Source organism: Pomacea canaliculata, linkage group LG12 (genome assembly GCF_003073045.1).
Source record: "Pomacea canaliculata isolate SZHN2017 linkage group LG12, ASM307304v1, whole genome shotgun sequence".
Classification (NCBI taxonomy): domain Eukaryota; kingdom Metazoa; phylum Mollusca; class Gastropoda; order Architaenioglossa; family Ampullariidae; genus Pomacea; species Pomacea canaliculata.
The window spans coordinates 14,491,397-14,561,709 of NC_037601.1; the positions used below are offsets into that span (position 1 = coordinate 14,491,397).

The 70,313-nt window shown below is 37.7% G+C and overlaps 4 protein-coding genes across 4 annotated transcripts; all 4 read left to right on the forward strand.

The window, feature by feature from the left end:
• Window positions 1–6,454: 6,454 nt before the first annotated feature.
• Window positions 6,455–10,385, forward strand: LOC112577400 (deoxynucleoside triphosphate triphosphohydrolase SAMHD1-like). The gene is made up of 7 exons (XM_025260465.1): window positions 6,455–6,500; window positions 7,763–7,816; window positions 8,368–8,566; window positions 8,725–8,844; window positions 9,146–9,250; window positions 9,781–9,951; window positions 10,311–10,385. Coding segments are annotated over exons 1-7 (726 nt in total). The 5' UTR covers window positions 6,455–6,498.
• Window positions 10,386–13,326: 2,941 nt separating this feature from the next.
• Window positions 13,327–20,819, forward strand: LOC112553354 (deoxynucleoside triphosphate triphosphohydrolase SAMHD1-like). Its single transcript, XM_025220513.1, has 15 exons — window positions 13,327–13,428; window positions 14,212–14,297; window positions 14,458–14,618; window positions 14,946–15,174; window positions 15,551–15,721; window positions 16,000–16,047; window positions 16,473–16,520; window positions 16,831–16,998; window positions 17,224–17,315; window positions 17,593–17,649; window positions 18,122–18,314; window positions 18,683–18,754; window positions 19,103–19,207; window positions 19,624–19,762; window positions 20,366–20,819. Exons 2-15 carry the CDS (start codon window positions 14,241–14,243, stop codon window positions 20,416–20,418), a joined length of 1,593 nt encoding a protein of 530 aa, XP_025076298.1. The 5' UTR covers window positions 13,327–13,428; window positions 14,212–14,240; the 3' UTR covers window positions 20,419–20,819.
• A 3,133-nt stretch (window positions 20,820–23,952) lies between these two features.
• LOC112553155 (deoxynucleoside triphosphate triphosphohydrolase SAMHD1-like) lies at window positions 23,953–49,637 on the forward strand. Its single transcript, XM_025220187.1, has 18 exons — window positions 23,953–24,035; window positions 26,880–26,977; window positions 27,305–27,391; window positions 28,254–28,390; window positions 28,682–28,748; window positions 30,557–30,717; window positions 38,451–38,637; window positions 38,907–39,050; window positions 40,545–40,592; window positions 41,348–41,512; window positions 41,871–41,962; window positions 42,346–42,402; window positions 43,996–44,209; window positions 44,615–44,731; window positions 45,135–45,239; window positions 45,621–45,764; window positions 46,257–46,258; window positions 48,061–49,637. The coding sequence occupies exons 2-18, from the start codon at window positions 26,912–26,914 to the stop codon at window positions 48,587–48,589; spliced, it is 2,322 nt and encodes a 773-aa protein (XP_025075972.1). The 5' UTR covers window positions 23,953–24,035; window positions 26,880–26,911; the 3' UTR covers window positions 48,590–49,637.
• Window positions 49,638–50,319: 682 nt separating this feature from the next.
• Window positions 50,320–59,367, forward strand: LOC112553208 (deoxynucleoside triphosphate triphosphohydrolase SAMHD1-like). Its single transcript, XM_025220283.1, has 14 exons — window positions 50,320–50,781; window positions 51,995–52,077; window positions 52,177–52,337; window positions 52,499–52,688; window positions 52,927–53,058; window positions 53,347–53,394; window positions 54,190–54,354; window positions 55,002–55,093; window positions 56,191–56,244; window positions 56,746–56,941; window positions 57,230–57,343; window positions 57,800–57,904; window positions 58,369–58,536; window positions 58,856–59,367. The coding sequence occupies exons 2-14, from the start codon at window positions 52,039–52,041 to the stop codon at window positions 58,886–58,888; spliced, it is 1,497 nt and encodes a 498-aa protein (XP_025076068.1). The 5' UTR covers window positions 50,320–50,781; window positions 51,995–52,038; the 3' UTR covers window positions 58,889–59,367.
• Window positions 59,368–70,313: the final 10,946 nt, after the last annotated feature.

A 70,313-nucleotide genomic window follows, 5' to 3' on the forward strand; every position in this document is an offset into this window, starting at 1 on the left:
AAGAACGATATTCCATATATCCATCAGCAAAACCGATTGTGCAGAATTACTCGCATATTCGCAGGCGTCCTGAATTTCTCGGCCACCCAGTCACTATCCAAACATAAGGTCTCACTTGGGAATTAACCTTAATCGTCTACTTTCGCTACAGGGCAGAAGCTGACTGAAGCCTCCTGACTGGCGTGATGTCTGCCAGCCTGATAATAACCCGAGGCCAAGATTCTTTTGCTCTTCCAACATTTATAGTTGCCCGCTTTGCTTACCCAGTTCTATGATGCCAGGGGGCAATCGTTCGCAAATACAAATTCTCTTCCTGACCCTTCAAGAGCAATGGTCAAAGAAAATTACACTTCATAGGGAAACGTACCCGAGATTTCAATCTACAAAGCCAAATTCATTTTTTTAGTGTGAATGTCAAACATCACCATGTTCACTGATGAAGGTCTTAGCTTATTTATAGAGCAATTGAAAAAAAAAACCTCTCGAGGGTTGCTGATTAGATTACAACGCCCACACGACATCCAGAGCTATCACCCCACCCATGTAAGTGTTCTGCCGAAGACAGACCACACCTCTGCTTTGTTAGTTATTTAGCAGTTCACGACACTTCGATCGAACAGTGTGTCTGCGCGACAAAATTGGTTTGGGTTGTGTGCCCCCACCTCACCCCCCAATGATAGTTCTGTGACTGGGTCTTGTGAGAGAGAGATGACATGAGAAACAGGGAAGACATTAGCTGAAGAATCCATAAACACCAGTGATCATCACATGAGATACCAATTACACCACTTTATAATTTTGTTGCTCAAAGCATATCAGGACCACCGTGTACTTTTTCCTCAGAATCTTTAGATGCTTGACACAAGAAAAAAGAGGATCTTCCAGAAACTTAGGTTCTAAAAATAGCAGCAAGGGCCCAGGCTCTCCGCTTCGTAGGTAAGTTAGTAGCCATCCAGTCCTGTGTCTCAGCCTCCAACAGATGGTCAGCCGCCAGTCCAAGCACGCCCGAGGCCTTAGAAAGCAGAACCAACTGGCCTAGTTGCTCCTTCCTTGGTACGTGTAAATCTCACATGTGAGACTCTTGATCATGTATCTAATTCACTGATGGTATTAATAAGAAGAGATATAACGAATAACCTATAGTGGGCATAGCCAATTTTCCGCGTCTGCAGAAATTAATCTATCCCCGTGGGCAGAGGCGAGGGCACTTTCCTTTTGGTGTTGCAAACATTTATCGTTTTCATTACGCGTGCTCAAATCATTATATTCAAATACATTCAAAATGAAATGTGAGAATAGAGATTTAGAACAATAATTAGTAATAAGTATATCGATATGATCGCCCTGGAAGACAATGCGACCTGCTTGACTTAAGCCAGCCACAATCTGTCGCCAACTTGCATCGGGTCGTTTATCTTTCCCAGACGATTACTGTATTAGCCAACTACCACAAGGAAACTCTGCGTGAAAACTTATGTGATGTAATATAGGAAGAGGAGCTCTCTCTCACACACATACATAGAGAGTTGTGATGAGTCTGAAACCACCGAGCATAGCCCCCGCCTCCTCTCTCTGACGTCTAGAAGAGCGGTAAATCAACATTTCTGTTTATTGTCACTGGCATGTGGCATGGTTCACCTAGTCTAATCATTAGAGAAAAGTAATACAAGTCTAAAACTGTTCCTTCAGTAAGTGAATCATCTAGACACACCTTGCTAAAATAAAAGAGCTGGCGACATGGCAGCTGGGCCTTGTAAACCGAGATTCGTAACACAGCAGCCGTATGTCGCATTCACCTGCACCTACTTTCGACTTCGCTGTCTATATGCCTCGACTGGCACATTATCGAATGGCACAGGAAATCTTGCTCAGGTCGGATTATTACTGGAAGCGAATGTAGAGGTGTGCTGTTGTCTTTCCTTTGTCACCCATGGTTGTGTTTTCTATTCCCTAAGCACTGTCTACGACAATTAAGTTTTTTGAGACCTGAACCTTCGACTTAACAAGGAAAGGGATTTCCACTAAACAAAATTTAAAATTCCTATCTTAACGATATATCGAGACTGCTCCAGAGAGACAGACAAAGATGATAGGAATTTGAAAACTAGAAGCACTTATCGTGGAGGGAAGAGCGTAGGAAAAAAAAAATTTAGGAGGAAAAAGGTAAAAGAATGATGGTTATGGCTACACTAATGTTCTCGCAAAGGGGGTTCTATGTAGGTCTTGAAAAAAGTCTTAAATCGGTCCATGGATATGTATGTACAAGTCGACTTCCGCTTACTGCTAATCTGCATGTCGAATCTTGCTACTTTGAGATCCTGGCATATCATTTCAAATCCCACGATTTTCAACAGAATCAAGCAGAGAGGAGATTTTATTTACGTATAACCAGCGATAAACTATGGCTTAAGTTCGATACTTAAGACCTCACATGACAACCGACCCCAGTTTTGCTAGGGATTGCGTTATTTACTATCTTTTAGTCACATTCAATAAACTCTTCGGAATGACGAGGAATCTCTCGACTGGACAGGACATGCCTTTGCATCCATAAACGCAAGTCTTGACCATGTCTCAACAAAGAAGACAATATCACTTTCCGCCACGACTTATCTTAGTTCCAGATAAGTGAAATAGTGAGGACAGTTAATCGGTCGGACGAAAAGCGATTTGCCTCATCTCTGACCGATAACCTACAACTAACTTAGCCAAGCCCTAGGCCCACTAGCTATTATACTAAACGTGACAAAAATCATTCTCAGAGCTAGAAACTCGCATAAAATGTAATAACATGATGAAAGTGGCTAAACAGCTGCGGCTTTATCCGCGTGTCAGTTCCTTCCTAACAGTCACCGTCGGTCCCAAGTCTTCATCTTTCACGATGGCGTGGACAGCCTGACGACCCTCAGTTGTGTCCTGTACACCCACAGTCTTGTTGCATTTCTACTTTGGGAGTGTAGTACGATACGATCTACCGGCGTGCGGCATGCGCTCGCCTGATAATCCCTTCCTTCTTAGAACAGGCGAATTACAGTCATCAGAGCTCTACGGGGAAAGCCGGAAAATTCAATAGTTTCAAAATGAATGCCCAAACGCCCAGGATTCTAGCAAACAAAGTCCTTTGGAAATAGCAATCAGCGAGTGTGTTATGTTACAAATACTTTAAACTCAAGCACTACCAGCGTGGAACCAGATACAATACATCATTATCGATAGTTTTATCAAACGTTCTTTATTTTTTGGTTAGAATTCTCAGAAAATTTGCATGTTGTGTTGTTTTCCAAAAATATCGGGTGTAAAAAATATGCAAAAAATAAATTAAATAGTATTACTCCTTGTGGTGGAACTTTATCGTTGTCTCCGTAGGAGAATAAACGTGTATTTATTTAAAATTTATGGATGACATAAATAGATTTCACGCATATATCACTAAACTCTTAACAGGTATGTTAACATAATCATACAAGAAAAGTACGATTAGTTGCAAAATTCACAATAGGCAGACAGCGTTTTTTGTTTAAATTAGACCTACCGTGGTGAGTTGTTGCAAGAAGCAACGAACTCGAGCTAAACATCTGTTCCGATGTTGTGATTCTATGGACATTCGAAAAAGACATTTCTTAGCAGAGATGTAGACGCTAGTCAGCTGATATCTTCTTGCGATAGTCAAGGAACAGATTCAGAAAATATTTCCTTATCATGTTGATTCAGAAATGAATTTGTCATATGTAATTTCCACGGAAAGATACTTGTAGCCAAGAGGCCATAGGTTTATGGTTTACCGTATCTGAATTAGCCATATATTTATACTACTAAAGGGATATTTTGGTCGTCTGTTCAGACCCAAGTGCTGCTCCGAACCCACAACCACAAAGCTGATCAGAAACCGTTGCCTTCGTTCGGAAGAAGTGAAGGTTTAAAATTACCATGTGGACCAATTTAAGATTTCAGAGCAATAGCTTTAAAACGAAAAACAGAAACAAAAACATTATCTCTCGAGACATATGGTACCATTTATTCTTATTGGGTTACTTTTGGTCTTTCTCAGGTATTAACTATACCCTGTACACGGGCCACGAATCAAACTTCTTCCCACCTCGTCTTGCGTGGTCCAATTGTCGACACAAAACCACCTCAGTTTCAGCGACTGCAAATCAAATGCAGCTAGGTGGAGGCTAACTTTAGATCACATCTGTGCGGCCTCACACCCACCCTTCCGAGCATCATATTGAGTTGATGTGGACAAGACGTGACGATCACTTGTGTGCCAATCATATCGCACGCAGGCATCACTACTAGCCGCATGTTCGCATATCGCTCCCCCACACACTCTCACATTTGACCACTCCATACACTCTTTTTTGTTTGGTTTAGTTGTAAAATGAGAGATGATAAGAGCTCTATTACCTACATAACTTCGAACATCGTTAAATTATCTGTTTTATTTAAAACATTCCTTACTTGAAGCCATGTTACACATCTCTCATTCACCCACTACCGCCTCCCCCATAGCTTAACATACAACACGTCTGGTCTTGCCTATGTTAGCAAACTGTTTAATGATAACAAAACTTCCACGACAATAAGAAATGTAACAGACATCGACCAATCCAGAAGAGATCTGATGCTAAACACGGGTTCTGCCACCCGCGCGGAGCAAACTTCATACGGACTCTGAAGGAAAGACAAACCGGAGCTGAAAACATCGACACGATAAGGATTGTGCGTGTGTGGAGATTGCGGCCTTTGTTCACGACATGCTCATCGGCCCCTACTCCCACGTGTTCCATCAAGCATTTTCATAACCTCCGATGCGCGATATGACCAGACGGCAGATGAGGTACACTGGTTCTCTCCAGCCTCGTCATAAGCAAATTTGTGAACAGATATACATCGCCATGTAAAACAGTTCTAGTGCACCAAACAAATTATTCGAAATAGGAATAACTGACTGCATTTGTTCTCCTTCGAAATTAAGCTACGAAGTACTATCAATATATAAAAATATATCTCACTAAATAATCAAAGATATTCAAGAGATTCAAATTGCAAAAAAAAAAAAAAAAAAAAAAAATTGCACTCACTAACCCTCATGATTTCGTACATTATATACTTTAAGCATGTTTTCTCTTTTGATATCCTCTTTCTGCAGTTATGAAAAAGCCCCTGGCCATGTCGATCAATATGAGCAAAAATCCTTCTCTGAAGACTGAATGGACAGAATATAAACTGGAAGACAAGACCTAAAAACTTCATCAAAACCTTGATTTTGTCCCCCCTCGCAATGATGAGCAAGTTATCATTATCTAGTGTATAGTCTTGTAAAATGTGTGGCATTCTCCAACATCCAGAACCATTTCCATAATCCTGCTACACGAGCCGCCGGTGCACAAATGGTCACAACACACCACAGAACAATATGTATATTAAACATACATGTGATATCTAAAGAAATATTGCTTTTTCTCTATTTGCTTGCACGTAAAAGTAGGAACAATATTAACATCCTTTTCGTTATTTATATACGGCTTTATGTACTCTGTCATGACACTTCACAAGTCTCGACGAAAAGCTATTTTCTTTTCACTGCCAATATAGCCATGCTAAAATCAGTATTTATTCTGCTCTCTTTCTCTTCATTGTTTCCTTATCCGTATTTACTTGCAGAAAAAGCTGATGATGATCGAGACAACAAGAAAAAGCTTCTGTTATGAGGTAGGTAAAGCTCTAACAGTTGCTTGTACCCCAAAGCTCTTCACTCCTTCTAAAAAAAAAACACCACCACCACAACGACCCGACTGACCAACCCTACAAACCTCAGTCTCCAACATCCAAACCCACAGCGCACCGCCCATACCATATATAGCTCGTTATGTGGGTTAATATAATTATGATGAACATGTATTTTGCCTGAATATGAAACCAACACAAGATAGTGCAAGCCATGCAAGATGGAATTACTGGTAAAGACCGACCTTTTAGGAGCCTAGTCACCCCACTTGTGGCACCAGGCTAACTATCGACCATGATCGCTTAATCTGCTTCATACGCCATCCGCTCAATCCAAGTGCTGCCGAAACAATACGATCTGCGGTACGTGACGAAGGCCCAGTAAGTGAACTTTCAGATTGTTTTATCATGTCAAATACGCAATCCTGGGTAGATAAATATAATTAATTGTCGTCCTGGTTGTACTTGACGTTGACCTCGGAAATACCCCCACAGCTGGTCATCTCTCTCGCGCAAGGAAAAAAAGTAAACATCGTAACATGTTGGCTTCAATTTCAGCTGAAAGAAAGGAAATTAAATGTTTGCTTTAATTCTTACCCTGATATGGGAAATTTGTAAGTCTTTATGTGCAGTAACAGTCTTGTCATGGCTCTTGGCAAGAATTTTTTATTTTCAGGAAGAATTTTAGTGTCTACCAGCTGTTCAAGCACGAACACCATCGCGTACAAGAAAGCTTACAGACACAGAGTGTGTAATGCAGTGGAGAGTATGTAAGTATAGGGGCTTCTGTATGTCGCATTTATAATGTAATGTAAGTATTGGTGTTGGTGTGTATGTTGATGTGCTTTTGTGTTCAAGGTTGCTGACTTGTCATGTGTACCTGCCGCTATGTTATATTTTTTCTTAATACTCATTGACTAGATGTCATAAAATAAAAGACTGTCGTTTTATTTCTGGAGAAGACTATAATGTCACCTAGTCCTGTCATCAACTGTGTTTTCCTTGCTAATGAAACCCGATAACAAACAAATCAACGAAGCATAATTTTATCTCTCAAAGCAGGCAATCAGGAAGTCGGTATCGGTCACATGAGGATTAGCACAGGGACCGCAGGCTGATAACACAGTTAGTCATTAATACTTGGCGATTAGTAATCAAGACTTGCTCAATCTGTAATTGTTGACAGTTTCCTGTTGTTTTTTTTGTTGTTGATATTTTGACTCATGACAGTTTGGAGGGTAGTGGGGTATTTCGTACATCAGCACTGTCCTGGATTAGGATTGAGTCCTAAATTACAGTAGAGACACCTTTCTTTACAATGTTATATCTTCTGGATATTTAATGGATTACTCTGATAGTAGACGTATCAATGATATTATCATATATAACTGCGATGCTGCGATTTTGTTCATGTGCGAGGTAGTGTAGAGGTCAGCCTGCTTAGCACTTTTGCAGGTGGGTAGGTTTGTTTTTGTTGCTAAGCCTTCCACGGTAAACATGGACCACAGGTGCAAAAACCTCCTTCGTAGAGATAGACCTGCAGGGGCCATGGTCACCAAGCTGAGGGGGGGGGAATATGGGAATTGTGTTTTTCGCCGTGTCAGCAACTAAGGCTATATTACGGCAAGCAGCCAGCCCTGTAAACAGATGTCACGTGCAGAGAAAGATCAGCGTGCCCGAGACGAGAAATGAACTCAGGGCAGCCAACCTTCACTGTATTGGTGACAGGCGCTAACAGCGCTAACCGTTGCGCCACCGGACCGCTATCACCAAGCGAGACTAAGCTGTGGGACAACATGGGGAACTCTGGAACAAGTGTATTGTTTCCAAAATTATAAAGGGATATCCAGATTTCCGTATTGTCCTGATGTGGATATTAACCACACAATTACGACCTTTGTTTAGAAAGTGATATCCGTTTGACAATCATAAGCAGAACAGCCCTCGTTAGTCATTTTGAAGTACTCATTAATTTTCTGTCCAGTTTGTCAGAATTACTATTAGTCTGTATGGAACGTTTGCTGTGTTTCAGGTTTGTGGAAATCTTGATGCTTGCCGAAAAGGTGCCTTTGATTCCTGGAGAAAGGTTCAATTATTTATTTAGTAAGAGGTGGGATCGGATGTTGAGTGATTAGATCCCTGTGTGAGATTAGTATTTTTCTCCAATCGACCCTCTTGTGAAATGCACGGCTCGAATTCTTAGAGGGTTGGGGAAAGCGATGTATAGAAAAATCTGGCTTCGGGAAGAGGGAGGTCTGTATAGTTTGCCTTTAAGTGAACAACCAATAGGGCAAAAAGAGAAGAAATGGAATGGATAATGGTAAGGTAACAAACGGGAAGAAGTCACATATCTCTAGTGAGCATAGGGCTACACACGAACCCATCTCTTAGAACAGGGGTGGGCAATTAATTTCCCCAAAGGGCCTCATGAGAAATCGGGATGGTTTTAGAATGCAGGACTAATATAGTTAACTCAGTTTTACCCAATACTGTATATATAGTATATATACTGGCGGGCGGGCCGGCCGGTCAGAGACAGGAGGCGGGCCGGATGCGGCCCGCGGGCCGGCCATTGAAAAGGTCTGTCTTAGAATCTACCTCTTATCATAAACAACATTTTCGCCTCTGCCTTTCCAGGGGACAATTAAAGACAGTCTCCCGGTGTATTGATGACATGACAGCCTACACCAATCTGACGGACTACATTTTCCACCAAATTCGCATCAGCACGGGCGACAACCTGAAGAAAGCCCGGGACCTTCTGCAGGCCCTGGACGAGCGAAGACTCTTCTGGTGCGTGGGCGAGAGCCGCCCCATCGCCAAGTGCAAGTGTGAAGTGAGTAGTACTCATGCAAGTGGTGTGAGTGCTTTGTGTGACAACTGTGATGATGGTGCTGTGTGAATGTTTAACCTCCTTAACGTTGTGCTCGACATTATATATCTGCTCACACTATTCTAGAAAACAACGGATTTGAAATGTGGTATTTGTAACAGATTCTGAATGAAGACAACCTCATTGCCCTTGATAAAGAAGAAAAGGTGAAAAAAAGCCTTATGAAACTAATAGAAGATCTGAAATTTCCACACATTCCAGAAGAACGCATTTTAGTCCAGGTGAGAAGTGTTGAGAGGAAGTAAAATGGGAAGAAAAAGAAATTTAATATATTCGAGAATGAGTATTCAGAGGATCTCTCGAAAAAACGATGTAGACGATCTCTGTAAGCACAACAATGTAAACTATATTACTTTAAAGTGCCATAGAGAATCTTTCTTCATATTTTTTTGAATTTAATTTTGTCTGGAGAAAGGATAATACTTTTTCTTATGTAACATAAACCAAAATAATCTATGACTAATGCTCACAATTGTTACTATTAGCTTTGAAATTTATAAACTGACGTATCATATTTTTCAGGTAGTGACCCTTGACTTTGGAAAGAAAAATCTCAACCCTCTGGCTAACTTATGTTTCTACACCAAACATAATGTCAACTTGGCACAGCATGTTAATCCAGAGGAGGTGCGTTGGACACACCGGCACTTGGGGAAGGGGAGTAAATCAACATATTAGCAAACATCGGCCTGAATATAATAATCAGGAAAGATGTAGAAACTCTCATGTAAAATAAAACAACACACAGCATGAAACAGAGCGGAAAACACAAGAAAATCATATAAGTGGAATAAAATAACTACCAAAGGGTTAGGATTACAAAGTACTAAAATAATAACGAAATAAAATTGAAGCTTCTAAAACACACACTATATACATATATAATTATATAAAATAACAACATTATATAAATACAAAGACATACAAAGCTCTATATCTCTCTTTTACACACCCTAGTTTATATACAGCAATATATGTTGTAACAACGAGAAATGAATTGTCTAAGTACTATTTTTCTTAATAAATAATTAGTAATTGCGGTGTTTATCTTTTTTATGAGGGAAGGAAGGGATGGAGACAGAGATAGAAAAAGAATAATTGTAGAAACTTTGCGATAGAACAGGACTGACAATAAATTTTTGATGTCTTTTGAGCAGGTGTCCCACTTGTTTCCAAAAGAACAGTTTCAGGAGCAGGTAGTGCGCGTGTACCTGAAACACTACTGGGACGAGGAGGAAAGACTGATCGTCGATCACAAGGAAGATGCAAGTTTCGTCGGTAAAGCCTTCAAGCTCTGGTGCGAGAAAAACGAACTCGAGAAACCCAAGGTAAGTTGATAGTCGGTCAGGGCTTGTGACAGGCCGAGCAAAATATTTTCCTTCGTCTTGACTTGCTTCCCAGCTATTTCTTCTGTTTTCAATTCCTTAAGGACGATATTGCATTAGTGGAATGATAAAGTAATCGAGCCAGCAACTAAGGCAAAGACAAGAGGAGGGGTGGGGAAATTGTAAAAACACAAGGAAAACACTTGTCATCGCGTGAGTACTCAGTGAGTCAGTGCTTGAGTACTCAGTTTAGAAAGCGATGTGAGGATGAGAATAATCAGAATAAATGATTAAGAATAGCTTTGGAGATTAAAAATAGCGTAAACTTTTAAGTACATGTGAGTATTTTATTTCTTTACAGGCTGTTCTTCCAAGTCTGTCAGGTACGATCAAGAGGAGGTATGAACATCACAGCAGCGCCCCTCTACTTGACTTAGTTCGACTGTGTTCGACTTGTATCCCATTGTCGTTTTAAAAAAAATCCGCTTTTGTAACCTCATATCAGAAGGTTTATTGATATGTTGACATGACTGTGTTCCACTGTGATAATGTAAAGTTTAAGTTGCTCAGATCTCGTTTCTAACTTGAGTTCAATCAAATTGTTTAAAATTTTTATTTTCTTCATGTTTTTATTTTGTTTTCTTGTACTCTGTGTTATGTTACATGTACCTTGCCACACACACAAACGCGCAGCCTTACCTGTTGAGTGTTACCTGTCTGTAGTCATTCTCAGTTCGAGATAAGAAATAAGTATTAATTGGTCCCACACAGATTTTGTGATCCTTACCTTAGGACACAGATAGTATTCTTACATTTTATTAATCGAGGAATAGAAAATTAACGAAGGAAAATGTACATTATATGTTATGTGCTTACTCAAGTCATACTAAAGGGATTGTCTTTTCGAATTAATGCAGGACAAGATTTTCGAGAGGGTATGAAGAACAAGAGAGAACAGAAAGATTGAATTTCTTGACTCAAAAAGAAGTTACTTTTTGAATACCACTTAGTGTAGCAGTTACCAAAATCATCAAGATTATATGTCGGAAAAGTGGACAAATCTACAAAACAGGTTAATTTAAGAGAATGTATTTTCCGACTAATCAGGGACATATTAAAATAAAGAATAAATTAAAGGCAATTTATGCTTCCAACTTTAGCAAACATACCGCCACTATAAACATTGCAAGCATATCTCTAAGTTAGAAAACAAGAAAACAAATGCGGTCTCGCTTGGTCGTGTAAGCTTGCCGACAGTAATGACATAGTTTAATAATTTGTTCCCATGCAGTCCTTACATATTTGTTGTGATAATGCGGATCATAAGTTTTAATCTCGCATATTGCTCATCTTGCCTAACAAGGAACAAGTTTCAAAGTATTCTTCTAGGTGGAGTCCTTGATAAAACGGGTGGATCAGTTTACAGGACATCCTCAACAATGTGCAATGTGCGCTTTTTTAACTGTTGGTACACTGGGATACCCAAAGCATTTTTAATTATTATAAAATGTACTGTTATATATTGCTTTACACTGTGGTTGTGATATGTTGTTGTTTCTGCTACATATGTCATTTTGTAGATAGGCTTTGAATTTTTCATTGCTATATTTGTTTGCACCACTCAGTTTTGAAGTTTGGGGTCATTCTTCTTTCAGTATATTTTTCCTACTTCATTTATTAAAAGTTTCTAACACAAGCAAGGCAGCATAGTAAGAGACTTCAAAGCCTTGCTGTCAGTTTGCTAATGAAACAATTAAGGGGACTGCTACAGACTGTAGCGTGATACAGACTGTGATTCATTTCTAAGGTAGATTTAAATGACTATATTGCTTAAATATATATCAGAGCCCGGTGCAATATTTTACTTGATTTTAATTAGTGATGAGCTTGTTCCTATTTTGATGGATTTATGTTTATGCAATAGCGAGGAAGAGTTTGCAAATTTAAAATTAAATACAAAATTCTCATAAAGCAAGTTTCTGCCTCTACTTGTTTATGTTTGTGTGGACTCTTGAATGTAAGACAAATAAAGCGTCTATAAAAATGCTGCACATACCACACACACACAGTATATATATATATGTGTGGAGACTACAAGGCGTGGCCACGACATGGGTCACGAAATATAATTATAAATAAATAACGAAAATACTGGGCTGTCATCAGTATGAAAAGTTTGCCTATGGATAAATCTACACGATGGAGGACGTGAGCAAGTTTTACTGACTCAAGTTCCCCCGGGATGCACCGAACGGGGCAGAAGCTTATTCCTTCCGTGACTACTTCTGAATAATCGACTTCTGTGTCCTAGTCGAAGGTTAATTAAGCAGACGCAGATTGTAGATTTTTCTGTTGTGTTAGCTTGGGACACTGCACTCCTCCATCCAGCCTGGCGACAGATGGTTGTGACTGACGACCTTGCAAAGATGATGATTCATTGGACTGTGACTAGAACAAACTAGAAAGTCTCAGATTCTCACGTACGCACACATATTTGCTTTAAGTCTACTGTTCATCAAAACTAGAACTTTTGAAGAAGATTGTTAACATTTTAGCATTACTTTTGGTAGCTTTAAAAATAAAAATCAGCTGTATGTTTTACCAGATAGAGGCATTCCATAATGACAAAAATGATAAGCGGTGCTCTTTCCATGCACACGAAGTCTTTATCATCACTCGGTAAGTTTTAGTCTTAAATATGACCTCAGTTTAAAAAGGTAATAAAAAGTTATTTCTCTACATGCTGGATTGTTCGTGTCTTTTTATCAACTCTTCATGAGCTGGGGATCGAAACTGAAAGGGATGATTAAAAAACTAAATTTATGCCCGACTTATTTATAACTACAGGATCTCCTTAACTATCTTCTCCTGATTAGACTGATTTCATTTCATTTTTGTACATTTCTACATTTAAATATTAATCGTTACATCTGTCCTCTGTCAACAAAGATGAAGTGTCTCATTTTGACGTCCAGCCATTCTTGAAGTGTTGGAATGAGTAGATCATTAACAGTTTTATCTGTGATTCTTTATCTGACTGATTTTCTCTCAAAATGGTAGACGCGGATAATTGTAAAAAGATTTGTTTTATGAATTTGTTTTAAATGGTTCTTAAGATGTATTTAATTCCTGTATATTACTATACACTATTACACGGAACTGCACTTCATAATACAACTCGGACCAGTAGCTTAATGTTACCTTGAGAATATCGAGCAATTATCTAGAATTGTTTGGAAGGGATATTCGTCCATATTCTTACTTAAAAACAATCACAAAGGTGATTATGTCGCAGCTATCGACAAAAATCAATGGTGGTCGACACGTGCATGTGTTTACAGGTACGACTCCTGTCATGTGACAGTCAGATTGGATTCGGTCACATGCCAACTACGCTGCAAAATCTGTACTCCACCAGTATATTAGAACAGATTGTGGAGCTGAGGTGTTATTGAATTGCTCCTGTCCTGCTAATTACAGGTACGTACACAGTGTTACAGCCACCAAGGCTTATAAAGTAAATGAAATTGTTTGGCAATCTTGTCAATGATACAACCTTTGTTTTAACCAGGGTTACGATTCTTTAGTAGCGTAGATGTTTCCATAAAATTCTTCCTTTTTCTCCAGTATACGAGGACTTTTTAACGCAGTGTATACATCTCTCTCTCTTGATATATGTATATAAATGACAATGACAATTCTTTATTAACGAATGGTAAAATAATCAAGAAAATGCTTTTTTCCATGTAACCCTCGCCCTTTACTGGGGAAAAATAAACTAAGTAAATGAAGTAATTAAGTACTATGAGAATAATTTGTAGTAAACATAAGGTAAAGTATCATATGAGAGTGGAAGGTCCATATGTACAAAAGCAGTGGTAAAGAAAAACACATATTTAGAGGGTTTTCTGGAGTTGTGAGGTATCTCTACAGGCCTCATCTGATTTTCTTGAAAGTATTTAGGTAGATGGCTAAAGCAGCCATCACTAGTCTTCGACATACACAACAACAGAAAGTTAATGCATTGACATTTTACGCTTTTGCTTCCATATCAATTAGTGATTTTTTTCTGTTTTTTTTTTTTTACTGTTCTAGCAAGAACATTTTAATGAAGAAAGAAGAATTTGAAAAGATCTCTTGAACTTTTATTAATTTTTTTAGAATGCCCTGTACTTACAAGACTTCTTGAGTGAAGGGAAGAGTGGCGTGAGACAATAAAATGTAGTATTAATGTATAGTACTAAGTAATGAGATGGTTTTCAGGGAGACAAAGAGATAGAGAAGTAGATAAGATGGACGCTGCAGAGACTGTTTTGGCGGAGGTGGAAAAAACCGAATTTTCTTGGAAGGTAATCTTAAAATATTTTTGTATTTTTTCTCCTAAATATCTCTCACCTAAATCTCATTTCAACAACTACACATTGACCTTTTGTATGTCCCTCATAACTCACATGTATATGCTGTTGGTAAATAAGAACACAAATTATTTCTTTCTTTGAATCGTCTCAGGTGTTCAGCGACCCGGTACACGGTGACATCACTCTCCACCCGTTATGCCAGGTCATCGTCGACACACCCCAGTTTCAGCGACTGCGTCACATCAAGCAGCTCGGGGGAGGCTACTTCGTCTACCCTGGCGCCGCACACAACCGCTTTGAGCATTCCATTGGGTGAGCAAACCATCCTGTAATCAAACATGAAAATACAAAGCTCACCGACAATGAATGAAAACTTTGCAAACCAGAATCTCTCTGCCTGCATGCCGGTCAGTCTGTGCGTCTGTTAAACTGACAAAACAACAATAATTCCGCCATTTAATAGAACACATAAAAGTGGTAGCTTACTTTTTAACTGCTTTTATCTCACCCTCATGTGTGTGGGTTTTTTTTTTATCATAGTCTGTTAAAAATTAGAAATGTTGTCAAAAGTACTCACAGCATTCATCTGTGATCGTTTCTTCTCATCATCAACATTATCGTGTCTATCTTGTATTAAAGAGTCTACCACCTGGCTAGAAAACTGGTCAAGAAACTTCAAGAGAGGCATCCCGAAAATATCGACAACAAAGATGTACTTTGTGTAGAAATTGCTGCCCTCTGTCATGACTTGGGACAAGGACCGTTTTCTCACGTGTTTGACACCATGGTCATCAATCGTATGAAGAAAGAGAATAAACCAAAGGGCAAAAAAGCGAAGGAAAGTGAAATAAAGGAGAAAAGGTGGAAGGTAAAGATCATTCTAAGTGTAAGCTGAGTGAGTCAGTATTGAAGAGAGTGTGTGGATTATAATAATTTTTTTCTGAAAAGAGTTGACCTCATGCTTGGCTTCCTAGATATATAAAGATAAATATTTCATAGACAATTAAGTCAATATTTAATAGACCCCAGAAACTTATTCGTTCTGGTCTAGTGCTATATTAACAATTTCAACAATTTATTTATATTTTGTAAAGAATTGTTTAACAAGAAAACCTCACCATATCGCAACAAAAGTTCAAGACACACACACTGGAAGAGATGCCCACCAGGACATTTTTATTTTACGAGTACTAGTGATCATCCGTTTCTGTCTTGAGTTTGATGATATTGTTTGACATTGTCAGCACGAAGATGGCTCATGGGACATGCTTGATCACATGATCGAGCAGAACAGTCATCTGAAAGAAGAGATGATTAAATACGGGATTCTGGGCAAAGAAAACGCTGGACCAAACGGGAATCTGAATCTGAATTTCATAAAGAATCTGATCAACCCTCCGTTTGGTGTAGACAAAGTATGTGTTTCAAATGTACAATATATATATACATTTTTAAAACTGTGTTTTATTAGTATAACGATTTGGTTTGACTCTTTTTGGCTTGTAAAACACACGTACGTATTTTTGTTCATGTGAACATATTTATAAGAGGAAAAGGGAAAATGTATAAACTTTTAATAAATTTCCGTCTAGACTAGCTTAGTGTCAATTCATATAACGTGGAGTTCATGTATCGCCTATGCAGGTTTCCATGGACATTTTTTTCTCATTGATTTCTATTTATTTTACTCTAGAAAGATCAAGACAGTGGTCAGGGACTGGAGAAAAAATTTCAGTTTAAGGTAGGTATAGAGTCATAGCAGGGTGGACCTCTGCAATACCGACATTTATTCTCCTTGCCAGTCTTGATAACAAAATGAAACAACCGAGATTGTGAAACCTTTTCTATTCTTTGGCCAAATGCTGAAGACGCTAAAATGAAAGGAAACTTAAATTTAATATAACTCATTTTTTTATCTGATGAAGAGCAAATATTTTCTCCCAACTGATATTGTCCTGATATTGGGAAGCTGTATGTCAGTACATGAGGTACTTTTCCATAATTCAAATCCATGCAATTAGTTGCATGTAAATCATAAGCATAAACTCATCCACTTGTGCAGATGCATAAGTATATTCTATATGGCAATAAAACACGTGTGTGGATATTTCATCTTTTGTATCGCGCAAACAATTTTTGCTCATGGATTATTTCCACTGTCTTCAGAAAAAGCTAGATGATGGTCGAGGACCTGAGAAAAACTTCCTGTATGAGGTAAGTATGGACTCACTGGTACTTGTGTGAATCTGCTGGAAGCCAAGACTTGTTGAAGTCCCAGTCTTTCTCATTATCATTACACGATTAGGCAGAAGCATGAGATAAATAAAACTAAACGGGATTGGAAGAAGGACTACGGTTAACAACAAATCTACCTATTTCCACGGTAGTATGAAAAAGTTTTAAATGAACACTACCGGCGCTCTAGCTCAACTGGCAGGTCTGCTTATCTCGTAATCAAGAAATGTGGAGGTGGTGGTGGTGATGATGATGATGATTATGATTATGATCTTGGAAATTCCAACAGATCGTGGCCAACAAGAGGAGTGAGGTGGACGTGGACAAAATGGACTACATCGCCAGGGACTGTCTTCTCCTTGGCATGCGCAGTAGCTTTGACCACGATCGCTTCATTAACTTTGCCCGCGTGGTCCAAGACGCTGATGGGGAAATGCGACTATGTCCCCGAGATAAAGTGAGTTTACAAAAATAAGGATGCAAACTCGGACAATAGGTTTTACATGCATCATTAGCAGGAACCAGAAGGGCGATGATGTTAATTATTCCCATTGTAGCAGGATGTTAAATCTTTTCTGTAGAACGTATTCCTATTTTCTGAAATTGTTCATAAAAGAGTGGCAGGATACTGGATACGTAACAAATTTATTTGATTAATGAACAATAACGCCATCTGTCACAGGAAGCTGTTAATATCTACCAGCTGTTTCAAACTCGCCACTCCCTGCACAAGAAGGCTTACCAGCACAAAGTGAAGTGCGGTGTGGAATATACGTAAGTCTTTATCTACACGTGTATGTGTGTTTGGGTGGGTGGATATGTATTTGTACAGAAAATATATGCGTGGGCGGGGAGTGAGTGAGTTGGTGGGGGTGCACATCCATGGTAACATGGTGACATGCTCGTGTCATCCGAATAAATGTTATTGAAGGTACAGTTAAACGTGTTTCAATCTTTGTATGAGGATCATATTTATTTGCACCTTCAATAAAAGTGTATTTTCTCATAAAACAAAAGTTTTCAATGCTGCACTGTTTTATTTTATTGCTAGGATTGCGGAGATTCTATTTAAAGCTAAAGACGTGAAGTTCATTCCTGGCAAGGACGGGTTGGTAAAATTCTTCTTATAGCTGTTTTGCTTTTAAATAGCTGTGATTGATTATAAATCATTGGTATATATTGATTATATATTACTTACGTTTACTATTGCTTAAGGTCTTGAATTTTCTTTCCTTTCCTATTTGGGATGATATACTTTTCAGAGTCAATTTTTAAACACATTTGATGCTGTCATAAGACTTAATTCTGAATCTGGTTTTTCTTGAAATTGCTTACTGTATGTAAAGGAGAAAATAATTATGTCAGAAATATGATATTCTGAGATAATAATCCTCAACGACATGGGAGAGAAGACTTTACGCAAATGCTATATATTTGAATATTTTGGCTGTAAACGTAAATAAATACTTGTTTAATCTGTTTTAGTACAATAGATGTCTTACAGGTGTTGATAAATGTGTTTCTTGTAAACCTTTCAGTTGTATATATTCTGACATGTTGCTTTGTTTTACCTCTTACAGACAGGACAAGACAATAGAAGAATGCATCGACGACATGCACGCCTACACAAACCTCACCGACGATGTTCTGCAGGTGATCCGAGTCAGTAAAGACCCACAACTTGCAGAGTCGAGAGAACTACTCAAGGCCTTTGACTCGCGAGATCTCTTCAGATGTGTGGCAGAAAGCAAGCCTTCAAAAGATTTTACCAAAGTGAGAATTACACATTCTTTAAATTTTTCATTGAACTTTATTTATTAAATTAAATGAAAGTGAATAGCAGATAATCCAAGAAAAAAAAATTAGTGTAAATGGAGCGTGTTGTATTTACGACTACTGTAAGACTGAGCAATAAGAACAAATGCTATTATACTATCCATAGCATAAAAAGTTATTGTTACTCTGTAAAAATACTATTTCTAAGAAAGATATGTATGTAGATTAAGGAGCTACTAATAAAACTGTTGCACGAATCAAGGCTTGAAAGAAATATGAGTCGTGATATAGTCTACAACAGAATATATTTAACCATGACTGCACCTTTAAAGGTTTTATGACTCAAGATTTATCTTTTGTAAAAGGATGATCGACAGAAGATCAAAAAAGAACTTGCCGAAAAGTCAAAAATTAGCAAAGATCAGATCCGAGTAAAGGTGAGTAAAAGATTATTAAATGTCTACTACTCAACCTGAATAATTTGATCCATTTAAAGATATAATTAAATGGACTATGACAGTCAGGAACCAAACCGTATTATATTAAGTAAAACATAACAAGTGTAGATTAAATTGACACATTAGAACAATCGACAACAAATACTCTGGAGAGTCAGACTGATACATTTTTTCAGAGGAATAATACTACACATGATCACACATGGTCACTATTAGGAGAAGCTCTTTAATGTTCCTTTCTATGACTTTGTCTTATACGAGCTCTTTAGGTCTGAAAGCTGGTATGAGAAAAGCTGCTGTGAATCTTTGTTATCTTTTTTATTACAGCTAGTGAGCCTCGACTTTGGCAACAAAGGCGAGAATCCTCTAGAACAACAGCTTTTCTACAGAAAGAAAGACCACGGGACGGCAATACCAATCCATCAGACTGAGGTGAGAAGAGAAATAACCTTTATCAGATTCATGGCGAGGATTGATAAGAGCTTGGTGGCTGCACGGCATTTAATGGCAGTTTCGATCACTTATTTCTATTGACATATTTCATCCAATAAACAAATAACTGTTCTTGTACTCTTTAATGACAATGTATTCTGATTTATTAATTTTGTATAATTAATGATTAAAGAAAAAAGAGAGAAAAGATAGGGGCCACCAATCAATTGCTAGATGAGTAAATAGTGAGGTTGAAACTAATATACATAACTTTTGTTTCTTCAAGACCATTAACTGAAATTCTGTTTCTACAGTCTTAACCTAAATAAATTATATACTGTTTTCAAATTTCATTTCATAAAAAGGGCTACATTTAGAGTTCATGTAATAAAACATGTCTACCTTTCGTTTTGTAGGTGAAACTTTTTCTCCCGGAAAAAAACTATCAAGAACATCTTTTCCGAGTCTATCTCAAGCCTGTCCCAAGTGAGACAAAGGAAATCCGTAAAAGAAAGGAGGATCTTCTCAACAGTCTTTTCCCAGACATTATCAAGGGTAATTTTATTCTGTTTATTTCACCCATTGCCTCTCTGGGATGAAAGTGTGCCCAGTGTTTAAGATTGAAGAATATGAGACGGGTATGCCGATCACTGGGTTAGATACTGTCTTGTGAATATCGTTATTTAGACAAGCTCAACTAACCCACACTCCCTAACCATCTTACCTTATCTTAATGTATCTTACATTATGTAAACTAATTTCACAACCAAAAGAAATGCATCATTTAAATCGATTACCGTCAAGTTGATTATCTCTAAAATAATTATTAAACTGATGTTAATCTGTTTAAAAAGGCATCTCTTTTGCTTGTGATGGTCTTTTAAAAGTTCCCCATAGTCTTGGTTCTATAAACTTCATTCAAAGCAAAGCATGTACTTTTGTACTCTTCCCAGTATAGGTACAAATATCTAATCATTTCATTAAAGTCATCATCTTGAACAAGGATACATTTCGTGATGGTAAAATGTTTACTCTATACTGTATACATGTTTATTTCATGAAAAATCCAGAAATAGTTTGAACTAGAAAAATGAAGTGCATAGTAATTTTAAGAGTTTATAAGAACTATTCTAATATTCTAATGTTAACATTTTCCAGAAGTGGAAGAGGAGAAACGCTCTCAGCAGGCTGCAGGTACATCAGCACCGTAGTCTGACCAAGAAACCAGATGATGGTCTTCAACTCTTGTTCAACAGCATCAAAGAATTGTTCATGAGTTTGGGTCTGTGTGTATACGAGGGAGATTTTAGTACCACGATATATAATCACAGTTAAACTTTATATATATATATATTTGAATTAACTTTAAATCGTTTTACTTTTTTGCAAGCTTTTTAGGCTGAAATATAGAGTCGAGCCTTGTAGAGTTCTGCACGTGTGACTTTTGAACTAAAGACTAACTCTCGTTACCAGCTTGCATTCATTTGAAATATTTGCTGTTTTCATAAGCTAGAAATAATACAAAAGGAATCCAGTGGACAGTAAAAAACATTTATTGGTTCTTGTGTTATGTCTTATTTTATGCAATTGAATAAAATGCAATTTACCAAAATATGTTTGCTACGTTTTCCTTTAATAAAGATAAATAGCAGAGATATTAAAAAAACTAATATTAACAGAATGCTTTGTGGTTATTCATGATCTTCCCCAAGATTATGTACTTGAAGTCGGTGAAGAGAGAATTTATTACAGGCGATGTAAGCTGTAAACCACTCAGTCTCGGGAACACATGGCAATTACAGTAAAGTTACCTACACTGACGTATTTTGACCCCACAGGCAGTTGCACTGATTCGAACTCCTTCCCCACTGAGCAGCAATGTTGGGTGACTCAATGATTTGGAAGATAATTTCTAGACTATAGAACCACTGGACACACCTGTCACATCACACACACACACACAGACAGACACACACGCGCGCGAATCAGGCAAACTGCTGCTGTTAGTGATCAATGGAATCGAATGTATCATTGTGTGGGGTGTGTGTGTGTTTGGTGTGTGTGTGTAAAAGAGATGTGAGCACAGCAGGGTCGGACAGTTCTACTGTTGTGACAAACCTTGGAAATCAATAAATCTGCTGCATCGCTAGGTAACCGCACAACAAACAAAGCAAACAGCTCAAGTTTCCTGAAGTGTGTTATCGTTCCTGACATTTCTGGAGCAAACCAAGGCGAGGTGAGACAGAGACCAATGGTACAGAGGTCATGCGCTTGTCTCGTCACTGCTTTTTTCTTTGCACACAATAAGAAGTTTTAGATAATACTTATTACTGTAATCGTTTCTGTTTACACTTAGCATGCACTGGCTATGCCCAAGTTAAACTGACGGAGTAAGAAAGGTATGCTGTTAATTAGCAGTGGTAGTCGGTGCTGTCAGACGAGTTTGTCATAAAAGTATTTTGTCCCAGGGTTACTTTCTTCTGTAAACGTTTCCAGCAGTGACCGACTTAGGATGATCTACCGCATTATTTAAAGCATTATTTAACGATTTTCAAGTTGAGTTTATCGACAGCTCGTTGTTGGATAACTGTGAAACAGCATCAGCATTTATTTCTGATGGGTTTCTTTGGTTCTTGGATTTTCAGGTCTTCTGTAATTTTATTGTCAATGTTAGATTTACTACTTTATTCAAGAGAAGCTCATTTAAAATAGTCATGGGCATGAATGGCATTATCATTGAAACAGATGTAATGCTGTGTGATGTATTGTTGCTGGTTTAGCATGTCTGTGTTTAGAGTGTCCCTTCGTTAGTAGCTGCTAAAACAAGGAGCACTCTGATTCTCCCTCCCTGTCAAAAATATACTTGAGACTGTATAGAGCAAAGAAGCAAAGTCTTCATCAAAAAACACATCCATAAACACCCACAACAACACCTAACAAAGCAAGTGCTTCTCCACATTCACACGTACAGAGTTCAAAGTTTACGTTTCACAAAAGACAATATTTAATCACGATAAGACAGAAATTTTCGAGAGAACAGACTAAATGATTATTCTGGATAAGTACTATTGTGGAGGTCATACAAATAAACAAAGCCCTTAGTCTAACTCAAGGTTTGTGCCCTTATCAAGTTCTATAATAGTTTTGAAAAATGTGTTTTATTTTATTTTACTTTCTGGGTACGATGTGGGATTTATTTATGGAAGGGCTCGTTCTTTGAGAGACATTTTATGTGGGCAGCAGTTTACCGGATCCTATCGACCTGGAAGTTAACGACTGGCTGCAGAAAAATGTCTTCATGCGCGTGACATTCGTAAACAGGATTTCACCAGACGTGTTGCGGCCTGCACTGAGCAGGGTATCGACACCCGCTGCACCCGATGTCGTCCTTTTCTCGGAAACGCGTGTTTTCCTTTCGTTTCACTAGCGAATGATGAGGAGGCCGGGGGTGGGTTGTGGGCTAGGTAGCTGACTTTGTAAATAGTTAGTGAAGGTAAGACATCATATAAGCTTGTCCCGATACACGTGATGACCCTAACACCTCCCCAACACCAAAGGACGCAAGGTGACAGGGTTGCCTTTAATTAAATTAATTAAAGTTTTAAAAAGCGGCCTACAAAGTGGAAAGTGTTCTCCTTTCCCTATTCTGCAATCTGCACTTTTGTCTTCTTTTGTCCACTGACTGCTACATTTTCTGGTGTGGGTTGGGCTTTCTGACCACGTCTACAATCCTGCTTGATTGTTGTCTATTAAAAATGACCTGTGTGTTTATGTCTGACAGTGTATAATCGGATACATAGTTTTCAGTTCGAAAAAGGCAATCAAGAAGCAAAAATGAAGAAACATGCACAAGCACGCACGCATACAATAGGTGTTGGTCGACAGGCAGCAACGAGTTCTTGTCAATGGCACTTTTTCCGACTTAACCACCACATGCACCGGCTCACCTCAGGGATGTGTTCTATCCCCGCTTCTGTTTATCCTGTATACCAACAGTTGTCGCAGTAGTCATGAGGGTCACTATCTTGTCAAATTCTCTGATGACACTGCACTGCTGTCTCTCCTTAGCGGGCCGGTGCATACTCACGGTGTTGCTTTGGAAGAATTCATTGTTTGGTGCGATGACAACTTTCTAGAACTTAATGTGAGTTCTCTTCAGGATCTGTATAACAGGAGGACTCTTCTGAAAGTGTCTGCCATCCTTCGTGATGACAGGCATGCTCTGTCGGGTGAGCTTGTCCAGCTCCCATCAGGTCGCCGATATAGTATGCCTGCATGCAGGACAAACCGACTGCGGCTGTCTTTTGTTGCTTCAGCCGTCAGACTTTTGAATGGATTATGAATGTGATGTGCATGCAATCATGTATGACTTTTATCGAGCTGGTATGAATGACTGCAACACGACTGCCTGTGGGTTTAATATACATAATATACATAATCGAGCTGCAACTGAATTGCCCTCTAGGGATCAATAAAGTATTCTCTTATCTCTTATCTTATCTTATCTTATCTCTTACCTATTCTGAAACCAGCGATAGTCTATACTACCCAGTCAAACGCACTAACTTCCATTTGTAGTTTTGTTTAGATATTGACACGACTAAAATGTTAATTTGCTGTTATACATTTGCAAAGCTGATCTGCCCCAAAAAGAACTCAAATAACAAAAAATAACAAGTCTATAAAGGGGACTATTTTTCTATCCAAGATCGATAGTAGTGCTCAGTATTAATAGGTGAAGGGCGGGTAGATGTCATTGTGCAGACCGGTTCTGCTGGCAACTAAGGTGTCGCTCTTCCTTGCCTCGTTCCTGTTGTGCTGATCACAGGTATGTTCAGGCAGTTTGATTACTTTTTTAACAGGTGAATGAATTTTCATTGTTTGAAACTAGTTTAAATCGTGTGATCTTGTTAAGTTGTTTTTACAGAATACACACTGCTGACTTTCTCTTTTCTTTTTTCATATTTTCTATTCCTGTGTACATGTGAAAAGGTCGTGTCACCATTTTGTGTGTGCGTGTACGTATATGTGTGACAGAGACATTATTATGGCACTATTCACACTGTTAGCTTGTGAAACGCAATTTAAGATTTGTGATTTACGTATTTCATCACAGGAGTCTTCATTCTGCTTTAAATATCTTCATTAGATTAGAAGTATCTTCATGTTCCTTGCATGCGCACACGCGGGTATACAGAGAACGTGAAAGTATTTTTTACAAATGCAAATAAGTGCTAACCAGAATGCACAAAACCCTTATTGTAAATACTAATAAAACGCATACAGACATGTATACATATTGGCAACCAGGTGCACACATACATGCACACATATATCCCTGTAACGACTACAAAATAAAAGTTTCATTAAAGCATATAAGTGAACAGACCAAACTTGAAGAAATCCAGCTACATTTATCACCGAATCTTATTGATTTACTTATTTCTAAACAAGTATGCTAGAAATGTTTTTTTAGATAACGTAAGTCGCACCATTGGTAGGTTGTAGTCAATTGAATTCACTTAATTTGTTCATTACTTCTACTTTAGATGTAAGCAGATTTGGTGGTCGAGCACTTGACCAAGATACCTTTTTTCAACACAGAAAAAACATTTGTAGAGAAAATGGCCTCTTTGGAGGTGACAGTTGGAATTCATTATGTTAACATCAGTGACATCGGCATGGATATATATGGATATCGGCATGAGTGTCCAAAATGTTTCACCCGATTTTATATTGATAACGAATGTAGATTTTCAATGAATTTGCGGTTTCTGTAGCAGGGGTTGGTTTACAGGGTTTTGCTGCTAGCCCCACGCCCAACCCTCCTCCTTCATCCGGGCTTGGGACCGTCAGGTTACCCGGGCGGTTTCCAGGTGGAGTTAATCGAAACCTCTAACCGGGATCATATTGATCTGGCGCCATGCTCCAGTTGTATTACACAAACATTTGTGAAGTTGATCTGCACTCACACCAGCTAAAAATAATCTGTTCATAGAGCTGCATCTATTTTATCTTCGTAAGCATGCTGTATCCATAACATGTCCATGTGCTCACACGTCGACCATATCGAGTTTGCGACAAACACCAAAGTTCATAGGCATACATAACAATCGATGAGGTGAGGACGTCAATGAGTCACTGTGCAGACCGGTTCTGCTGGCAGTTATTCTGTGGCTGTTTGTTAAAGCTGTTCTCGTATTTGAGAGTTCACAATGGTTATTTAGTGGAGACCAATACTCCAACCGACAGTCACTGCCCTCTGCTGACTATCCCCCCGAAAGTGTTGCTCCCCTTGTCCGTCGTCCTTCCCTCCCGATCTGCCAACCTCGTCAGAGAGCGACGACTGCGCGCCCGGCGACACAGAGTCGAGCCTGTCCCAGTCCAGGGACACACACGCGATGCCTTCGACGACTGATATGCCACGTACAACCGCAGACGAACACCACCTTGATGCAAAGCTTTCCGGTTCTTTAGAGGGCGCCCAACTCAGCAGACGTTCTCCTCATTTGAAAAAGATTACTTCTGGCCTTGGCGTCAAACGTCCACTTCTCAAGGGTAGTGCAAGTCCTCTCTCAGGATGTGCAAACCCTGGTCACGTAGCCCGTTGATTTCTACGACGACAGCAGGCTGTCCTGACGCGTTTAGCAAAAGGTTCTCTAACCCATGCGACCTTCCTCCCGAGTCTCACCTTCTTGGCTTTACACCCGGTCTCAAGGTACAAGTGAAGTTGACGTTAGAGATGCTGAAGTCGCTTCGACTGCTGACCACTTGCTCCATCCACCCTGATGCCGTGAAGAGAAGTGTCCTGTCGGTTCTCTATTCCCTATTTTACTTCATGCATTCTTATACACAGACAACAAGAGATGCAATTGGTCACTCACTCCCCAGCCTATCAAGCAGTCTTGTCGACAAGAGAACGACCACCCTACTGACTCTCCACCCCGAATGCAGTGGCATGGTAGACAGGTGACTAACCCCCACTCCCTGTCAACCTGTCGGACAGGTGTGGGAGCCCCTGAAGTGTCCCTCTCTTCATAGACGTCATTGACGATTCTGCCAGCCGGCTGGTCGAGCTTGGCTGCTGTGACCACTTAGGGCTGTCTCCCACGTTCAACACCTCTGCGCTCCTACCGCATACAAATTCTCTACACTGGCACATAAGCCACCCCTCCCCCCATTTCTTGCATCAGGGCCCTCACGCTAGTCAATAAAATACCTTCGACCCTCATTGGGGCGATTGTTACTTCCCCATTTAAGTTACCACATGACAAAACATTTAATAAAATTGCTTACTGCTTCCCCTCCTCGATTTAGCCGAACGTATTGAAAACCATACCTATATACGTCAGAGAGCAATGACTGCTCCCCGGCAACACAGGTTGATTGAGCTCACATCCAGCTTCCGTCAACATACAGACAGACTACACCCCAGTGCACAGCTCTAGCCAGGCATCAGGGGGACGAGGAGGAAAGCGACCGTATTTTACTGTCCAAGCAGGTGTAATATGCTCTTGGAGTTTACGTGTTTCTCCTTCTTTCTTTTTTTTGTGTGTGTGTGTGGGGGGGGGGGGGAAGGTAATCTTCTGTAAACCTACAAACCAGTAAAGGTGTTTTGTATACCTAGTAAAGAATATTGAAAAATAAAAACATGTCCTTCTAATTTTAACAGACGTTGCAGGCTGTTTTCCATCAGACTAAACCATGCTCCGCATAGTCAGACAGCTATTTGGCGGTTCTCTTCTCAGATACCAAAAATTCACCTCTAAAGTAAGTTATTTTTCTTGCTTTCGTCTCAGAGAAAAAGCAGATAAAATTAAATTTTCCAAACACGCCATATAAATCTACAACATTAAAAATGATACCACCAGCTGCTTCTTCCTTTTCATTTTATGTCTATAGATTTCACATGTACATTTCATGCTGCTTTTAAATTATACTAATCATGCTTGTAGAAAAAAGCATATAGATTGGAGTCTTTACTAAGCTAAAATAATTCTGAATCGTATTAATTAAATAATATAATATATTATATATATTTATGTATAATGAAATAGACACGTTTATTTATCTTTATAATGTATTGGGTTTTTTCAGATCGTCCAACCGGCCGGCACGTTAACAAAAACACGAAGACGACTGATGACTACTTTCGTCGCCTCCGCTGGTCTAGCTTACGTCATAGTAGGGACATTACCTTTGTTCTATCCCCCTCCCTCCAAAAAAATTACCCTATATTGAATTTGTGAATTATTTGATAAATTAATGGATAAATAAATAATGAATGAACGGATTTATTAATAGATTAATTACTTTATAGATCCTTTACTGGACGGGATGAAATATTTCATAAAGAAATTAACAAATGCATGGACTAATCAAAGAATGGATGGATTAATAGATGGATAGATGGATCGATAAATTGATTGATGAATGCATGAATCGCTGATAAAAGAATGGATTAATTGATAGACTGATGAATGACATAAAGATTTGTTTGAATGAACTGGTAATTGCTGGCTGGATGAATGGATAGTCTGATGGAATTGACGAATAGATCAATGGATAGATTGATGAACTACTTATTTATAAACTGATGAATGGGTGGATTATATAATAAATTGATGAATGGATTGTTATGTAGTAAAGTGATGAATGACAGATTACTTTGCAAGATCTTCCATAAAATATGGTATACTGAAGAAATACCAGATGAATGGAAAAAAGCATAATCTTCAAACTGCCAAAGGAAAGTGAAGAGCCATAACCCTATTATCACACAACAAAACTTTCAGAAGAATCATTTTGAAGAGGCGATCACCGCTGTTCTTGATGACATCATCATGCAAGAAGCAAGATGAAGTCAACAATTCAATTAGTCAATACTACATTATATGAGGTGACTTGCAGCATGACTAAATGTCAGCAACGTGTGAAAGTAGCTTTCTGTTTGGCTATTATTAACAAATATGTTCATTCAATAAGAACGCATTGTTATCAATTTCTTTGCATTAATCAACGTTCCAACGTTCTCTTATCATTTAAGAAGACATCAGTTGGCGATAACAGAAAAGATGACGGTGAAACAGAAGGCAAGGAACCTTTACGTGAGTGGACAGTTGATGTTCAATCCGATGACCCAGGGAAAGAGAACTTGGCTTCAGTCTCAGAGGCACTAAAAGGGTAATTTTATTTTAGCCAGAAATCTTTAACCGAACTCCTAATGCAAGCTCGTTCCTTTGTTTGTCACTTTTGATAATTATTTACACTTCATTATTTCCATAACTTATGTTGGTTTTTAAAAGCATTAGTGTACTTTTTTGTCAATCCTAGAATCAAAATTGTGATTCTCTGCAAATGCTCATGAAGAATACTCACACAGAAGCACACACACACACACACAGAAACTGTTGGTCACATTAATAATACAATAAATAATATTTCTAATATTGACTTTGTTACTTTATATTTCAGAGATAAAACTCTTCATCTGAAGATTAAAGAGTTTCTAATACAGGAGAAAGACACACAGAAGGCAAAGGTATCTGACAGATTGTTAAATAACGACTAAGGAAATAAAAGGAAAAGATATTTCACAAAAAAGGAAAAGTTCACTGTTGAGTGACTGTTGGCAAAGCGCGAAAAGAATATATTAAACTCTTTTAAGATTAATATAAAACTATCTTGAACTTATGCAAGAAGTGAACATAAAGTTAAATGTTTAAATTATTTACTCGAGATCAAATTAAGCTTCTAATTTTCTTTAATTCTAATAATATGTAATATGTCGGTATGCTCAAGAGCGATGTTGTTCTCTTGCTTGTTTTTTACACAGAAAACATAAATACACTCATATAGCACATTAATAAAATTGTTCACACGGTCTTTTTCTCTTATAAATCCCCTCCCATACACATATACACAAAAAAGACAATGTACATACACCCATGCCTTAGTCTTCCAGGCCATCTTTTGCCCTGTGCAACATACTATATAAAATATTTAATTTGCTTGATAGAACCTTTGAAAGTTTCTGCTATTGAGCATGACAATAAACTGCAACAACGCCTAGCCTAAAAGTATATAACCATTATAACTTCACAAACAACTAACTCAAATGTTTTCTTTGTTACAAAAGAATTAAAGCACAACATATTAAATTAAAGTAGTACAGCAGTATGACAGTATGAGCAGGCAATCCATGGTAATGTACACAAGGTCCTTTTCTCTCCTAGATCCCATCCCACCAACATGTAGATACCCAAGTAAAAAATGTACATACACACATTAAAGCCTAGAAAGATTCTTGTTTTCAGTGTTTGCTTTAGCTTTTCCTAGTCTTGCAGGCCATTTTTTGCCCTTGTAACATACTATACAATAGGTTATATTAGATTTAATTTGCTTGGTAGAAGCCAGCTATACAAAGTTCCTGTTATTTTAGAAACAGACCGCAGCAACACATAGCTTAAAAGTATGTAATCATTCTTACTTCACAAGTAGCTAACTAAAGGGTTTCTTTGTTAAAAACTCAACTCAAATGTAATGTTGCTGTTTACTTGCATTATTTTCTTGTTTATTAGGACTGTGGTATAGAATATAAATACATACAAACCGTATCCGAGAAAGACTAGATATCATGTTGCAAGTGTTTGATATAAATGCCCATGTTGTTTAAATTCTTTGTCCCTGTTTACCTTGTAGTGAACGACGAAGTTTACCTTGTGGAAAGCAGCCTTTTCTGTCAAAAATCTGTGTTTTAGGCGTTATCTAAAGCTCTGAGCAGCAGGAATTACTGGAGAGTGCTTTTATAGATAAAAAAACCTTATAATAATGTTCATTACTTTATCTGTTAGTATTTTTGGAGCCACACCAAAATTAATTTCTTCACTTAATGCAATTGTCATTGAGTGTGTGCACGTATAGTGTAACAGGTCTATGAGTTCTTTCCAAAATCTTTGGGTAACCTGGCAATGCCAAAAGAGATGTTCTAAAGTTTCTATCTCATCAAATAGGCACAACATATGAGAATCAGCTAGTGTACAAATTGAAAGAAATTTTTTGTCGGGAGAATCCTGTGCAATAATCCCGCTTGGAACAATTTTAAATGGGGGTCAAGGGTAATTTTATAGCACATCATAAAAACTATTTTCCAATCTAGACAATCAAATTTGAAGTTCCACTTAGACACTGTGGGCTGGGATGAGTTTTGTAAGAGTAATAATTTCACAGTCTTATGGAAAGAGTGAAGGGTGAAAGAAGAAAATGAGAGATGACATTGTGAAAAATAAAATGTCAAACAGAAGTTATCCCTTCCTTATGCTGGCTGATCCCTGATAATTTTTCTGTCAGGTGGTAAACGATCTGGTGCACGGTCACATTGAGCTTCATCCTCTTTGTGTCGCCATCATAGACACCCCAGAATTCCAGAGACTGAGGTACTTGAAACAGATGGGGACTTGTGACTTCGTCTACCCTGGTGCAGTCCACACCCGCTTTGAGCACTCACTTGGGTAAGCCACAGATTATGAGTAAGCTGCGCTATCGAACAGTAGGCTTGATTAAATGAGTTCGCCGGCCGGTCAAGTCCAAAGCCCAGGATGCCGCCACAAGGCGTATTTTGCCATCTGTTGGCAAGGGAAGCGGTCCACACAGGCGTCTTAAATAGAAAAGTAGGTTCGTCTAGTACTTTATTCATTTTTTTCAATGTTGTAAATGTTTCAACCACTCAGGCATAGTCTTGCATAAGACCAAAACTTAACATTTTGATTCAGTGATTGGCTAGTTAAAGACCATGTGACTAGTTTAATGTGCTCACCGCTACCACCAATTTTTCATCTCCCGGCAAGGGAAGCAATCGACACAGACGACCATCACCAATTTTGCACTAGAATCCTAGGCAAGAAAAAATGGCCCCACTGCCTTTAGGGAAACCTTGGGAAAAATAAACTCTACAGAAAAACCTGATGCTAATACGACATCAGTGGACAAAAACTTTCCACGATGAAAGTACCGGCCAGGGCCCAGCGCCTATGTGTTCATGACCAAGCCGACTACCGGCTGTAGTTCACTTGGAGAAGAGTTGGGCGCTACAAGTGTATAATGTTCAACGTTAGTACCAGTATGGGGTCAGCGAGAAGTGTGCCACTAGAGCTAAATCAGGCGGACGTCAGATGGACAGGATTTGTTCATAACTCAACAACGAAACAACAACGGACGACGGCCACAAACTGTGGTACATTGGAGAGGACGCCAGACATGAGTACGGCGTGAGCTTTCTCGTGCACAGGAAGGTGACCGGAGCCGTCATCAGCTGTACACCAGTATCCAGCAGGCGTTTCTCTATACATGTCTCAGCTACGGGAAGAGATCAAAAGAACTGTACATATCTGAAGGGAGGAAAGTTGATAATGTGCCAGCCCAAGAAGGGTGGGGAAGAAACTACAAAGGCCTTCACTCTTCTGTGCCAATGAGTCTGGAAACGAAAGGAATGGTCAAAAGAATGGACACAGTCACTAATCATACCCCTTACCAAAAAAGGAAACAGCAGACAGTGCCAAAAAGTACAGAACCATAAGCCTTATCAGCCACGAAAGAAAAAGTCATGCTGAAGGTGATACAGAACCGCACTAGAACCACTGCAGAAAAGTTACTTGCAGAAGAACAGGCTGTTTAATATATTCTTGGAGAACATCATATTCGAAACCCTCCATGACCATCATATTTCCATTTCAATTGGTGGAAGGCTAATCTGAAACCTACGCTTTGCAGACGATGTAAATCTGCTAGCAGGTACTAACAAAGACTGCAAGACCTCACCAACAGACTGACAGTTTGAACGCATGTAGAATGAAAACCAGTACTAAAAAAAATAAAGTTATTATCAATGGCAGCGGCAAAGCAGAGATAAACGGGGTACAGTTCGAAGAGTAAGAAGCTTCAAGAACTTGGGAGCCACCCTCTCCGACGGCAGCTCCACGCCACATATCCGCATCTGGGCTCCGGTGCATAGGCGGTCTTAACTCGAGTTAAGACCGCAGTTAAGCCAAGCACGCTGTCTTAACCTAAGACGCCTGCTAAGCGTGGTGCATGGGCGATCTCAACTCGCTAAGCAAGCGGTCTTAGCCTGTGCCAGATTTATTTTGATTTCCATGAATTGCAATTCTTTTTTAACAAGATTCAAGTTCACTGTCCAGAAGCTACAAAGTTTTTTCATTCTCTTATCTTTGTTGTGCATTCTTTTGTATCATCAGGTATTTTGCTTTCTTCGGGTGACCCAGTTGACGGATGGAATTCTGGCTGCTTGGTACATCACCTTGTGTGTTTTATCTGACAGTCAAAAAGATTTTTTTCAGAAATGTGCAGCTGTCTAGGCCTAAGCCGCTTTGATGGCTTTGAATATTGCTGTGTGGCTCTCTGTGTGGTCTTGATGCTGCATGAAAGAAATGTTTCTTAGAACAATTGATTCATGACACTTCTACTTGGGAGCACTGAGTACTTACCATCGCATTAGGTTATGTAAAGGTATTGTTTGAATTACTCTTCTGTGTAAGGTTTCTAGATAAATAGATTATTGTGTTGCTTGTTATTCTTTGTGATGCCAAGTAACTAGTAAAAAGCAGTTATGTTGATATTTACTACATGCTGCTAGTAGGATTGTGAAGGACATGTTTCTCTCTTTAGAGTTAATATTTAGCACTTTTCACTGGACTCAGGTGTAGCCATTTCAGAACTTCATAACATCTTATTTGCAACTGTTTAAGAATGTAGACACTGCAAATCCGTGTCATTCAAAAGCTGAGTGTCTACTGGAATCTAAACTGTAGAACACTGGTACTGTAACATGTATTAGACTTGTAGTTAAAACTTGTTAAATGTCCAAACTGACTGTGGATGTAAAGACAAACCTGCTGCGTACATCTCCCAAATTATGTCATAGTCTGTGTTTGGCACTTGAATTAAACAATTTATAATTTTAAGCCAGCTGTGGAAAATTATATGTAGCTGCCCTCTCTAAAGTACAAAAACCTTGGTGGCTTTTCCTTAATATTTCATGTTTTGTTCAAAAATACATCAGGAATATCTGTGATATAAGTACATTTTTAAAATTTCCCATTTGAAAACATCATCATCTGAAATGTTCAATTCATTGTTGTTTGTTGTGCATGAAAATAATAAATCTGCATATACTTCTAGCAAAAGCATTTCCATTGTTGAATTAGAAGATTGAACTGGAGTGTTCTATATTGCACCTCCTATATATGTCAATATTATTATTTTATTACTCTCCCCTATCATGAAAAACTTCTGGAGGAACCAGCGTATAAATGATTCACCGCCTGTAACAAAAACTAAATCAGAAATGTATCTAGTTATTTTAAATAAATGTATTTCGGATGGAAATACTTATTTTCAAACCGTCTGTTGTGTGCTGACTATAGGCTTTGCATTTGCATTCTCTCGGTATCTAGAGTTTTTTCTGCGGATGACACAGACGTAAAAAAAAAAAAAAGAATTTCAACACAGGTAAACAAAAAGACCAACCTTCGATGTTTGTGCCTTCCATCAGTTCTCTGAAATCATCTACCAAAATATTTATCACTTTCTCCATTCATCACGGGTGTTTCTGGTGGCCCCCTGTCCGATGATGGATGTTTCTGACGACATCGAAATGAAATTATGGAAGATCTTAAATTCGTTCATTTCTTTCTTATTTCATTTTTTCTTTTTCTGGTAAAGCCTCTTCTTCTCCCTGGTAACCTCCTCGATTAAGATTAATATTTCGCTGTCGCACATCCCTACTTCGTTTCAACCATGGTGCGCAGACGAATTTCGCGGCTCGGCACCATCGCTGTAGCGCAGTTTTCATTGGTGGAATATACGGTTGGCAAGGCCGCGCCCCGGACGAATTTATTTATATCACTGACCTCGACCGCCGCGCTGACCTGACCCGGGCTGATGTGCACAAGCGAACTTAAATTTCTTACTTAAGTTGGCCGACTTAACCGCAAACTTTACTCAGCTGAGTTCGCTGCTGGCGAGAATTCTCATCGGTGTGCACAAGCGGACTCAACTGCTTGCTTACTTAAGAAATGGGTCAAGACAGTGACCTCTCGTCCTTTTCGGAATTGCCCGGGAATTCTCTCGCGTCACTGGCTATTTATAGACAAACAGCCAATCAACAATCGCTTTGTTCGTGTGTTACGCTTTTATGTTTGGTCTTGTTTCAGTCTTTTCAACCACGATACTATCTTTTGAGATTGAGGTATTTGCCTGAAAAATGGAAACAATTATCAAAAAAAAAAAAAAAAGACCTACGTAAAAGACTGGTATAAAATTAACTACGATAGCAAGCTTGCTAAAGTAAGAATGTTGTACAAAATATGATTAAAGAGACAGTTAATTAAACTCCATTAGGAGAGTAGCAATACTTATAAGTCCTTAATTTTATCAAAACTAGTACACCTTTGGTTACTACTACCTAACCCTCCAGACTTTGTTATAATGAATACAGAAATCTATCTTTAGGTTTGTATGGAATGGAAAAAAATTATATAATTAATAGAAAAATATCCAGGCTGGAGGCATGGGCATACCTGATGTTAAAACTTATATAAATGCGTTAAAATTATCATGGCTGCAGAAAATAAAGAAAAGTAACCACAACTGGAAAAAAATCTTCTGTCTACACAAAATAATAGGTTATTTTGACAAACTGTGCCCTGCAGTTTGCCACTACATGTATATTAATGCAAAAAGCTTCTGGATGGATATACTAAAAGCATACAGGATTTTTGGAGAGAATATAGTGTGTGATAAACATGAAATTTTGTCAGAACCTATCTTTCGTAACGATAGAATAACAATTGGGAATAAGCCAATTCTATATAGAAGATGGGTGGAGAAAGATGTATACTCAAACACTTGACAAATGAAAGAGGAAACTTTCTATCATATCAAGCTGTTAAAAATAAATATGATGTTAACATTGACTTTGTCTCTTTTAATGGTTGCATAAAGGCCATAAACATACATAAACTTAATAGAAGGAATAAAACAGATTTATCTCCTTCTACATATGACACAAACAAAACTCTAAGAATAATTTGAACAATACAGAAAGGAGCAAGACTATATTATGATAAAATATTATCTAACACATGTATACCAAACTGTTGCTTTCACTGGGATAAAAGGATAAATAGAAATGTTGATTGGCCTGTTATATTTAAAGCAATGGCTAATATAAAAGATATTAAATTAAAACGGCTTCAAATCAGAGTGTTACATAGAATCTGGGCGACAAGAGTAATATTATTCCACATGGGACTAGAAGAGGATGATGTCTGCAGCCTTTGCAGAGATGATAAAGAAAATATTCAGCATATTTTTTGGAAGTGTAAATTTGTTAATTTTTTTGGAAAAACTTACAAAATTGTATATTAGACAAATGTGCAAATGCTCCTAAGATAACTTTTAGTGAACATTTGATTTTATTTGGATGCAATAATAACTTTGAGACAGATGGTCCACTTGATTTAATTTTATTGCTGGCAAAAGCATACATATATTCTTGTATATTTAAAAAAGTTATCCCCCAGTTAGAACCCTATATCCAAATATTGAAACACAGATATTGAATTGAAAAATTTAATGCATGTTTAGAATTAACCGAAGAAAAGTTTGCTAAACACTGGCTATCCTGTGAACATCTTGTTAACTAAACTAAATACTGATTATATACATTTATCTGATCTTGATTATCAAAAACTACATATGTCTTGATATACATTAATATTGTGCTGTCATCCTATGACACATGGGCTCCAAGGTGCATTCTATGATGATTGCTTTATTTGTGTGGCTTCTCTGGGCAGATGTATGTATTCTTAAAATGTTTGTTAATTTATGTGTATATGTTTGTTTTTTATGTTGGTATATTGTAAAATATTGCTTGTTAGTTATGTATACATATATTGTTATGTATCTGTAAAAAATCATGTATCCCTTATGTCTCCTCGTAGTCTGGATACCCTATACCTACTTGAAAATGTGTGTGAATAGACATGTTTTCCTTCCCTGATTTGGTATTTGTATATGTGAAGATAATATGTGGGTGAGCTATGCCTCAGATGTAGCTAATGTCATAAATGTATAGATAAGTATAAGTTCAGTGTACAGTTGAAATGTGCGAACTGCCTGAAATATGCGTTATTAATTGATGTATGTTGAAAGCTATCGGTATTTGTGTAGGCTACAACTAAAAGACAAACCACTACAACCTATATGATGTTACTAGCGTCAGCTGGTCCTTTCATAGGGTAGGGCATGATGAGATGGAGGAAAGATTTGTGTAGATTGTCAGAGATATGTTTGTTGATCTATTTATGTAAATTGATGTGTGCGGTAGTTTTTGTTATGTTTTGTTTATGTATTGACCGCAAAGAAAAAAAATCAGCTGTGGAAAGACATAGCAGTTGCCATCAGTGCCATCAGCAAAAACGGGAATGGGCCCAAATTTAAAAAAAATGGTCAAATTTAAAAGCCAGGGTGGTCGATGTCCTCCTGTATTAAATCGCACAGGTACATGATATCGACTCGCCGAAAGCGAAATCGAGCGTAGAGTTCAACGTCGTCATACAGGTCAAAGTGTTTGTGTTTTATGCTGTGCCAGCAACTATAGGGCTATATCACGGGTCATACAGGTCAAAAGGATTGTGTCTGTCACGAAACACACGTTCCCTCATCAAATGTCTTCTTATCATCATTCTAACGCACAGTCGTCTCGCTGCCATCTTCTGTCACTCTTCACACGAAGAAATCAGAAATGTGCTAACTTAAGTCGCCCGACTCAGTTAAGTAAGGGTTTATACCTGGGGGAGGGCAGTCTTAAAGTTGAGTAAGAAATTTTGTACTTAGCGGACTTGAGTTGTCTTGTGCACACCGAATTACTGTACTTAAAGTTGAGTCAGCCAACTTAAGCTTAAGTTCATGTTTAAGTTCGCTTGTGCACACCAGCCCCGTTTCTCAGCTAAGCAACGGGCTGAGATCGCTCATGCAACAGGCTTGAGACCGCGAACTTAGCCAAGACGAAAAGCGAGTTAAGCAAGGCATCTTAAGACGAAAAGTTAAGACCGCCTATGCACCGGAGCCCAGGATCGCAGCAGCAACAGCGGCGATGGCTAGGCTAGATAGGATCTGGCATAGTCATAAGATAAGGTTCACTACCAGGTACAAGCCGTACAAATCTCTGGTAGTTCCACGTGCCTCTTCCTCCTCTGCCTCACCCATAAAACCAAATATAAAAGGTCAGGCCACTTAGGGGTTAGTGGGCGAGGCGGAGGTAGGTTTATTGTGGTAGTCTCAGGATTGTTCCCATGCGGGTGTTTCGTATGCGGCACCTCAAAGCGGGGAAAAAGAAAGAACAGGACTTCCAGTATTTGTGCCTGACTGACAAAATAAAATAAAAATACTCAGCCATAAAAATAAACCCTTGTAACAACTAGGGGTTGTAATTATGAAGGAAAGGTAAGTATTTGCCCTGGGGCAACATGGGGAACTCAAGGAAAAGCTTCTTTTCTCCGAAGTTTTAAAGTGGTGTCCAGACCTTAGAAAGATGCCGTTTTACACTTGGAACCACAGTTATAAAGCGGTGCAAAAGGTTTCATTGAGTAAAGTAACATGAAGCAGTGCCCGCGGAATCTCAACATCGCTTTTTAACTTTGGAAACAAGACGCTTTTCCCTAAGTTCCCCATTTTGCTCAGGGGCAATAACATACCCTCGCTTCATAACTACTGCCCCTGTGTATTACATGTCTATCTTGTTTCCTTGAGCTTTTTTTTTTCTTTTTTGCATGTAATTAAAATAATGTTATAGTATTGTACGGAACTTTCTGACTTTCTGGCAGGAAATTTGCAAAAAATTGTTTTTGGTATCAATAGTTTTATCGCATCGGTCATAAGTGTTCTTACTCTAGACTAGTAATCTTAAAATTATGAGAAATCGAAGTGTAGGGAAGAGAGCCTAAGACTCTGGGAATGGCGTGACCGCATGAGCTCTTTACATCGTGTGGTAGAAACAAACTGAAGATTGTATATATCTAAAATAACACCAGAATAAAATAACACAGCAAAGTTTGAACGGTCTATACTCTCACCAAAAATATTAAATAAATATTTTACATGATAGTAAAAATACTTGAGCAAAAGAACAGTCCTACATTTGATTTCCTTTGGAACATTTCAGGGTGTGCCACCTGGCTGGGCAACTTTTAAAAAGATTACAACGGAAGCAGCCAGAATTGAAGATCACCGAAAAAGACATACTATGTGTTCAGATTGCGGGCCTTTGTCATGATATGGGTCATGGGCCTTTCTCGCACATCTTTGACACTCTTTTCATTTCCTCTATCGACAGCAACAGCAAATGGAAAGTGAGAGAAAGAAAGAGAATTTTCTTCTTCTTTTATTCTTATTTTCACTTGTACATTAAAAAATTATCTATGAAATATTACTTTATCTATTACAGCACATCCTTTTTATTTTGTGTAGAAGCTGATACAAGGGTGACATTTATGAAGATATGGATAAGCTCTGAAAACAAAGAGAAAATTGGTCTTTATTGTAAACTATGTACAAAAAATGTGTTGTTCCCTGAAAATAACTGTTCTTTAATACTGAAATTATTGTTTGTTTTCATTAGCACGAACAAGCATCAGTTCACATGTTCGAGCACATGTGCAAGAATGAAAAACTGAGAGAGATGTTTAAGGCCTGTGGCCTTGACGACAAAGACCTCGATTTCATTAAGGAACAGATTGAAGGTCGACGTGCTGTAACGGTCACTGTGAGTCCATCCCTAGCCTACTGTATGTTACCTCAGGAAGAAAGAGATAGAATCTCGGTTCATAATTCTAGGAATAAGAATAAAAATAAGCAGCAACAGCAAGCGGTGATCACAAGAGAAACAAAGTTAAAGGGCGTGAGGACTATCTATCATACAATAATTTATATAGTACACATACCTGTGGGCAACCAGTGCAATTTCTTCAGCAGCTTTGTCATGCTTCATCACCTTCAGAACGAGGCTAGCAGTTAAGTTCTGAAGTCTCTGAAGATTGTTGAGAAGACTTTTAGGGCAGACAGTTATAAGTGATTGAGCATAATTCAGTCTTCACACGACTAGGAGACAGATTAACGTTGTGGTAAATGCGAGGTAAGATAATCTGATTACGTCAGCAAATCATCAGCGAGAGACATAAAAATCACAAGTCGTAAAGGACATTGAATTAGTAATGAAATACCCAAGGTTATGTGCTGTGTGCGAGCAATGGTTAACACGTTTCTCAACAAGGAAGGCTTGACAAACAAGAAAGAGCAAACAGGCTGTATTATTAGTGCTTTAGTTTTGTCGTATTCAAAGAGAAAGATAAAGAAACGTCGAATTAATCTCAAATAATCGATACTAACAATTTGAATCTGTTCTGCTCAAAATTTTATGTTTAAACAAACCATTTACAACCGTGTCTACTGTAGAGCTGCGCGCCAGTTCTTGATGACCACCATGTTTCTGGCTCATCTACAAATGAAAGCAGACTGATCCTTATTCTTGACGTAGGTAGCACCATTGCGTGGTGTAGTTGCAGCCTTATGTTCTACTGGGGGCTTAAAGGAATAATAATAAGGAGTTGACACCATTAGACAAGAAAGGCGTTTTTGTCGTAGCTAGTTTTTGATCTTCACTCAACTCTTGCTCACTGTTCTTAGTTTAGAATCGCAATATCTATGATATTAGCATTTTTATGAACACATTTAGGAGACTGCATATTGGCACCGACATCTAAATGGTTGAATGACATCAGAGACAATAGTTTAAGTAAAAGACCTTTTTAAAGCTCCAAATGTTCTAGTAGACATTGTTAACAATTTTATTACGTATTATTAAAACCCAACTTTCCATTCACGTTTAGGCATGCCAGTTATGATTTACCACTTAACAGCCAGCGATACATTGTTTCAACTTACAGACACTGCCACTAATTCCACAGAATTGACAAGAGACTTATAACTATGAATTATGTACATAGGACCAGTTTAGCGTGGCTGTCAATGAGAGAGTAGAATAGGTTGAGTGCTTTCACTATGGCAGTTTCAAAAATCGCAAACAAAACCCAGACAACAGCCTATCATGAAATTTAGATTAGGAGGACTTTGATGAATGCATTCAATGATTAAAAGGGATATTGCTAAGGTCACGTTGCAAGATATCATTTTAAAATATCTAAGATGATATCAGGACACACAAGGACTTTAAAGCTCATTTGTGTTTTTCTTTTGTCAGGACTGGCCATATAAGGGAAGACCAAAAGAAAAGGCTTTTCTGTATGACGTAAGTGGTGATTTTTGTTGCCTTTTTGTAACTGAATGTTGAATTGAATTTTTTAAATACTTGTACTTTATGGTATTTTAAAGGTGCTAATGTAGGGGTTGGCAGACCGTTAACGTACACGCTGTGACTACACAACAAAGCTAGTGAAAATGGGAAGAAGAATACGCTTATAATGGTGTTTACCTACCCTTACCAAATTAAATGGAAAAAGTGAAGCAGCTTGAATTTTCTCACAAACTTTTCAAAATCTGGCACGTTTCCGATGTGGCAATTCACAGAACTGCGACCAAGTGCTTGTCTGTCATCCACAAACGCAGGTCGGACTTGCTCGGTTTTCATGATCGAAAAAGTCTGTTTTCACACAAACGTCGATATAAGCATTAGTCCTAACCCTTTGGAAAATTCTTTTAAGCTCGGAAACTTGTTCTTTGTGATTTGAAGAACTGGACAATGTTTTCAGAATTAAATGAATCCTTCAACACTGCATTGAACTGTAACTAATGAACTAGTTTTTTTTAATATAAAAAAAGAAGTACACACCATATTTTGGCCAATATGGCAGTGCAGCTCAAGTCCGCTCTGCAGCTTGCATTCAAACCAATAAGTTACACAATATTCGTGATATGTAACTTTCCCTCTGTAATGTTTTTGTAACCTTCTTTAGTTACTCTCTGTCTAGAACCTTACCATCACGCTTATTATCCAATCCATTGGTCAGTATTCTGATATAAAGACTTTACAAGACCCTTTTTCAGATCGTAGCTAACAAAAGGAACGGAATTGACGTGGACAAGTGGGACTACATCAGTCGGGATAGCCTCCATCTCGGGATGAAGAGCAACTTCGACCATCTCCGCTTCATTCTCTTCGCGCGTGTGATTTCTGTGAACAACGAGCCTCAGATATGCCTTCGAGACAAAGTAAGAAAGAACATGGGGCTGATATAAGAAGTTATTGCACTTTTCACAATTTGGAGAAAATATTTTGTGAGAAACTGAATAAGAACATACTCATACAGACATGTACACACAGTTATGAGTAAAGATACATTGTCATGGTAGTTGGATCTCCGTCAAATGGTCAATGAAATTTTAATACTTTATATTTCTTGTATATATATATTTTTTTAAATGTGTTGGCATTGCAGACTGCAACGAAATGTGTCTGAACTGCATTTTCTTCATCCTCCTAGTACTTTGTCATTCACTTTGAAAACACCTCACAGCTAGCTTAGTCTGGAGATTCCAACATAGCACAGTATCGTACTTTTCTCCACAGGAAGCATACGGAATTCATCAGATGTACGAGACTCGTTACATTCTCCACAAAAAGGCTTGTCAGCACAGAGTCACCAGCGCCACCAGCCTCATGTGAGTGTGTGATAGGCGCTGTACACAATGTACGAAGCGAGTGACACTTGCCAGTATTTTTCCGTTATCCATTCTTTATATGTGCGTTAAAAATAAAGCAAATTGCATATTCTTTATGATTAAAAAATATTACTCGAAATACATTAGTCACCTCATAATATGTTTAGATGAAGCTTCTGCTCTTGTCACATAACCAGCGTTCATTTTTATCAGGTGCACGCGTGTCCTCTCCCTCACACACACTTACGAGTTCACACAGACCATACTATATATATAAAATCTTGCGTATGGCAAGAACAAAATGTAAGTGTGAAATCAAAATGTGTTATATAACTATTACTCAATGTGTGTATAAAACGTAATGAAACTTAAAATATTCATAGGATCGCCGATGCACTGAAAGAGGTGAATGAAGTGATAAAGATACCTAAAGAAGATGGGTGAGTATCTGACTAGGACATGGCGCTATTAAACTACTTGGATCATTCAAAGACGTGGCTTAATTATCCAATGGGTCATTATTTAAGGAGTTAAAATAAAACCAACAACATTGCTAAACCAGTAGAGCAGCTTATCATAGGAGCTTTTTAATTTTCCCACAAAATAAAGATGTATAACAACAGCAAAAAGTAAAGATAAAGGTAGTTTTGTGATTAAGTAGAAGACTAAAGCGTTAGAGCTTTCATGTTCTTGGAGCCAGTTTTTTTTAAGGCGTAGCCGTCTCCTCCTTCTCTCTCCCTATCTTTTTGGCTCATGTTTGCTCATCCTTCACACTCTACTAACCAAGGGCAAGTGGTCGAAAAGTGTGTACGCAGTCTCAAGGGAGAGAATCACCAGGTATTGACAAAGTCTCATTGAAGCTGTTCAAGCAGGGTGAGAAACAAACAACAAAGAGTCTTACTGCTCTGCGTCTAAGAATCTTGGAACGAAAAGAATGGCTTCAGGAATTGACGCAATCACCAGTCCTACTCTTTCAGAGACAGGGACAACAAACAGTGCCAAAGACTACAAAAACATCAGCCTCATCGGTCACCCAAGCAACAATGCTGAAGGTAATTCAGAATCGCTTCAGGACCAGGAGCTGAATATAGAAGAACAGGCTGATGTAAACCATCTACGACACCAGTGGGATCTCTTGTACAACTGCATCGGCCCTTGACTAAATCTGCCACGATGGGCTGTGACATGTAATGTGAACATTCAACATCAGTCAGGGCCTTGTATAAGTCATCGATACGCTCAGTGACCAGATGGGAGCTTTGGTACACAGTGAGAGCGTTTCGAGTGTGTCAATCCCCTCTCGCCTGTGCTACTGAACATCGAATTGGAGAACACATTCACTTTTATAACACAGCCATTTTTAACGGTGGGCGTCCTTTTATAACCTTCGATTTTCAGATAATACCGATCTGGTGGCAGACATCAACAGAGAACCACAAAACCTTACCAAGAGATTGACAGTTGGAATGTACGTAAAATTGAGAGCAGCCTAATGCAACCAAGTCATGGATAACATCAGCAGCAAAGGAGGGCGGAGATTTGAACAGATTACAGCTCAAGGGGATTAGATTTAAGTACTTGAAAGCTGCCATGTTGGTAGCTGCATGGTAGACATCCACCTCCACAAGAATTTGGGGTCAAGCGGATCACCCCCGCTCACAAGTCGCGAGCATTGTAGGCCGCTGTGTCGATTGAGTTGCTGCTCCTACCACAAGAAATAACGAGCAAGCATAGTCGCTCGTAAGATGATAGCAGGTGTGTGTGTGTGTGTGTGTATGTCGGCAGGTATCCTTTGAATAATAAAGGTTTAGTAGGCCTACCCAGACATCTTTAATACAGCATGTGCAAAAACGGAATAACCTTGTCGGAATAAGGGAACACCCACCAGGACGAAGATTGTTTAGAAGGAAAAGTTGAGAGTTATTTTTGGAAACATAATCATCAGTTTTATTAAAAAAGGGATTCGTATTTATACATGATACGCAATTGATCACTTTCGATGCTTGATAAATAAGTATATTGTTCTTTTGTAGGACGAAGATCGAGATGTCAAAATGCATCGCTGCAGACAATATGGACGCATACACGAATCTGACAGAGGATATTCTCCATCAGATTGTCCTCAAGTCTGATCGCGGTGATCCTCGTCTTGGGAAAGCTAAAAAGATAATACAAGATTTATGGAGTCGAAATTTATACAAGTTTGTCGACGAAAGTTCGCCTATTAAAGGCCGGCATTACAAAGATGTAAGATGTCTTAAAGCACAGCATTGTAAATTATAATTCTCTTTGCTTTCTATGCGATTTTTGCACTTTGAGAAGTTGAGCTCTTTTTAAAATAGGGACCAACTAGCGCAAATCGTGCAAGTGAGTCTCTCTACTTCTCTCTCACACACACACACATAGACACACACCAACACAGCCACAACCATAAACGCACCCACGCACGCACTTATGGAGAATATCAGAAACAAAAAATGTGCTTCTTTACGAAAGTTGAAGTTTCATTATTTTTGTGATGTAAAATAGAGAGGTAAGTTCATCAAAACAAATTCTTACTAATATTTACTAGTGTAACTGCGGTAGTTAGATTAGCTGTAGGTAATTAGATGTGAGGCAAAAGATAATCGTCTAATGAGTATATCATAACAGGCACAGAAGAAGAACATTGCAGCTGAGATAAAGGACTGTATCAACGGAGATGGAAAAGCAAACCCAAAAGACGTGGAAGACCTTCTTAACAAATTTAACGAACACGTGGCAGTTGAGGTACAGTTTCTTCTTTATGTTGAAGCAGCGCTAAGACTCACGGTACAGCAAACAAATTGATGCTTGTTCGGTCTTGAGAGTAAAAAGATGACCTGATGGTGAGAGATGTATGGCTGCCTGTCAATAATCTATAGGCTTTTCTATTGTTGCTTGAGGCCTTTCATTAAAGTGTCCCTCTCATATACTGTATTCTAAAATTAGCTTCCTTTAGTCTGTACACAATATACTAGGGACTAATCGTTTCATTTTCGCAAGTGTTTAGCAGTGAGAAAGTCAATGATATACTACTACTACTGATACTACTACTACTACTGATACTACTAATATTCTTATTCTTATTCTTATTCTTATTCTTATTCTTATTCTTATTCTTATTCTTATTCTTATTCTTCAACTGTTTCAGATCTTGAACTTCGATTATGGAATGAAGGGACAGAACCCATGGGAACACATCCATTTTTATACCAAGGGAAATCTGGACGTCGCCACACCTATTTCAATAGAAAAGGTTCTTTCGCAGAAGTTTCAAATATTAATCGGAGATATAATCCAAAGACAGTTATTATGCATTTAAGATATATATATATATATAATTTATGTATGTTTCCCATGTACGTAAAACATTTATCGAATGTAGACACCTAAAGAAACATGTAATTCATATGAGTGTATCTTATTGTTTCGATGAATATATAATAAAACAGACGCCAGGAGCTGTAGTGGTTAAAACACTCACTTGTCACCACTGGCTATAGTTATATCATCTCTACCGACCAGAACTCGGACCAGTCAGGGAGGTCTTCAAGTAAGGAGTAAATAAGTAGTGAGTAGTAAGTAAAAAGTGAGCAAGGATCGACTAACTTTTTAATTGTGGAATGTCCGTTTTCAGGTTTCATTTCGTTTACCAAAACATTTTGAAGAACAAATCATTCGGGTATTCTTCAAGCCGACTGATGCTCCCAAAAAAGACGAAATGTACTGTAGACTTCTTCGTGAAGCCTTCCAAGCTTGGAGCAAGGGAAAGAAGCGAGAGGTACATGTTTATCTGAAAAACTGCTTTTAAAAATATCTGTTGAATATGACTCATTATAATCCTGTAACGAAACTTTAAATTTACTGGACACATAACTATAGCTACCTGACAGCTGCTTTATAGGAAATGTTGGCATCGTTTAGGAAAGCTGCACACTTACTGGACAAAAATAAACTTAAGATTTGCTGAGTAGGAATTATTATTATTTATTTGAAGCTGTATATTTACTGGACACATTAACTTAGCTATCCAAAGTCTTTTTCATGAGTGCATACATGTGAGTTAGAGCATGTGTATGTGTGTACATGTGCGCGCGCATGAATATCTTTTTAAACACTAAGTACATTACGGCTTTTCCACAACAGCTATTTAAAGACTTTAAATTCCATCTCAACACTCAAAGCACATTTCTACATGTAATAACAACAAATGTTCCGTATCTTACGTCTATGCTATATCTCGAAAGAAAACTTTCCTTTATTTATGTTTCAGTGGTATGGAGAATTCTGAGAAACAAAATACTAGCATCGTACGAGGATACCTAATCCAAACGAGCTTTATAAATCTTGGGAAGTGCGGCAACTGATATATTCCTCTACTCAAAACTTTTTCTATTCGTAGCTGATCTTAAAAAATCATTTTAAGTTTAAATTACTCAGATTCTAAGCCAAATTGTGCAAGATATAATTTGTTTAGTCTTCTAGAGCTGCAGCCACTTGTGGAGCTTTGCAGGAACAAATATTTACAAACGTTACAGTTTACAAACTGGGACCCCAAAGAATTTAGCCTTAGCAGAAGTCCTGCTAAAGCGTTTTTAAAATCAACTAAGTCGACTAAGTTTGGCAAACATTTTAAGCAATTGTCATGTAGCAAGTTTCCAAACCTGCTGAAACGTTGTCAATATTTTTTCGGTGACGAATAAACTTTAAGCACATACTAATAAAATGTCAAATGACCTAAGAACCTTTCCGAAAAATAGTGAACTGCCAGTTTTCCAAAGCTTGTACCGAACAATAATATTTGTTCCCATTAGCCGAATTTGTAATTTACCATAAAATTTAACTTAATCCAGTCACTTGAAAACAATTTTGCACTGACGCTTGATTTCAAACAGCTACACGTCGGCTGCGAAATCATGACTAAATTTTGAATTTTTACAAATTCATGCTTAATGATGTTATTTAGAATATACTTGCAATGTTACATTCCGTTGCTCTTGTAACACTGGTGTTTTTGGCTTTTCGCCAAGGAAATAAGCACTTTAAAACTACCAAAACTACCATTATCATTTCAACCCTACCAAATATTTAGATAGTCTTTCGACAAAGAAGGTATACTTAAATCTTCGACAGTAATTGGGTATAAATTCCTTCCGACACTAAAGCCAGGGCTTCTGCTTACGCAAAAAATTGCGTACAGTACGCATTAAAAGTTCGGAGGACCCCTTCAATTTTCGTCAATGGGGTCCCCTCCAAAGTTGGGCGAAGAACAGGGACCCCTTAAAAATCTGAAGAAGGGGTCCCTGGGACCCCAAAGAATTTAGCCTTAGCAGAAGGCCTGCTAAAGCGTTTTTAAAATCAAATTTTACGATTGTTACATTTTAGTTTTAGCCAAATGACTATAGGTCTTTAACAATTGAGAATTTCAAAAGTACTTAGATGATGATGAGGAGGAGGAGGAGGAGGATTATTATTAATGTACATTAAAAACATTTTCAGTTTTTCTGCAAAGCCAGGAACTTCGACATTTATCATTTAGATATATGACCCTATATTGACTGATATCCAGGATAAATGCTAAATTTGGACGTCTTTAAGCTCTCCGGTTGTAATTTGTCTCTATTAGTCTCTTTTTAGACAAAGAAAACTGAATGTGGAATATACGGAAATACTAGAATACGTGATGAATATTACCTTAAGCAGATGTATAATTTCATATCCTTTAGCTACAACACAACTAATTTGCAATTTATACATACTGCAACTAAATTCCAAGCGTCTTGTAACATCAATTTTCGTTTGCCTTTCCTTTCTCCTTATAAATGTTTTTACGCCTATGTGTAATACATTTTAGCTTGTAAAAATCTTCTATGTAAACGTTATTTCTGCTATACAGCCTTTTTTGATATATTTATGAAACTCAGCACAGAAACTTTTTTCAATCTTTGTATCTAGAAGTTCAGTTGTTCAGATTTTTGCTTATTTTGTTTCTATAACTACATTTAAGTGTCGGAACGCGCATTTTACATGTGTAAAAAGCCTAAATTGTTTTAAAATGATATAAATATTTTGCCCAGTTTGGATTCGGAGAGATATAAAGTAGCCGGGTCAAGCGCAGATTTAAGTCCGGACTTATTCCTAACCAGTGCCTCGGCGGAGAAGAGAAAGGAAACACCGGAAGACAACAGTGGAAGGAATATCACATCATCGCAAAGCATTTTAGAGATTACGACCCAAGCTCCGCCCTCTACCACTACATCGACTGACCTTGAGAGGTCGAGCACCGAAAGAACTGATAGAAAAATTGAAGATGCAGATTCAGGTTCAACCCGTGTTCCATCTAACATGATGCCTTCAGGTTTATTGAGGAACAAGTCGAAGGCAGACTGTACAAAAAACTCATGTGAGATATCCCAGAAAATCAACAGAATGACCTTTACTATTGAACTTCCAGGGAAAAAATGCAAGCCAAAAGAGCAAATGGAAACTTTAAACCTGGTGCAAAGAGCAATGATATTACCTTCATTCATGTTAATATTTGAATTTCTAGTGAAGTTTCTAGTCTATATAAGGAGACTTAAAACCGCTTACTATTATTATAGATAAAATGCCAACTCAAACATGAAGATAAAAACTAGAAAAGACCTGAAACAGTTGAACATTATGGCTGACATGCCATAAAGTTAGTTTAATTCTGTACAAATGATTAAGATTTTGTTGAAATATACAGAATTAAAAATCACTGACATGATACCAATCCAAGCACTAAGATAAAAGCAAGCAAAGAACTGAAACCACATGTACATTATAGACTGACATTAAAAGCATCCAGACATCTTTTTCCAGAAATGTGATGATGAGCTAAGACTTCATTAGCTCTTGTCCCCAATGAACCTAAGTCCTCTCGACACTATACGGTACTGTTTAAAGGAGTTGTTAACACTCGTGTTAATTTATAACATGTTTCTTACCATTTACAGACTTTCTTAATTAAGAACTAGGTTGCTATTTTATCTATACAGATCTGTAGATGTGTAATTTAATAATATTATAAATGTTTATTTTTACCTTTACTAAAATGCTTACACGATTTCTTTTTTTTGCACATCAAGAACGTCGTCAACTTTCTCCAAAAATTTCTTCACCCTCCAAATTATTTTTTTCCTCTCAAAACTGAAGCTCAAAATCGTTCTTTTGTTTGATGATGTCACAAAACTTTCTGCACAGAGAAGAAGCCTTATAGACAAATACGACTGTTTTAATGTTGTAGAATGAAAGTAATTGAATATTTATATTGAAATAGTACACAATCTGAGTACCGTGACCTCCATGTTCTATAAATACCAAGGTGAGAGATACAAACTTTGCAGAAATGCTCAAGTCCTAAACTGGACGGATCTTGCCACCATAAGCATGGTGGAATGTGAAGTGGTTGATGTAGACACTCTCTGTATATATATATATCTTCTTGTGCTAATATTGTGAAATATCTGGTGTCTAGTTTACTTTTCAAAATCTATGCGTTTATAGGATATGCTGCTTTCTTCTGAACTCAAATTTTAATTCTTTGATGTGAATAGCACTTGACCCCTTGAAGGGGGAGTAATAGACAAGAAAGTAAAATCTATAGTTTTAAAAGTAACAGTTGTGTTAACCAACGGATACGATGAAGAAAGTTGTTGTTACTGTTTTTCTATAAACTAATAATGTAGCTACTTTTTTGAGACTAAGCACGATTATAACTGGCAAAAAATAAAATGTTTGATGTAATGACTTTGTGCGTGCGTGCATGGGCAATGTGTGTTTAACACAAAAAAGGTGATTAATTACATACTTTACTATTAATGATTAAACAAATGACATTTAATAGATAATTGATGAGAAGTCGCAAATACAACTTTCATGATGACATTTTTTAATAACTCGCGCTCGATATAAAATCGTGCAGGTGTGTCATGATCTTGAAAGATCAGTCAGTGCTTGACGTAATCATTTTATAAACAATGCTCTCCTACTTTCAATTATTTGTAAAGCTAAAAAGATCTGCTTTGATAAATATTTGTGCACCACAAAAATATTGTAAATGTCAGTTTGGTTCAATAGTGTCGAATATGTCTTCAAGTATAGCACACTGCAATATTAACAATCTTAGTTATATTAATTGCCAAATTAATCACCGAAATGTGACTGAAAATCAGCAACAGGACTAGCGCGAATAAGTCAACTGCCCATAAAATATAACAAGCTTATAAAATTGCTATACATTAGGCATACTGCAAGCTTACAGCGAGCTACTCACTATATTCCGGGGTCAGGTACGTAGAAGCTAACCGCATGCCCAGGCTTGCCTTTTGCTCGAAATGACATTCTAATGAACAAGCGATCAAATACCCTTCTGCACCATTGCCCTAGATATATAAGCAAACCCTGAGGTCATACCCCAAACAGAGGTATTAATTTATTGCGCGGACTGATAACTGCGTCGACTGATTTCTGTGTATAGTTCTGACCTGATTACGGAGCGCGTGGTGCCCTACAGTTCAGACATGCGCAGTATTGATCCACATGTTGACGCAGAAAGCGTGCACGCCAGCCCGTCTCCCACAGAGACGTTCAAGGTTCGAAACATGTCCAGACACAGTTTATACTCTACACACTGCGGGAGAACGAATCTTACCTTTCCCTAACGGTTCAGCTTATGTCGTAAGAGTGAACTAAAAATAGCAACTGTGGATGCCGTTGTGGCTGCTTCGCTGCACTCAGAGTATGAGCCTCACCTTGACTGACACTTGGCGAAGGTAGGCAACTTTTGTTCTCTCTCTGGCGGTCGTTTTACTTCCACGTGATAGCTCCATGCTGCGTATCAGCTCTAACATTAAGCTTTAGCATTCAAATCCACAAAATGCGTTGATATAAACCTTTGGTTCAACAGTATTAACAGCAAACTATGAAAAAACACATTTTACGACTTCTTAGCTGTTCATTTCATTTGTTTTAATTCGTGGCAATTTCTCATGTAAAATTGTAAGTAATTACTCGGGTAAATTTTTAGGATAAGTGTCTCAACAAGTCAAATTTTGGTTCAGTAGTAGACTTCGACTACACGGACAAAGCAGACGACACGGGAAGTGACGATCGACCCATTCTTCTGCCGGAAAAGAGCAAAGAGGGTCGTATTGACGGTCTGCAGCTAGTAGTGTGCATTACAATACAGCTTGCCTAACTTCCCTGCATGTTCATTCGTACTTGATTCATTCATTATTTTCCTATCAGTGCAGTCCTTAGATTCTGCGTGGTCATTTACAGATAAATTCTTAAATTAAATGGTTTATTTTATTTTCAAGAGTTTTTCCTTAGATGGAATAATCATATTAATTTACAATTATGGGCAGAACATTGTTCATGATGTTTCTGTTCAAGCATGACTGTCACTTTAATTCTTTGAAGAATATATGTGCGTTCGTGTGTGCGTGTGTGCGTGCGCATCATAAATAAAGCGAGTGTGGCGATGTGTTTTTGAAACGTTCTTGATACCTCTACAAATGTATATACATTCGTTCCATTCTCACACAGATTTACAGGAATATTTCTATTCAGTGTAGTTCAGTCAGGGACTATGGTTGGTGTACGCTGCACCAGGACAAATATATGTTTGACGTTTATTTTTTTCATTCTAAGATGTTGCCACTAAATGAAGAAAATGTACACATCAGAAATTGTGACTTATGCAAGTGTACCACCCAGACGATTTAATGAAAAGGATATTGACACGAGAGAGAGAGAGCCAACTAGTAGCTTTGTTAAGAACTAGTTCGGAACTGCAGCGTTATCAATGCGCGTGCTTCTCAATATCTTGAGTGGCGATTGCTTTTGCGAAATCGAGTCTCACTGTCGTAGACATAGGGCTTGGGCCACTGCACCACACCCGCCCATCGCAGCTAATTTCAGTCTAGTTCAAGAACAAAAATCCCTTCTAAAAACATTCAGCAAACAAACTAATTTTTTCACCAGGTAATCTACTCAGTGATTGACGACCCAGGATAGATGGAGTTTCCATGGCGAAAACGGAAAATCATAAAGACATTTTACGGAAGGTACGTTTGGTGGCGAAAAGACATTGCTAAGGTAGTTCTCCTTGAGAGAATCCCATGAATGTTATCTTTGTTTTAATTTTGTCTGTCTGCTTTTTTAAGGTCTTTAGCGACCCAGTACACGGCCACATCGCTCTCCACCCGGCTTGTGTGGCAATTATCGACACACCCCAGTTTCAGCGACTACGAAACATCAAGCAGCTAGGGGGAGGCTACTTTGTCTACCCTGGCGCCTCACACAATCGCTTTGAGCATTCCCTCGGGTGAGTGATTCGTCACAGCTTCAAAACATTCTCGCCATTTCTTGTCTAAAGTGTTTTGTTTGTAAATCAAGGTATTATTATTGACTTACCTTTTTTTATATCGTATGAAGATCAGTTTCCGAGACTCCCGTTATTACAGTTGCATGCTTTCTTTATAACAGTGTGTGCTACCTGGCGGGAGAGATGGCGAGGACGCTAAAGAACGGTCAAAATGAGCTGGACATCGACGACAAAGATGTACTTTGCGTGGAAATTGCCGGGCTTTGCCATGACTTGGGACACGGGCCGTTTTCTCACGTTTTTGACAATATGGTGGTACCCCGAGTACGTGAAGACCGTCCTGACTGGAAGGTAAACTTACGTCGTTCTCATCTGAGTGAATGAATGAGTAAATGAGGAATTGAGTGAAAGAGAGAGAGAAGGAAGAAAAAAAGAGAAGAAGAGAGGTGAGGGTGGAGAGAAAGTAAAAACTAGGAATAACCCGTGCTTCATCTGTCACCCCAAACCACGCACACACACACAATCGAGTATTCGTGTATCTTGCAAATCTATTTGTTTTGGGGTTTGTGATTAAGGCGTTATTTTCCAGCACGAAGACGCCTCCAAAACAATGTTTGAGCACATGATCGAAGAGAATCCTGTCATCAAAATAAAAGGCGACTTGAACAGCAATGATGTGACTTTTATAATGAATATGATTTGCCCACCGCCTTCTGAGGAAGTATGTATTTTTCTCAGCAACTTCTGCACATTCCATTTGCTAATTACAGCTTGACAGTTATTTTGACATCTTTAGTCTGTTTTTTTTTCCTCTCAGAATGCTGCTATAAAACCGTTTACTAATGATTAAAGATTAGGTTTCAGTGCCTTTAAGGCATGTAACTTAACCTCATCATTAGGTTAAGAAATCTCGTTTCTTGTCTTTTCACTTTTTATTCTGCTTGCTCTTTGTTGTTACTTTATTCTTGAATCTTTTTTATTTTAACATTCAAACATAATTTTTCTACAGGAGAAAATGAAAGATAGCAGATGGCCAAAGAAAGCGTTTTTGTATGAGGTAAATAAGTCCATGGAAGGTTCTCCCCGACTGACAGATAACCTGCTTCTGTTGTTTCAATGTCTTGCAATGATCTGCTTATTCAGAAGCTTGTTAGCATTATTATTTTAACTTTTTTTTAACAGTATAGTGTGTGTGTTTAGTGTGTGTTTGTTTACTTTCTATGAATGTGCAGTACTGTTTTATACCCATAAGACATTCTGTCTGACCATTGTTCAGATTTCTCTGTCAATTTTGTTGATCTTCACTTTTGACTGTTATAACTGTGTTGGGAATCTTTTACTAGTCTTGGTTCAGCATTCTTCAACTATGAATATGAGTCTTATTGTAAGGGCATTTTTGGTACGCAAATCGCACAGACATAATTAGTAAACAGTGGTGGTAAAGGTGCCTTTTGTGATGAAAATAAAACTAGGTGGGCCTGTTTCACGTAGAGTCGCCATGATGAACACCGGTACCCGATACAGAAGTGTGCACAGCGTTCAAAGGGCAAATAATGGGAAGAAAATACTAAGTTTAACTGCACATGTATGTCTTTGTCCTATTTTGTTTCGAGTAGTATACGTTTGAAAAGTGTTCAGTTATTTTTGACTCAGCCTGTTTATGCTCAGTAAGTATTTGAGATATTATTGATGGCATGCTTTATCACGTGCCTAGTAACATCAAGCGAAATGATGCATAGTCACCAAATTCGATTTTTTAATTTATGATCAAGTGAAACCCGTCTGTAATGGCATTTTAAATTTACTTTTTGTTGTCAGTTTTTTTTTGGTTGTGGTTTATGTGTTTCAACAGATCGTGGCCAACAAGAGGAGTGAGGTGGATGTGGACAAAATGGACTACATTGCCAGAGACTGTCTTCATCTTGGCATTCGCAGTAGCTTTGACCATGGTCGCTTCATCCGTCTGACACGAGTCATTCGACACGGAAAGAAAATGCGACTTTGTGTCCGCGATAAGGTGAGTTTAACTTGAAACCTCAAAATCATACAGATTATGGAAATGCACATTCTGCTTTGCTGTGAAAGATTTATCCACTACGTCTTGTTTTCTGCAGAACAAATTAAAAATTAATGTGAAACACATAGACATCACAAATAGGAGCCAAGCAAGATGGCTTTCATTCATAAATATTGATGGTTTATGGCTTTTTCTCGAAATCAGTGATCGAAGAAATATTTTATCAACAGTTGCAATCGCTCGAAGTCAACAAAATAACACAGCAGCAGCAAAACAGAGATAACATAACCTCTAGGATGACAAAGTTGTCGTGCAGACGTCCTTTGAGGTCTCTCCACTGCAGTTCTAGAAACCTAGCTGGCAACATTCTGCCATATCTGCGTGACCTAATACTATCTTTCCAATGATGCAGTTGGGAAATGCTTATCATGAAAACATTGAGAATCCTGGGTCGGATCACATCTCGTAATTTTGAATGTGACTCCTGTTTACAAAGCTGGAATAGCTCGCTCTAAAGAAAACCTTAGTTGCTGTCCTCGCATAAGAGACCAACAGTCTATAGCTCACTGACAGAGAAAAACATTGTGATGATGATAACTGTGATCAGCAAAGAATATATTGATTGTGAGTGATTGTTTATGTTACAGGAAGCATTCAATGTGTACCAGCTGTTTCAAACTCGACACGCCCTACACAAGAAAGCCTACAAGCACAGGGTGACATCTGCCGTCGAATATACAGTGGAACCTCGGTTAGCGAACGCCTCGGATAGCGAATATTTCGGTTAACGAACAAAAATTTCGTTAAAAGTTTGTCTCGGATAGCGAACAAAATTTCGGATAACGAACAGCCACGTGAACCACACGTGACCGACCAGCATGTAATCATTCGAGCTCGAGACACAGTTACGATCAGTCGTTCCTTATCTGTGCGCATTCTTCTTATTTAGTGATTTTTGTGCTTTATTTTAATAAGTTAGTCCTCAATCATGGCTCCAAAGAAGATTAAGAGCAATTAATAGTAGTGAGGTAATGACAAGGAAGCGGCCAACAAATGAATTGAAAAAGGAAATGATTTCAAAGTATGAAGGTGGCATGCGTCTGTCGGATATGTGATGTCGTATTACCGAAGTTTTACAAAAAGGCAGAAGGAACAGACACTGGACAAGTGTTTTCCTTTAACCTCAAAGTGACAGAAAAGGAAGTCACCCCGACTTTACAATGTCACGTGCTCATGGAGGGGGAATCAAAGCAGTAATTCCGCCCCTTCCTCCCACACCTGCTTCAACCACGCCATCAAAACGGCAAGTTTTCTGATGTTTAAATGCGTTCATTAATGTTTATGTTTATTTAACTTCATTTATATTGCATTATAACTGTTTTCATTACAAATATCTATATAGCCTGTAACTTTCAAATATTAGCGAGTCAACAGAGGCTGGGAACCAATTAAATCTATTTCCCTTATTTCTTATGGAAAAAATTGTTTCGGATAACGAACATTTCGGATAACGAACAACTTTCCAGAACGGATTAAGTTCGTTAACCGAGGTTCCACTGTATGTGAGTTTGTGTGTGTGTGGATACATATTTATGTATGTGTATGCCTGTGTATGTAATATATGTTTATTAGATAGCATCTATTTTAATCACGTTTTTTTCAGAAATTACTTTATATCAACGTAGGAAGTTTTTTTTTTTTTTTTTGCTCTTTTGCCTGTCGTTCTTTTCATAAGGACACGATTTTGATAACAATCACACTTACAAGATTGCGTGTGATGTGTGAATGTGGTTGATGAAACGACTTGTCAATTAAGCATTATTTTTCTGCTTTAAGGCTCGCGGAGATTTTGATTAAAGCTAAAGACGTGAAACTCATCCCTGGAAAAAGGTAAGAGTTCTTTTTAAGTTGTATCGCCTGACTAAGTATTTTATTCATTTAATCTGTAAAACTCTAGTCTGTTTTACAGAAGCATACTTTCTTATTTCCTGATTACCCTTATCTCGGCATCTTTCATTATAGATTTTAGAAAGTTAATTTAATATTTCAAACAAACCTTCTCTTTCTCATTGGCAGATGACAGTATGCTATAGACTGATCTCATTGACTAAGCAGCAGTTAATTTTTTCTTTTCTTGGGGGCGAAAAGGCGAAAGATAATTTTGGCAACATCAATCAGCATGTTAAAAGAGATATAATGACAAAGGAACATTTCAATAATAACAAAGTTGAGCTCTTGAAGTTTTGAAGGCGAAAGCTGTGGGTTTTTCCATCTTAAGATATGTGTATATAATTACACCATGAGCACAGAGACAAAGGTGAAGAAAGATCCTAATGACAACCCTTGATCGTTCATTTTCCAATAAAAGTCATTTTGACATTGTAATCCCAGGAAGCGCTTGGCCCTTCCCCAGTGTATCGACGACATGTCTGCCTACACACACCTGACTGACGAAATATTTCAGCAGATCCGCATCAGCAGCAAGAAAGAGCTGAAACAATCACGTGACCTGCTGCAGGCCTTGGAAAGGCGGAAGCTCTTCGTGTGTGTAGCTGAAAGCTGTCCTATAGCAAACAGCAAATGTAAGGTAAGCACTCCACACTTCTAGTGACGATATCTCCTGATGGTTACCACTCCTCATATACAGTTTAAATTTTCAGCACAAAGCATCATGTAAGTTGTTTTCTGAAATAAACTGTTAAATTCCACTCCTCATAGACAGTTTAAATTTTAAGCACATTTCTACGTTTAGCTTTATTTTCCTATTTTTCTCTTTTTTCTCTTCTCCTCATTGTCTCTCTTTCTCTAGTGATGAGCTAATAAATTATTAAGTATGAGAAGTATGTTTATCTTTGAGGCTGTTGTCTGGCTACAGATTTTAAAGGAAGACACTTCAAAACTGGCGAAAGAGACGAAGATCAAGAAGGAACTTATACAGCAATTAAAGAGACACGATCCATCATTTCTGGATGATACTATTACAGTTCAGGTAAAAAGTGTGATTTGTGAATAAAATAGAGAATCAAGCTCTCTCTAATTATTTTGATCGTCAGTATCGATCACGTTCAATTGTCGACAAATATCGATATAATTTAACCTTTTACTGAGAAAGTGTGAGAAAGGCGTGTTCAAGATAAGTTTTGCTGTGCCGTGCGTAAAGGAAACATTTGAGTTTATTGGATGATGGCAGAGATAGGAGAGGAATCTTACTCTACATTTATTTTTCTGCTTTGAAAAATCATTAGCATCTTTGATAACATTTTGGCAGATAATAAAAATGTATTTTATGATAGTGCATGCTCTCTACTTGACTAACAAGATTGATGCATAAAGATGAACTCTTTCACACATAAATCTCTAGTATTCAGTGCAACACCATAGCAAGAAAAGGGCAATCAATTGTGTTATTATTGTCAGCCTTATTTACAAGAATCCTGCTGTCCAGGTGGTGATGCTAGATTTTGGAAAGAAGGATCGCAACCCTGTTGATGAACTGTGTTTCTACACCAAGCGAGATATCGACACTGCTATAAAAATAAAGTCAACAGAGGTAAATAACAGGATAAATCGCACAAATAACTAGTATGTCTCTGAACTGTCTTTATGTCAACTTTGACTCTGAAGCAAATAATTTAATGTTAAAAAACTAAATAATAAATTAAGATTTTTTAAAAAGAAGTTAATAAGATATTAACCAATAAGTTAACCATCTCTTGGCTACCGCAAATATTTGAGCCTTATTAGCAACATTTTGCTTCACTTTGTTAGAAATCTCAAATGGGTTTACATACAGATGTGATTTTTTTAACGTTCGAGTTTGTCACCTAAAAAGTGCATGAAAAACTAATTAAAAAAAGGGATGTAAACTAAACACACTCACAATTGATGCCAACATATACAGTTATTGTAAAACTAAGATAATTACCCTTTTTTTTAAAACTTATATGTTTTTACGAACATGGTTTTCATGTATGTACATTGTTTGGTTTCTGAAGCGAATTATTCTCTCTGCAGGTTTCCCACTTGTTCCCAAAAAAGATGTTTCAAGAGCAGATGGTTCGCGTGTTCTTGAAGCACTACTGGGTCGGACGTAAATGTGTTTATGACCATGATAGACAGTACATGGAAAGTGTGTGTAAGGTTTTCGAAAAGTGGTGTTCCAAGAACAAGATAGGATGTAAGGTATGTTTCTTTGTTCACCTGGAACAAGTAAATAACGTAACTGACATACAAGTTTTGAACCTCCACATACTCCCATCCCACCATACGCACTCCCATGCCTTCATCCGCATTTGACATACTTTTACCAACTACCCACTCTCAACGTCTTATACTTATATTTCAACCTCCAAGCTCATTTTAAATTTAGCACCTTACACAGTTGTACGCTATAGAGCAGTTATTCTGGCAAGCTTCAAGCATTTATTCTACTTATTCAAAGATTTATTTCAGGCTATTGGTGTGTAAAATATGTTTATGTACTTATTTTGTTATTTTGCAGCAACTCCTTAAGGATCAAGTTCTCCATTCGTAGTATGGATGCAACGGAAGAAGGAATTGCCTATCGGTGTACACAAAACTCTGAGGAAGTAGTAAGCCAGAAACACAATTTACCTCACATCCTGGGAAAAGAAACAACAGATTTTCCTGGGGTCCCTAGTCTTTTTAGTAATCCTAAAAAATTGTTTCAATCTTCAAAACATTTAATAAGCAATATGTCTTACCTTTTCTGGACTTTCTTCAACGGCTGACGTATAAAATGATCAGGTATATAAACATTTTCTGCCGAATCTGAGCTTTTGAAATTATGTCTAATATATATATATATATCAGAATAAAGCTCTGATGAAAGCCTAAACCACATTGCCTAAAATAACTACCAAAGCAAAATATCCCTGTACAGTGTTCCCTCGCTACTTCGCGGTTCATATATCGCGGATTCACTACTTCGCGGTTTTTTTTGAGTGAAGTATCGATCGATATTTTCGTGCTGGGAATTATCGTTCTACAAAATACCATAGATATTTCAACAGGAAAAAGACGAAAAATGAAGCTGTATTAGTATTTCTATTAAAATACCATGATTATTTTGTAGATAGAAAGAAAGAAATAATTGTGTAACAGAAATCCATTGCTATGCGTAAGCGACGAGCCATGATTGTTATCTCCCATCTCGCAGCCAGTTCGCATCAGTTTTTTGGGGTTTCTCTGAGTAAAGTTATAATTTTTTTACACTAATTTGTTATTGTAGTGTATTAATACCATGATTAATATATTACTTTACACTCACATGATATTGTTTTACATGTATATATTATTATTGCATGTATGTCCCTACTTCGCGGAAATTCGTTTATCGCGGCTGATCATAGCACCGATCCCCCGCGATAAACGAGGGAACACTGTATATCTTAAAAAGATTTATACAATTTAAGGAGTAAAATGAAAGGGAAGCCAATAGAAAAGGTCAGAAAAATAATGTAACAAGATTTTTAAGAAGCTAAAGTTAGAAGTTTTTGGAAATCTAGATAATTTTAAAAACAACATTTCAGATTTGATGGCACATTCAGCTTAGTTATTGAGAGTAGCATTCACAGTTTTCTGACATCAAATTTATCACAAAGAAAAATGAAATTTATCCCGTAACCTCTCAGGACCCAGGACCTTGAAAGATTTTCTTTTTGTCTTGTCAGCGGGAGGTAACTGGATTGGTGAAGTATTATTAAGGGTCGTATTCTTGTAAAAGACAATTTTAAAAACCGGTTATTTATTTATAATTTTTTTTTTTTTACTTTTCCTGAATCCTCTAGTCATCTCCGGAGATACCAGTCCTGGAAGCTTTCTGTTTTTTGATCGTTTGTATGTTTGTTTAAAGTCATAAATCCCCAAACTCTTCCAGTATATCACCCATCTTAAAGACGAAAAATTGCTCATGTTAATAAAGTTTGTATCTTAGTTTGTGTACATGTTGAGGGATATTGTCTGTGGGGGTTCTTTGTTTTAAGTTGTTCAACGTTTCTGGCCACATGAAATCGTCAGGGCAAAAATTATTACTCTGGCCTTCTTTTAACATGAAAACATCTAAGTTGTTACAGGCTCTGTATGTTCTTATATATGTAGGTATAAATGTGAGCGCGCACGTGTGTGCGTGTGTGTGTGTGTGTGAGAAGAAAGACGGGAGATGCATTTTCGGAAGCTCACTAACAGCGAGTGGACAGTAATTTTTAATAAAAGACTGCCAAATCCCTGTGCATGATTCCTTAGTCTTTGAGGGATTCAAGACAAGGAGGTGTTTGTCACACCAGCTAGTTTTAACATGCCGTACCAATATGTACACAAAAGAACAGTCAGCAAGCAATTTAACAAAATGTTACATAGTACTACCATGTTCCCCACCCCACACTTTTAGGAAACATAACCAACCTTCTGCCATTTTCTTCAGAAAACTCAAAGACGCCTGTCTGAAGACTGTGTGCAGCGAAATTGATACTAGTAAGCGAGCAATCGCTGTAGGAAATATTATATTTCAGCATTAGCAACACCATCATGTGACTGTAATCTTCAGCATTTCTAAAGCTTTGTAAAACTCAGTTTGCTTTGTATGTTGTTTTTTGTTGATTATATGTTATTGTGTGTATGTGTGTCTGTGTGTATCATCAGCAGCTGTCTTGTTCTTGTAAGCGCGTGCACATGTACATGTATTTACTTAATTAACTGTTCTTTGTCGTTTGTCGTGCATATAATCCTGCCTTGGCATTTTTTTTAATGACGACTGTAACAGAGAACAGGTTGCTAGCTACGTTTCTTTTTGCACTATTAACTTGACGACGACAAGTCAGTGCATTAACCTAGCGAAATTCTCACAAACAAGGGCTGACTAATAATAAAGCACTCAGCTTTCAAGGTCAGAGGTCAAAAGTATACCCAGCATTTTGCCCATTTAAGGTCATCCCGCACATATAAATAGACACACAACGGCACAGACATGTTCATTTTTTTATTATTATTTTTTTTTTATTAAAACAAGAACTTTTGTATAGTTTGGATATGGTAATCGAATCAGGAATCTTCGACCAATGTTTTACGAACAAAATTAGAGTTTCCAAAACAGAGTACATAAAGTATATATATAAAGGAGTTGGGAAAATGTATAGTTGCACAAGTTTTTGCACGCAGGTTAGTGTTAGTATTTAATTAAGAGTGCGGACTCATATGTGTGTGTGTGTGAACTATTGTGTGCAAATATTTTTGACTCTCCCATACATTATAGACATTCGCGAGGACATGAGACAAATGACTCCACTTACATTTTTTTATCTTTAAACGTGTCACTCACTGTCCTCAACTGCGACTTTCAAAAAATTTTCCTTGTCATTGATACCCGGCTTAAGACTATCATCTTACATTATAACAGTAATATTATCGGTATATTAAAGAAAATATCCTCGAGTTTTGTAAGAAAGTCTGTACTCGGTCACTGTCACGGGTAGAAAGTAGACCAGATAGGTGACCCCACCCTGAACGAGGTAGTTTCAGGGGTAGACAGTAAGTATGCAACAGCCCCAGGAGTATGAAGTATAATGAGAGAAGGTTTGTCATGATATCCCGACAAGATTCCTAAACATTAAACTGACTCCATAATGTGTCTTCAGTCTGTTATAAAAAAGAAAATCCTTTAATGGATTTATCTTATTCTTTAAATTTTATCATCTTATTATTCACTTGTACATATTGTGTATGTCAACAACATTTTCCTTTCTATTATTTAATTGAATAGAATTAATGAGCTAACATCTTATGGAGTGTTTTCTGTTGTCAATGTACGTAGCAAAGTAGAGGTTAATAAGTGGATGAATGAGACTAAAAGAATTTGGTGCTGTGTGGCCTAAAATACTGCTCAATGACAGTCATCCAACCCAGCGATCTGATTTTTCCCAGCTCTTTATTGTCTTGGTGTCTTGGGAAGTTTCAGACAGGTCCTGCTCGAAAAGACTAGCCCATTCCTTAAGGATCACCATTCACTTCTTTCTTCTGCAGCCGGAGCTTACGTTTTACATTTCTTTCCTGTAAAGATATATTTTACCTTGGAATCCTCACTACAATAGATCGCTACCATGGTAAACGTTCTTTGTTTGACCTCTAGACGTATGGTAGATAATATACGCATACCGTAAATTTATCCTGATCATTACATTCAACGAGTAGTTAAAATGGTATACAAAGATAATACTTGTAATTTAATGTGTGGTGACTCAAGTCATATTATGGAATCAGACGTGAATCCATTGGACATCTAGAAGTAAAAGACTGATTGAAGGAACATACCTTTCGCGAGCGTGACGCTGGCAATAACGACTTTTTGTCTGTCTACCTCTCCTGTCTGCATTTTGCTTGCTACAATTTTCTTTTGTCTAAAGGTTTGTTTCTTTATTGTTCAAATCAAATAAAATCAAATCAAAACAGACTTTATTGTCTTCCAGGAGACCCAGGACAGAAATTTGTCTTCGCTCACAAGGGCAGGCATTCATACATACAGACATTTAACACACAGTTAGGAGTAAAAGTTAGGAGTAAAAAAGTGTAGATTGCACCAGTCCATCAAAGCAGTTTATGTTTGTCCTAACAACAAACCTTGGGTGACCAAGGGCCTAAAAGCAGTGCGTAACAAAAAGAAACATGTGTTCTTCACGGGTCCTGCCCACGACAGAAGATTGGTACATAGAGAGGTCCGTGATGCTATCCGTTGGGTCAAGGTGAAGCACAAGTCAAAAATAGAGTCTCAGTTTGCTACAGGTAACATCCGAGTAGCTTGGCAGGGACTCAACAACATGGCCAATATTGATGATCGGAGTCAGGGGTCGAAAGCCAAAATCTCGATCTCAGGCGTTGAGAGTGCGGCCCTGCCTAATGCTCTTAATGCTTTCTTTGCTCGTTTCGAGTCTCATGACTTCTCAGTGCAAATGAAAGATGTGCTTAGTTCTCTTCACCCTGTACAGAAGGTGGAGATTTGTCATGAGTAGTTTGTGGAGCGGTTTCAGCGAGTGAATATTCGCAAGGTCTCCAGTCCGGATGGTATTTGTGGCAGAACATTACGTTCCTGCGCACACCAACTTGGAGGCATTTGTCAACATCTGTTTCAGCGCTCTATGGATTTGTATAACCAGTCCATTGATGATGACATTACACCTTCTAACCGCTACATTGAGGACACGGCAGGCTGAGGATCGTATCCTCAGGGCTATCATTAATGCCTGGCCAAAGTTACCTCCGCCTTCACAGGAACACGAAGCATGCGTACTGAGAAAACAACACTCAAGACTGTTTTTGTCAGGACGAGCTGCTGTTGCGAGGAGTGAGTGACACTACACCTGGTGAGGTAAAAACACTCGTGCTCCCAGCGCCCTCAGACCCGATGGTCTCACATTAGTGCATGACCACATAGGCCACCAAGGATATGACCGGACTATGTCACTGTTAAAAGCCAGAGTGCAGGGCGGTTCTGCTGGCAACTAAGGTGTGGCTGTTCTTGCCTCGTTGCTGTTGTGCTGATCACAGGTATGTGCAGGCAGTTTGATTCCTTTTTTTGACAGGTGAATGAATTTTCATTGTTTGAAACTAGTTTAAATCGTGTGATCTTGTTAAGTTGTTTTTGCAGAATACACACTGCTGACTTTCTCTTTTCTTTTTTCATATCTTCTATTCCTGTGTACATGTGAAGATGTCGTGTCACCATTTTGTGTGTGCGTGTTCGCATATGTGTGACAGAGACATTATTATGGTACTATTCACACTGTTAGCTTGTGAAACGCAATTTAAGATTTGTGATTTATGTATTTCATTATAGGAGTCTTCATTCTGTTTTAAATATCTTCATTAGATTAGAAGTATCTTCACGTTCCCTGTATGACAGTATTTTTTATAAATGTAAAGAAGTCGTAACAAAAATGCACAAAGCACCTTCTTGTAAATACTAATAGTGCATAAAGTGCAAAGAACTATATCGCCCCTTAGTACAAACACAGGCTGCAACCCTAACCATGTGCTAGTGGTGTGAGGGCGACTTGATGAGTTTAAGCTTATTTTTATCTTTCTTTATTTATAATCACGTATGTTACAACTTTTTTTTTCTAGATAACCAAAGTCACACTATTGGTACATCGTAGTCACATGTGAACAAATAGGAAAACAGTAGAAATCTTTGTATCTGCTACTTACTGTTGAATTCTTTTATAAAATCTTCTCTTCCTTAAGCACTACCCATAAAGTCTAGTGGATGCTACTAACCCCTTCCCTCCATCATCATCATCATCATCATCATCATCATCATCATCATCCACCCGATGCGACCAGCGCTCATGCTCTTTGTAAGAGGTATAGCAGCATGCCTAGTAGGCTTATGTAGAATACTACCGTTGTTCTGCCGCACCTACATACTGCTTCAGGCTTACTGTTCAAGAAAGACCCACAATATTTAGTGAAAGATAAGGGTCACATCAAGCCTATAGGCATTGAGAAAATCTTTACTTTTGTAAATAATAAGAAAGGAAGAGCTTTGTGAATTTTTTGTATGGAAAAGTCGCTAAAATGACGTTATACCGTACTCCCACATTTTGATTAGATATTATAGCAGGATCGAGGGGATCGAGCAGCCAATGATAGGGCGTCATTCCGTGTCGATTTGAATTTTCCCATTTCAAAATCTGACTAGAAAAGGCTAATAAGATAGAGTAGAAAATATCGATTTTTAATTCTTTTAAAAAAATTCATATGCTTTTTGAATATAACAATGACGCAAAGGATGGAAATCTTCGGCAACAGAATGCCGAAGTGCTGTATGTACGTGTTCACAAGGCTCAGTGTCAAATTAGTGAGAAAACTTAAGAGTTATTATTTATAGAAAGTTCCAGAAAGCTTACAATTTGTTCAATATGTAAAGTCCTGGTGTATATTTGATGAGTAGTAGGGTGGAGGGAGTCATTCATGTACTTTTTTCCTTTCCAAAAAAGGTTCGAAAAACCCGCCAGAATGCGATGTAAGATAGTAATATGAACGTGCCACATAACACGGAAGGGGCAAAAGAATTTATATATTGGCATGTATAAATATATTGTTCTTTCAAGGTTTTTAAATTGGATTATTCCGTCAGAAGTTAGCAATATTTTTATAAGAAGGGGGAGGATCATCGTTGTTCTCCTTTAAAACAAAAGAAAAAAAACAAACAAAGACTGGTTATTTGAAAGAAAATAATCAATAAAAGATACAAATAAGAAAAATTTATAACATAAGAGAATACGTCAAGATAATGAACAGATAATGTCAATAATGCGTTCCTTATTTATGACTTCATAAGTCTCGGTGCTTCACGTGCGCATATTGAGTATATTATTATCATTTAAGAGTTACGTGAATAATTTGCTAGTAAATTCTTTTTATGCATATGTATATGTCAGAGATGCTTTCTATTCGGAAGTGAGGTGGATCGTTCTCGTATGTAATGCTGAACTATTTTCGGTGCAGCTGGTGAAATAAACTGTGCACAAGTAATTTAAGATAGCTTGTTTGTAAACACACAACTTAATTAGCGAACATTGATTTTATTTGGCCGTTTTGCACTCAATTGTTACGTTTGTGGTTGCCTTCTCGTTTTTTTGGTTCTATTGTGGCAACGTGTGAATATCAACATGCCCGCCAAGAATTGGTTCCATTTGGAATACGGTTCCGTGATAAACGCGGCTGGTTGTAAAACGTAGCTGCACTTTCAGCGGAGTATATGAGGCTTTCAGAGGCTAAACAAATCTGACAGTGGCAAAATGGACTAACCTAACCCGCAACAGGGGAACTGACAGACTTCCAGGATATTCCCTCTAAAGCAGTATGTACAGAGTATTCTTTTCGATCTACAAGACTTTTGACATGACTACAGAGAATTTGAATTATTCAGTTGTTCCACTGCAACAGTGTAAAAATAGCATTCTCATATGTACACAATATAGATATTGTTTTTATTTGCGTGATCATTTTTGTGTGTTTTAAATATGATATTAATGTTGGATAAGGATGTGAAAACTACATTGAGTTTTGTAAAAATACATACTTTTTAATAAGAAAAGATATAAAATGATGAAAATTAGTGACAACGTGTTATCCTGTTTAAATGTCTGATTGGAAGATCATTCTTAAGCAGACTGTCATGAGATCATCAGTGCAAGTGGAGTCAGCAATCACAAGAAGAAAAAAGTGCCTGAGCGAGGATGGAATAGATCTCGAGAGGTCTTTGTTGTGTCCACATGAAAGATTCAGTCTGCCAAAAAAAATGCAGCTTCTTGGCGTGCACAGGTCCAGAGATATCTGGTGTCCTAAATGTGGACCTAGAAGCCTTTATTGCAGCTGTGATGAGGAATCCATTCTTTTTGTGCTATCATCAGACATACTGGAAAGAAGTAAGTACAGTTATCAAATTTGTGATAGATATTTTTCTAATTTTTTAGATTGTTATGTAATGTAATATAACACCATGGACTGCAATATATTCTCTATTAATATAGAGTGCTCAGAACTCAACTGAAAGGATCTGAAATGGTGGTAAGACTTAGTTATGTAATCTGATAAACACCATTATCATTACAAAGTCTCATGGAATGCATTTGATGGGTTGAAACTTAAATGAATTCCATAATTGATATGGCAATATTTATAGACTTAATCCTGCAAGCTTATATTAAAAGATTTTGCTATTGTTGTCCAGGATGCATCATGTTTTGCACCTGTGTGAGAAACAATCATTTGTCTGAGCCAGTGTGACAAGCTATCGCAAATTAACAGTTTTTTTGATCCACAGGTATAATCAAGATTATGATGTCCTTTCTTGAAAAACAAGAGTTTACCATCGCATTCTTTAAATTTTTTCAACATTATTGTCAATGCATTTCAAATATATAATTATGAAAATCGTGTCTTCAAAACAAACAAGATGGATAAACTTAGATTTTAAATTGAATAAAATTTTGCACTCAACACCATGAGTAGCTGCCTGGTTGCTTGTTGACTGCAATTTTTTTCGCATGTGCATTTGCTACAGGCTGTCTGCCTTTCAGAGCTTTAATTTATTTATAACTTATTGTCACTTTTTGGTGTAAGTTGTATAATTTTTCCTATTTTTAAATGAAGCTTAACACTTAATTACAATTCTTATAAGGTAGAAATTTATTATCTAAAGTACATGTGTAGTTTAACATGTAGGTGAATAAAAGAGTGCAGATTTTGAAAAAAGAATGTTGTCTATAATATTTCTGTGGTAGAACAGTATCAAAATCGAAAAGCATTTTATGTCTTCCCTTTAATAATAGGCAGAGCTCGACAAACAAAGTGCAGTTTTGTGAATGTAGCAACTGTAACGTTAGTTAGAAATGGGTCTGCCATCAACTCCGAAGACATGAGACAGATTCTGTCATGAACTAATGGAGCTATGCAGAATGCGACACTAGAAAGGGCAAATGTTCGTCAAAATTTTGCAATGCATTAAGCGGAGGTACAACATTTCCGCACGTCACAGCAGGCTTAAGAAACCTGTATAAGACTGGAAACATCTATATTTTGTCACAGCATACAACAGCACTACAAATTGGTAAACACTATTCATAATGTGTACAGCGGATACAGAAACATGCAAGACTTTTGGTAAACATAGATATCATACGTCCAACAAGTCTATTGCAAGAAACCTCATGCATATTTGCCTTACTGCACTCCATAGAGAAATTAATCAGTGCAACTCGACTTTAGCAAGGAAGTGCGAAGTTTTCAATTTAGGATTTGATAATTTAATTATAAGCGTATAAGCCAATATTCAGTTTAACATTTTATTTGAAGTAAGACAGAATATGGATTGTGAAATGATATATTATACTTTTTTTTAATGTTTATTGCGTACACAATGTAAGAATTTCCCATCATCAGGTGTTTCTTGAACCAGGCCCCATTCCACGATTACTAGGGCAAAGCATATGTAGCCCGGTATGTTACTAGGTAATGATATTGCTTGAATAAAAGTTTAAACACAGTTGTCTGTCGCAAACAAACACACCACAAAGTGTTATTAACTTTATTTGTACTAATATCACATGGTGGATTTAAGCTGTTTAGATATGCTAATTAATGCAATGCGTTTCTTGATTGTGTGAATAAGAAAATTTATATACATTGTTCTAATGCCTACTATTGGAGATATTTCAAAAAATATCTTCTATTTCTAGCAATACTTTGTCTTCATCATTAAAAAAATGTGAAATGTGGTCATCATGTGTAATCTAAATATCAATAAGATTAATTGTCATTTTTTCAACAGAAGCCGAGAGAACTGTTATCGTGGCTATTTTGGCTTGTGCACAAGATAACTGTTTGGACTGGACTTGTAACATGCTTAGATTTGTGTTTTGTCCAGATGATGATTGTCAGAAATTTCAACACTCATCATCGAGCAACAATCGAAATCAGTAGAAAGTCTTCCGGTTGCGATCTATATATTCTTGTATTTTTAAATTCTTTAGTGCAATATATTGATAATGTGTTTTAATGCAAATAGAATTATTGATAGACTGACTACTTTTATTGCAGGAATGTTAAATTTCAAGCAGGTGATTTGTTAAATCAAAATACCATAAAATGCAAAACGTACATCGAGATGGTGGTGCTGATGTGTCAAATGGTTTACCTGCATTTTGTGAATATGAGCATGGAGAGAGTATAAACTTAAAAATCAATATATTAGACATAAGTATGATAGTCTGAATGTAGAGTTGCAACTAAGATATGAACATATAATTGATGAGAAAGGTGTTTTTTTGTAACATTCAGGATTTGGGTATCCTGTATATGATTTACAACGAACTGCTGCATGAGCATCTTTCCACAGCTGATAAAAGAAATTGTGATGTATCGCATGTTGCTTGTCACTCAGCTCATGATAACGTAAGTGATCCACCTTATGATGTGAGACTGCAACAAATGTCCTAATTTTGCATGATTCGGATCTAACAGCTACTTATTGTGTGAAAGATATCTAGGACTAAGTATCTGATGTTTTAATGTACTAGAGGAGTTAACAATAATTAGGACAAAACTGTGCCATATGTAATTAAGAAATGATAATACATTGTCTTTTTTTTATGTTTGTAGCTTGGTTGTCCATGATAGTGTATGGGGCATTACTTTTTTTGGCAAATTTTATGTCCAATGTAAGAAAATGATTACATTAGATGAGTCCTATAAGTCTAACAATGAAAGAATACATACTCTGCATTATCTCTGTGTGAAATTCTATCGTATTTATTGTATGCGGTATTCTTTATAGTCAAAGAGTATTGGTGACAGTGAACATCTGATTTGGATCTCATAAAACTAACTCTCAAAGTAATTTTCTTCGTTTCATTTGTCTTACAAAGCCAATGTCTCAACTATTTGGGGACATGTTGAAAAATTTAGATTCTGTTTTTCTGTTTTCAAGCTTGCACATATAACCAGTGGTCAGTAGCCTATGAGTTATCAAGTTATCAAGCTTGTTATGACTCTTCTTTCCACGTTAAAGAAAGGCTTGGCATAATTGTCTTGCTTAAGTCATAATGCAAGTTTCTATCCAGGAACGAGAAACTGAAGACTTTTTTTGGTTAATTCTTATATTTTTTAGAATATTACTGAATACAATTAGCTTCCATAATACTGCAGTTGCTTGTATGATGATGTAATAAATTTTCTTGCTGTTGTAGATGAAAAGGCAGCGCTTTGCGAGGGAACGGATTAATAGATGGGAAGCTATGGAACCTTATGGTCTTTCCCGCAGATTTGTCGTGGAGTAAGAAATGACTTGCCAACAAGGAATCTACTAGCAGTGCTCTGCTACATCATGCATGAGGAATTTTTGTGTATAGGTAATCTGTATAATGTAATATTCAAGAAACTAATGC

Bases quoted from the DNA above. Each gene is read 5' to 3' on its own strand.
- LOC112553354 (XM_025220513.1), top strand. From the start codon at position 14,241: ATGGACGCTGCAGAGACTGTTTTGGCGGAGGTGGAAAAAACCGAATTT. The intron at 15,722-15,999 runs GTATGTGTTTCA...ATTTTACTCTAG, and splicing joins CTCCGTTTGGTGTAGACAAA to AAAGATCAAGACAGTGGTCA. The intron at 16,521-16,830 runs GTAAGTATGGAC...AAATTCCAACAG, and splicing joins AGAAAAACTTCCTGTATGAG to ATCGTGGCCAACAAGAGGAG.
- LOC112553208 (XM_025220283.1), top strand. From the start codon at position 52,039: ATGGCGAAAACGGAAAATCATAAAGACATTTTACGGAAG. The intron at 56,245-56,745 runs GTAAGAGTTCTT...TTGTAATCCCAG, and splicing joins AAACTCATCCCTGGAAAAAG to GAAGCGCTTGGCCCTTCCCC. The intron at 57,905-58,368 runs GTAAATAACAGG...TTCTCTCTGCAG, and splicing joins TAAAAATAAAGTCAACAGAG to GTTTCCCACTTGTTCCCAAA.
- LOC112577400 (XM_025260465.1), top strand. The intron at 8,567-8,724 runs GTGAGTAGTACT...TATTTGTAACAG, and splicing joins TCGCCAAGTGCAAGTGTGAA to ATTCTGAATGAAGACAACCT. The intron at 8,845-9,145 runs GTGAGAAGTGTT...CATATTTTTCAG, and splicing joins AAGAACGCATTTTAGTCCAG to GTAGTGACCCTTGACTTTGG.
- LOC112553155 (XM_025220187.1), top strand. From the start codon at position 26,912: ATGCTCCGCATAGTCAGACAGCTATTTGGCGGTTCTCTTCTCAGATAC. The intron at 40,593-41,347 runs GTAAGTGGTGAT...ACCCTTTTTCAG, and splicing joins AAAAGGCTTTTCTGTATGAC to ATCGTAGCTAACAAAAGGAA. The intron at 41,963-42,345 runs GTGAGTGTGTGA...AAATATTCATAG, and splicing joins ACCAGCGCCACCAGCCTCAT to GATCGCCGATGCACTGAAAG.